We start from the raw sequence: 72089 nt of genomic DNA, 5'->3' as shown, positions 1-72089 counted from the left end.
TCAAATGAGGATGTGAGTGTGGATGTCGTGGAGGCGACGGTCATCTATAGTTTCCCTCCTGTCTCTCACATGGAGGGAAAGACCATTTCTGCACGATGGACCTGAGATCCTGCTCTGCTTCCCTCCCAGAGGTCCTGCCCAGATCCTCCATCTGTGCCACGCCAGACACTGTGGTCCCCTGGGGGTGGCCTGTGACCATCGTGTGCCAGAGTCCTGCTGGGGCTGACATATTCTGCCTTGAAAAGAAGGATAGATAAGTTGAGCACAGGGCTCAGACAAACAAGTCTCAACGTGGTTCACAGGGGATAGAGGCCAGATTCCACATCGCAGCAAGTGAGGTCACTGCTGGCCGTTATTTCTGCCACTGTTACAAATGGCCCAGCTGGTCTGAGCGCAGTGAGCTCTTGGAGCTGCTGGTGACAGATGAGGATGTCTCCACTCTGTCCTCAGGTTTGTCCCAGGCCCCTGGGCCCTGTCCCCAGCTCGTCCGCTGTCCACAGTCCCCCTACCCTCCTGCTGACCCCCAGTCCCTCTGGCTCCCCTGTCCCTGTGAACACATGTCCCTTTGCTGTCACATCAGGCTCAGGGCCCTGGAGTCCTGGTCCCACATAGACACCACGATGGCCAGGACACTGAGCCCAGTATCGGAGTGAAAAGGGAGGTAACTCTGCTGTGCTAGGTGGGGAGCGGGCTTCCAGACACCAGGTGGAGACAGACTCTGTTCAAGGGAACATGTGTCCTTTCTCTCAGGACGGTGGTAAGCGTTCTTTACCACTGGGCCAGACTCTGTGGGGCCAGGCATGTGTCCCCTGTGGTGTGGTCCACCCTCCACTGGACAAGTCACATGGTCCAGGGGGCCCTGACCAGGGCACGATGGTGCTTTGGGGGACCTTTGGGATGAGTCTTTCTTTTCCCTTGCGTGGTCAGCCCCTGAGATGTCCTGGATGCTGGGTCCATTGGGAATGTTCCGACCCCCTCCATGTCCTCCCAGAGTCTCAGAGGAGCTGCTCCTTGCTGAGTCCAAGAGGTCAACAGGTGGATGGGGAGCAGTGACCACCTCCCAGCAGAATGGAGTAGGGGCCTCTGCCTGTTTCCCGCCTACCCCCTCCCCCAGATACTTTCCAAGTATTCGCGGGATGTCCTCTGGGATTGAATGATGGCCAGATGTGGCCTGCCGGTGGACATTCAGGGTGGATAGAGGTCCAGCTGAGAGGGACGGACCCCAGACACGCCCCCCACATCAGCCCTTCTCCTGCCCCCTTCACAGGACCCACCAAAGTCGTCAGAACCCCACCCCCTCCTCGGCCGGTGAAGAGACCTCAGCCTGGAGGAGTCTGGGGAAAGGCTCTGCTCTGGGGACCAGGCTCCGCTAGAATTAGGGACTGTTAGGCAGGCCAGAGCTCGGGGCTGGCAGCCGCAGGGCACTGGGTGTCACTACCATTCATAGCGACCTTGACAACAACACTAACATGACTGGCAGGTGCCCGTCTGATCTCTGGGAGCCCCGCTTCTTTTAATTTCCGGAACAGAGTTCGAATTTCTTGCCCAAAGGCACAAGGCTCCGAAGGGGCAGAACCATCAGCCCTGGGGCGGCGGAGCCTGACCTCAGCCTTGGCTGCAGCTCTGCGCTGCCCCCTTGTGGGCAGGATCCTACCCTGCAGAGAACGGGACCAAGGAACGGAGGGACTGACGGCTCAACTTCCAAACTCGAACAGGAGCGGAGAAAAGGGCCCTCTTGAAGATTATGCCGGAGCAGCGACGAAGTCACCTGGAGGATGACAGAGCCCTCTCGGAGGGCCTTGAAGGCTGCGCCGTTTAGGGTACACGGGAGGTCAGCACACAGGACGCGGTGCATAAATCGGTGCCTGCCCAGCAAAACCGCGCAAACAGGTTCTTGTTAATACCCAGCAGAGAAATGTCTTCCCCTCCCCTCGTCTGCGCCAGGCGCCCGCCTACCGAGTGCTTGAGGCGCGCGGCGGCGAGGAGGATGGGTGCCCGTCCCCCGTGACTTTAATGAGAGTTAATTAGAATGAACAAAAGAAACGCAGATATCTCTATATGTGCAAATATAAATGTAAATGTGTAATTCCAACGCCAAATTTGAGATCTATAATTTAAATTATGTCAGAGTATATAATTAGACTATATTTTAAATACATAAGTAAAATAATTAACATAATAAAGCACATCCATGTATTATGACAGTAAATAGAGTACATTATTCTGTATCATATAAAGTTGTTATACATTATATTACGTCATGTATTTCTAAATTAATAGATGTTAACGTTAACATAAATATACACCAAATTATATAATAAATACGTGTAATTGACGTATAGTATGTAACTTATATAGTATAAGTTCTTTAAAGTTATACATTTTTAAATGTTTGCATAATTATAGACATAAAAGTTAAATCATATAATTTTAAGTATGCATTAATATTTATTAAAATTAGTACATATTGTATGGGAGATGCAATAGACATCATGAATATATAAATATACATAAAATAAATATTATATGTGTATTGCATGTAATTTAAATCGTGGTACATGCCATAAAGAGAAGGCACGGCAGCCGAGGGGTTTTCCTGCCTTTAAAGAATGTTGAGGACTCAGCCCCAGGCATGTGTCCCCCTGTGGTGTGGTCCGCCCTCCACTGGACGAGTGATGAGGTCCAGGGGTACCTGAGCAGAGCAGGACAGTGCTTCTGGAACCTTCGGACTGAGGCTGCCCTTTCCCTATGCAGTCCTCTCCAGAGACGTCCTGGACGCAGGGTCCAGTGAGGAGGGACCCTTCAGCGTAGTGATGGGGGCGGGGTGTTGTGAGGGGCGTCCAACCCCTCAGATGAGTGGAAGCAGAGAATGCCATCCCTATGTCCCCATGTCTCTCTGTCTCCTTTCCGGGCAGTCTAGAGGAGTGGAGAGGAAGAGGCCAGGTGTAGGCGCTGCGGGAGGTGAGGGGCTAGGCCGAGTGGGACAGAGCAGGGTACTGAGGCTCAGTGCTTCTCCTTCACAGGAGCTCCTCAGCTCCCCACTGAGCTCCCCGCTGGGCAGTGGGATGGCAGTGGGGCAGAGGTCCTGCCTCTCCTCGTGGAAGGTGGACACTCAGCGGACAGAGAAACCTTGGTCCACCTGCAGCAGAAAGCCTGTCCCTTCCTGGGGGGTTGAGAGCCAGGAGGAGGAGACTCGCCCTAGATCTCTGGGGGAGTTTGATCAAAAGCAGCTCTGAATTTTCCAGCTGTGCCCTGAGGTCACCTAGCTGACTGTCTGTGGAACCTAGGGGGTGTGTGGACCCAGGAGCTTAGGGTGGGGTGGGTGGAGGGATCCAGGGGCAGGGGACTGGGTGTTCCCAGTGAAAGGAGGGTTCTCCACAGGGCTCAGGAGGCAGGTGGCCCTGAGACAGGGAGAGGCTACCTGAGACATCCGCCCCCCTTCTCTAACTCCTAGGAGGGCCCAGTGAGGTCAGCCACCCATCCACAGAAGGAGTCTTCCAGACAGGTAAGTCGCCTGGGAGTATACCCAGGGGGGTCGCTGGTGGGGACAGGTCCTTCTGGGGGGAGGAGGGAAAGAGCTCCTGTCATATAGGAAGAAGGCTGGGCCGGGTCTGGTCACTTGTCAGTGACCCCTGTCCTCCGCTTCCAGCCCCCGCCTCCCGGAATTACACGGCTGGGAACTGTGTCCGCACTGGCCTGGCCTGCACGGTCTTGCTGATCTTGGTGGGGATCCTGGCAGAAGCTGGGCACAGCCAGCGCAGGTCCCCGCACGCACAGCAGGGATGGAGGATAGAGGGCGCCCAACAGAGAGATTAGACCCCAGGCCGTCGGAAGGGACCTCCTCCAGTCTTGGGACTGACGCTGGAGCCTGAGGGGACACGGAGCTGCCTGCCCGTTGTGCGCCTGCCGGCGGGAGCGGATGCTCTGCGGACCGGTTGCGTCCTCGGAAGCGCAGAGGGAGCAGCAGTGACGTGCGCGCCTTTCCTGGGTGCTCAGTCTCCCCTCGCCAGGGTCTGACTCCAGGTCTGATCTGACACGACCGTGGCCCGCCCCACCCCTTCCTGGGTGTCCCTTCTCTCTGGGTTCTGACAGACCCCTCCGCCGCGCCTCGCCCCTCCCCTCCCCCTGCTGTCTCAGGGGCCCCCGGGGCTCAGCTCCGCCCCTTTACTCTGCTCTCTGCTTCTCGCTCTGGTGTCTCCCCCAGGTCTGAGATCACGACGCCCCCGTGTGTTCCTCGCCTCCTGCCTCAACCCCTAGAGCCCCGCTCCCAGCCGCTCTCTGGAGCCCAAAACCCCGCTCGAGGCCCATGCTGTACCAGTCACCTGTCACCTGCCTCACCCAGGGGCGCGAATTGCACCTGCCTGGGGTCTCCACGCATCCCACCTCTCATCCGGGAGTGGTCACTGCCCTCCTCCATCAGTCCTTCGGGTCCCCGCTGTCTTGGATCAAAAGTCCAGGGAAGAAAACGCAGATCAAAACTGCATCGTTAAAAAAAAACTTTTTTTTTTTTTAAAGATTGGTAGTAAACTTATCGGGTGATCATGTGGAAGGTATATAAATGTCTAATCCCTATGCCCTGCACCTGAAACCAATATACTATTGTAATGTATTGTAATGTGCATTGTAACTGGAAAATAAACTTCAAAATAATAACCTAAGAGCAAGGAAAGTAACAGAGGCGGCAAAGAAGCGGAGGTGCTGGAACCCTGGGGCGCTGCTGCTGGGAATCAGACCCGGACCGCAGATGGGACTGGACGGGGCGCAGCTCTGCCCACCTGAGCCCGGGGTCTCCAAGCGCCGCAATCGCACCTCGGCCGCGCACAGCACAGACACCGCAGCAGGGACTTCGCGTGTGCGCCCGCGTGTCCTCTGCGGCATTGTTCACAGAGGCGGTGTGGTCACAAGGCCCCTCAAAGGTGGAGCAGGAAAGGCGATGGCAGTGTCAGTGACTCCGTGCGACAAAGACTCGCCCGGGGCTGGTTTTGAAGACAGAGGAACGGTCCACAGGTCATGGAGTGCGAGGGCTCGAACGCACTCTCCGGCGAGCCCTCCGAGCCCTCCGGAGGGAGGCAACTCTGCAGACGCCTCGCTGTCAGCCCCGTGAGCTGATAAGTCCGCGTGCTTGCGAGCCACCCCGTGCGCGCTGACGCGTCACAGCAGCATGGGCACCCCCGCTCGCCTCGTAGGGCACTCTGAGGTCTCAGGAGCCATCGAGCTTCTGGGAGCTGGCCGGGGGGGGGGGGGGGGGGCGGGGCAGAGCTTCCTAGTGAGCCCTACCACCTCACCACACATCTCATCCAAACCTCTAAGCACCCGAGTCCGAAGCCAGCAGGGCACATGGTGAGCTCCAGGGTCCGGAGGCTGCGGCTTCACTGAGGTCCTGCGATGGGGAGTGTGAAGGGGGTCTGTGCCAGTGCTGGGTCCTCGCGTGGCTAGGATGCAGGACCAAGGGCAAGTCTCCACTCACCGGCATCTCCTGCAGGGGAGGGCTGAGCAAGATCATGCCCCGGCCACTGCCTGTTCCCAGCACAGACAGGGAGACGTGAGGGGAGGCTGGCTTTGCCCTCAGGGGGCGCTCCCCCTTTCTAGAGCTGTGCCCGTCCCCCCCTGCTCTGGCACTGAGTCAGTACCTGGGAGACCCCTGCATTTTGCTCGAAGCAGAGAGGGTCCTCTCTGTAAGTTTTGGGGCTCAGCTCCTCAAACTTGGCCAAGGAAGGCCCTCTCAACTTCCTGCTGGGCTTCTGAGAGCACTCAGGTCCTTAGTGCTCCCACCGCTTGCCAGATTAAGGAGGCCAGGCCTGCCTGTGTCCCTCCTCCCAGAACCAGGAGGACGCCTTCCTCTAAGGCTTTGGTCCCTGTCAGTGGAGACAGCACCCAGAAAACTTGACCTGGGGTCATGTGCACTCGAGAACCCGAATTCCTAATAAATTCTTATAAGTCTTTTTCTTTCTTTACCCTGTGGCTGTGTTGTTAATTGAATATAAGCTTATCTTCATTTTTCTTTGTTTATATTCACATCAGTGTGCACTTCCCATCTTCCATGATTTAATTGTGGGTTTTGGGATACATCCGATATTAATAGTTTTCAAAAGTTAAAACAACATAAAATGGTGCATTCGGAGATGACCCCTTCATCCTATCCGCTTCAGCTTCCATCCCGGATATTGGCGGTAACTACGTTTGTTGGTTTCTGGCTTTCAGAATAAAATGGTATGTGAAAAATAAGGAAACATACACATAATCTTATTTTACATGCTTTCTAGGAAAAGGTTAGGACATCATATGTTGTCCTGCATCTTGCCATTCGTCTAGTTTCCCATCACTCCTGTAACAAGTTCCCGCAAACCTTGTGCTTAAAACATCACATACTTATGATCCCACAGGTCATAACTCGGAAGTCTGACATGGGCCCACGGGGCTAAAGTGACAGCACCTGCAGGGCTGCATTTTCTGAGACTCACTGGATGAATCCATTTCCTGGCCTTTCCCAGCACCTACAGGTCAACCACACTCCTCAGCTTAGGGCCCTTTCGCTGTCTTCAGAGCCAGCAATGATGGGTCTAGTCCTTCTCATGTCACCTGACACCGACCCCATTCCCGCCATCGCATCTTTCTCTGACCCTCTCCCTCTGCCTCCCCTGTCCACATGTAAGGACCCTGAAATTATAGGACGGCTTCCCAGAGAATCCAAGGTCATCTTTCCACCCGAGGTCCTTGTTTCAGCACAGCTGCCGAATCTCTTTTCCCAGGATAGTGACTTACTCATGGGCTCCGGAGATTAGGGCGTGGGGTGTCTGTGGGGCTGTTATCCAGCCCACCACACCCTGTGTTCTGGAAGTCACAGCACACGGTTCGCGTAAAACCTCTTTACTATGTTCATATCTGCTTTGTCCCCCAAATGCCCCAAATAGTTTCCTTTCTTAGATTTTAAAAGTAGAGCTTTGGGACTTCTGGGAGAAAACAGCATAGATGACCGAGGCTTCGATCATCCTTCTTGCGACCAAATCAAAGTTGTGAGAGAAGCGCAGAGCAAACAACAAGCAAAATCGCCTGGGATCTAGACAACAGAAGCACTACAACTAGGGAGAGAAGTAATCAACCTGCAATGGTAGAAGGTAGAAAGTAGGAAGGGGCGAAGACACGAGGCTGCCCAATTCCCAGTGAACGAGTGGGACAGAGGCTACTGCAGAGGTAGCTGACAGCTGCAGACACCTCTTAAAGGGGCCATGTTCACCAGCAGACTTCCGTGGGGACAGGCTTGCTCACTTGGAGCACCAGTGCGCTGTGGGCTCCACGGGGGGGGGGGGGCACCAGGGACTTAAGGGGAACAGTGAGTTGTTGGAGCGAGGGCCACAGGCGAGGCTCTCTCCTAGGCAGAAGTGACGGCAGTAGCCGTTGCTCTTCTGTTGCACCTTCCCCCGCTCCCAGCATGAAAACACAGCGCTGCCACAGCTAAGAAGTCATCAGACTGGATAACAGAGGTCTCTCTGCCCAGAGGATGCCCTGAAACTCTGCCTCCCCCAACTCGTGGCCCCACCCAAGCCACATTTAGTTGTGTCCTTGGCAACTTCGGTGCTCCTTGCTGAGCAGAGCCAAGACTCAAACTGATGACAGCTGGTCTCAGCTTTTACTGTGGCTCCTTGAGGCAACATAAGCACAGCATCTGAATCTTAACAGGTGGCCCTGGAGGGGCGTAAGCTGAGGCTAAACTTGACCTTAGCTGAAGCCCTCTCAGGATTGTGTCACTGAACACTTACTACACACACCGATGCTAATAAGAACAAGAGATCTAGGAGCTTTTCTCAGTACATAGAACCTGCCAAAATGGGAAGACAAAGAAGCAGAAACCATACGAGAGAACAGAACACAGATCAAGAAATAATGGAGTCAATCAATCTGACAGACGGAGAGTTCCAAACACTGGTTATAAACGTGCTCACTGAACTTGTGGGAAGTGTAGATGAACTCAGTGAGAACTTTAACAAAGAGATAAAAATTATAAAAGTAGAAATGGAAATTGTAAAAGAGAACCGGTCTGAAATGAAGAACACACTATCTGAGATATTGAAATCAACAGAGTGGATAAAGAAGAGGATCAAACCACCGATATAGAGGATGGGGAAGCCAAGGAGTCTCAATCTGAACAGAAAACAAAAAGAAACCAAAATTATAAGAATAATTTAAGGAGCCCATTGGACACCATTAATTGTAAAAATATCCATGTCGTAGGGGTACCTGAAGAACAACAAGAAGTTCAAAAGCTACTTGAAGAAATAATGATGTTAAACTTGCCTAACCTGGTGAAGAAAATAAACATACAACCCCAGGAAGCTCAGAGAGTCCCAAAGAGGAACCCAAAGATGCCCACAGCAAGACACAGCATAATTAAAATGCCAAAGAGTAAAAACAAAGACGGGATCTTAAAAGCAGTACGAGAAAGCAGTTAGTTACCTACAAGGGAGCACCCATAAGAGTGGCAGTTGATTTCTCAAAAGAAACCATGCAGGACAGAAGGGCTTGGCACAAAATAGTCCATGTGATCTACAACCCAGGATCTACCACCAAGAATACTTTATCCAGCAAGCTATCATTTAGAGTCTAAGGACAGATAAAAAAGCTTCCCAGACAAAAATAAGCTAAAGGAATTTATCGACGCCAAGTTAGTATTACAGGAAATGTTGGAGGGACTTCTTTAAGAAGGAAAAAAGTGTATCAAAAACAGAAATAAAGAACGGTAATAACTACATTGCTATCAACAAGTACCTTAAATGGAAAAGAATTAAGTGTGCCAACAAAAAGATAGAGTGGCTGAACAGATAGGGAAACGAAACCCCTACATGCGCTGCCTATAAGAGATTCGCTTCAGATTGGAAGACACACACGGACTAAACGGAAGGAGATGGAATAAGCCATTGTCTTGATGGACCTAGAGGCTACTGCGCTGAGTGAAATGGGTCAGATAGACAAATATTGCATGATTTCAGGCACATGTGGAATGTAAAGAACAAAATAAACGAGAACAACAAATATGGAAATAAACTCATAGATACAGAGACTATTTTGAGGGCTACTAAATGGGAGAGGGTTCGGGGGACAGTGAAAAAGGCAAAGGAATTAAGAAGTACACATGGGTAGGTAGCTACAAATTGACATGGAGATGTAAAGTGCGGCATAAGAAAATAGATACAAATGTTGTAATAGACATGCAAAGGGGAAGAGGGGTACCAGATTTAGTGGGGCGATTACTTTGTGAGTTATATAGATCTCTAATCACTATGGTGTACAAATGAAGCTAATGTATTACTGTATGCCAACTATATTTGAAAAAATATTCATTGAACTGTACAATGCAAATACTAGCAACTAACCATCTATTATATTTCAATAAAGCTGGAAAAACTTTTTTGAAAGTAGGAGTCCTGTACACCATGGCATATTCAAGTTTCATGACATAGAAGTCTAAAAAAAGAAAAAAAAACATAGAGATTTGGTCACAAACATTACACAGATGTCACTCCAACTTTGTTAGCACGTGTCTTCAAGATAGATTCCTAGAGAGAGAGAATGTGTGTGTACTGATTATGTAATTCAGTGGATTTGAAGAAATAGGTGTCCTTCCATTTTTCAGCCCCGCCAGCCACATGTGAGACGAATGACTGTTTCCCACATCCTCCCCAGCAATATCTGTAGTCACGTTTTGGAAATGCTGTCGTGCTAGGTAAACAGCTTCGTAGTGCAGCATTCACTCGCATTCCTCTTATTTGAATGAATTGTGCCCCGTTTACATGATTAAACATCCTCCACATATCCTTGCTCTGAATGCATAGTTAATGTGTTGTAATTTGCTTTAGATTTTGCTCCTGGTGACAGCTCCTGGTGACACACACCATTCAATTGACCTATTTTAAGATGTACAATTCAGTGGTATTCACAGAGGTCTATTCACAGAGTTGTGCACTATTAATTTTATAATATTTTCATTACCCCCAAAGAAAACGCTATATCCATTAGCAATCAATCCTGTCTCCCCCTTCCCTCATCCCTAGCCACCCACTAACCTTGTCTCGATCGACTACCTCCTCTTGACGTTTCATATAAGTGGAATCATGCAATACATGGTCTTTTATTACTGGCTTCTGTCACTCAGAATAATGTTTTCAAATTCTTCCCACGTGTGTCCGTACTTCATTCCTTTCCATTGCCGAATTATATTCCACGGTATGGATATATTTTTATTTACCCATTCATGTCTTTTGGCCATAATTTTAAGAAGTGGTAGGTTTTGCCTGTTACTTTTCTAACTTACTATATTTGGGAATTTAACCCTTTTATGTAATATATGTGTATGCAGACGCATAAATGTATATATATTAACTTTTATTATTTATATAATACTATATATGTATAGAGATAGTCTTTCTGTCATTGTTTCCCAATTGGCTTATTTCTCAGCAGAAAGGTTTTTCGATCTAAAAAAAAAAAACCTCAAATTTATTCGGACTTGTATATCATGCTTTAGAAAGTCTTCCTTCATTCTCAAGTTATAAGCAACTTCTCCAGCATTTTGTTTTACTACTTACATGGTTTCATTTCATGCACTCATGCCTCTTAACGGCTGCATTTCCCTGAGGACTCATGACCGTGAGCATACACGATCAACCGTTAATGGCAGCGCTGTAAGGGCAGGCACTAGGTTTTCCTCTTCTGTAACGTACAGCTCACACTGCCCTCCCATCACATGTTCTCATATTTCTGTGCCTCTCTCTTTTTTGAACTGGTGATTGATTGTAAAATTAGTTACAGATAATCTGTCCTCGGCCAGCACTGCGAGCCCATCTGTATGGATCACAGATGAATGTCCAAGGCCTAGAATAATCTCGGGGTTCACGTAAACATCGGCTGGATGCCTGGCTGAAGGATGAAGGAAAAAGTAATTCTCATATATGGAGGTCCTGAGAATGGAAGTGTGACACTTCTGTCATTCCCAGCTTGTATGTGGCCAAGGAGGCAGACTCAGGGTTGGAACCTGGTGCCCACTTTCTCTCTCTCCAGGAAGGAGGCCACGCCTGGTAACCACAAGCTCGGGGCCAGGTGGCACCCCAGATCTGATCTCAGCGGTCTACAGTAAAACAGGAGCCCTGGAAAAGACCTGTCCACATTCCTTTAAACCCACCGATGGGAAAACCTCTAGCCATCCATCCCGCGGCTCGGTCTGCTCTGCCGCTTTCTGTGCTTTTGTCCATCTGTGCAGCCATATCCAGTGAGAGGCAACACCATGGCCATCACCTTTACTGTCCTCCTCTACCTCAGTGAGTTTTGGGGTGGATGGGGACAAACGCCCGTGTGGGAAGAGATCTCTCTTGAGATCGATGAACTGAAAGTTTCGGGGAAGGTGGGCATCTGCTCAGGAGTCAGTGGCCGCTCACCGGGGTCTCTCTTTCAGGGCTGTGTCTAGGCCAGAAGACCTAATTGCAGGCAGAAGACCTACCCCAGGCGTCCCAGGTCCTATTTCTTCCTTGGGGACAATGTAAACCCCACCCCCCCCTGCCCCAAGCATCTGGAGGATGGAGAAAAGGAATTCAAAACTGATTAATGAAAAACACATGTGAGAAGCCCTGAGACTTAGAGCTGGAGAAACTGAGGCACAGAGACAAGTCCAAGTTCATCATACTATACTTGACCTATGACCTTGATGGGAGATACCACTGCAAGTATCACAGCCAAACAAGCTGGTCAGTTTCCAGCGAGCTTCTCAACTGGATGGTCATAGGTGAGCAGACACTTCCTGTGGCACAGGTGAGGAGGCTGTGTCCTGGGATCTGGAGGGATCTCTTCTCTTTCCACAGCCGAGTCCTCACCACAAAGTGAGAGGGTGTCACCCTCTGCTCCCTCTTTATATTTATAGTACCATGAGAACGTTGAACATGAGATCTACCCTCTTATCAAATTTTTAGGTGCACAATGTGGTGTCGTTAGCTACAGACACGATGTTGTCCAGCAGGCGGTGAAATCTAGAACCTAACCATCTTGCCAAACTGAAACTCTATGCCCATTAAGCCTCCCCACTTGCCCCATCTCCAAGCCCCTGGCAACACGACCCCACTCTCTGCTTCCATAATGTTGACTTGACTCTTTTAGATTTATCAGTTAGTGATATCACGCAGTATTTGTCCTCCTGTGACTGGCCCATTTATTTCACTGAATATGATGTCCTCAAGCACACCCTCCCCTTAGCACATCGGCCTGTTCTCTTTCAGGAATGTTTGACCCACCCATGTTCTCAGCTTTCCAGGCCCCGTCGTGACCTCTAGTGTGGCTGGTGGCAGGAATTTGACCGGTTTGTTCTGTGTGATGGGATGGCTGCTACAAACACCTGGACACACAGCACTGAACCAATGAGTGGTCCTGGGCCCTCTTCACCGTGAGCCCCATAAGCCCAGGTCACAGGTAGACATTCAGGTGCTACGGCTATTCCTCAAGCTTTCCCTTTGTGTGGTCTTCCTCTAGTCAGATCCTGGAGATCCTGATCTCAAGCGAGAAATTCACAGCATTACCCCAGAACTCCCTGGATCAATAGACAGGTGGGGAGGACCCTCATCTCAGATGTAGCACCAGGTAGGATGTGAGAGTGGGTGAGGCGAGAGAGCTTAGGGCTCCAGAAGCCAGTGACACAGAAGAATCTGCAGTGGAGAGATCCAGGGAGAGGGGTGTGTGGGGAGCCTGATCCTCTTGAAAATATGACCTCGTTTCGCTTCCATGTGTGTCTAGGAAACCGACCCTATCAGTCCTACTAGGTCCTGTGGTGGCCCCTGGAGATACACTGACCCTCCAGTGTCGCCCTGATGTCAGCTATGACAGATTTGCTCTGTCCAAAGATGGGGCATGTGACCTCACCCAGTGCCCTGGCTGACAGCTCCAGGTTGGGCTCTCTCAGGCTGACTTCCCTCTGGGCCCTGCGATGGGCTCCCATGGGGGCAGGTACAGAAGCCACAGTGGACATTCCTCTCATGCGAGGGGCCAGCCCCCAGTGACCCCATGACATCCTGGTGGTAAGAGAAAAGCCCCACCCCAACCCATGCAACAGTGTAAAAGTGCATTTCAATAACATCTTCCTTGTTCACATCTCCCCTCTCTATTCCGGCCATGACCGCTTTGGAAAATATGTTGTTAATGGTTATTGGTATCAACTCCTCAGTAAGTCAGCCCCAAGGACAGGGCAGAGAGTGGTATCTCCAGGCACCAGAGCCTCCTAGGAGAAAATAGCTCCCAAGGCCCCCAAGAAGAACAATAAAACAATATTGCCGCCAGAGTATAGATAACAAAACTAACCACCAACATCTGCTTCTGTACACCTGCTTGCTTGGTGGAGGGGGTTTTGGGGCTTTTTAAGCTATCCCCTCTGGAGGCTCGGGGCTAATTCTCTAGTGGGGAGAATCAGTTGCCGACTGGCTAATGAAGGCTCATGATTAATCTCAATTGGCTCTTGGTCTCAGATTTAAACGCACCACAACACCCACACTATTGTTTTCCCTGGGTCTCAGATTAGCGTCTTGGGGTTTTTTGGGGGAAATGAGGGGTTGGGAAGCATAGACAAAATGAAAAATATTCACATAGCGGTCACAGCAGCATGGGCACAATGACATCGTACTGGAAACCACAAGGGAAATATCCAATTGCCCAGGCTCCGGCCCAGAGAGGATTCCAGGACCCTTAAGATCAGATGGGGTGGGCTTGCGTATGCTGGGGGTCTGACCTTTCAACTCTCATAAGAGAGGTCAGTACCACACAGTGACTGGGCACTCAGCCTCTGCAGTCTGATGCTGTGTATTAAAACCAGGATCCACTGCTTACTCTCTGTGGAGTTCTGTGAAAGATCCTTGAACTGAACAGGAATCAGCAACATTTTTTCTGTAAAGGGCCAGGCTTCATGGGCCTTACGATCTCTCTCAGCTGCTTAACTCTGCTTGCTTCCTGTTTAGGACACGGTTTGGACAGCTATCTGAATCAGCGTGCCCGGATCTTCAATTCCTTTCAATCCCAAATAAAAGCTTTTCATTCTTTGTTGTTGTTGTTGTTGTTCAATTTTTGCCTCCTGACAATTTAGATTAATGGATGAGGAGCTTGGGAATCAACTCATGGGCTCCCGTCCGCCATTGCTGGGAGTTTTCCACAGGGATTGTTAGATTCCTCACCGTTTTGGGGTGACATGGCTTCAGATAAGGACCTTGCCCTTCAGTGTGTGGAGATACATAGACATCCCTGAAGTGGGATATAGTCCACACAATTCCGAGACCTACAGATTGTCAACCAGATTTAGTAGGAAATTATCAGGTCACAGGAGAGATACAAAATGGCGTACTTAAAGTATGTGCTTATCGGCTAACTTAACTCTCAGCCCTTCTGCACATCTCCGCTTCTTTGCCTTCTGGACCATAAGACAAATTGTTTCTGCATTCAGTTCAATCCCTGCTTCCTCTTTCCCCTCCCACCTTTTGTTTCAGCCTGAAATTAGAATGTCCTCTCATCCTTTTAAGGAGGACAGAGCTGAGCCATGATTAGTCACCACCTAGAACAGACCACAGTTCCTGATCATTCTAGGCCACACCCATCAGAACTGGTGTGCATCTAGAGTTGAACAATCGTGGTGCTTAACACAGTAGCCACATCTGGCCCATCCAAAGGTAGCCTGAGGTAGAAATGGTCCTCTGTGATATAAAAAAGAAGCAGGTGAAACTTTTCTGGAAGGCCAAGGGTCATAAACAAAGGGCCACTTGCCCAAATGTGTTATCAGATTTCATCAACTCTTATAGAAACTTGGCCTGAAGGAAGCTTTTGTTTATTCTTATTGTCTTGGACTCTTGGATTCTTATTTCGTAGTATTGCAGGCTCTCCAAATTAGAGCACATCATTACAATTCTTGCATTTTCACAAAGTTTTCATTGTTCTCTGTGATTTGGGACACCAGGCCAGTTGCCAGGGGAAAAAAACGGTGGGGAGGGGGTGATGTTATAAGACTTAGAAAGGACTATAGCCAGTTCTTGACAGTGTAAGGATTGTAGTTGTTCTGCTCTGGCAGAGGTATTGAGTGGAAAACAGGGCTGGAAAGGCAGCACGAGCCAGTTCTTTGAAGACCTGAATCCCAGGGAGAATTTGAGTGTGTAGATCTTAGGGTGTTGAGCAAACAGGGGCTGTGGGTAAGGACAGGTGTGTCATGCAATGAGAATGGAGAGGCAAGAAGAGAAGTAGGCTGAGAAGCCTAAAGATTCAGTGATAACAGTCACTCAATAGTAAAAATGAAATCAAATAAGTAATTCTTATACAATTAATCTATGTGAACCAACAGCTTCATGTACACAAATAAATTCCAATCTCACCTTGAATGTCCAGCACAACAAAAAAGAAAAGTTCTAAAGAATAAATGTAATAAGAAATGTGCAAAACTTATACACACGAATAGACACCATTTAAACGTTTCTAAATGGCACACACGAGAAAATAGACTTGTACAGTTGGAGAGCAGTGTTTGGTCAGAATGACTCAGCATCATAAAGATGTCAGTTCTCCACATGTTAATTTATAAATATACTTCGATCTCCAAAATAAACCAAGAAACTTTTTTCTTGAACTAAACAAGTCGGAACTAAAGTCTATATTGAAAAATAAAAATCTAAGAATAGTTAGGAAAACACCAAAAGAGTATGGCTATGGGGGTGGGAGATTAGGGCAACCAAAAATTAAGATATACTATAAAGCTCTGTAATTAAAACAATTCGACGTGGACATAATGATGCAAAACAGCAGTGTAATATAAAGTTCGGGCATAGGTTCAAGTGCAGAAATGTAATGTGTTACAAAGAAGGTATATTAAATCACTGGGCCAAGATGCATTTTTGGGGAAAAGGGATGAAATTAGAACTATACCTCTAAGTATAAAATAGGTAAATCAATGACCCACAGAAACATGTGAAACGAACATGACTGTTAAAATATAATTCAAGTGTATGTCCATTATACTTCAATAAAAATGGAAAAAAATAAAATAGATGTTTTCATTTAAAAAATAATATGTAATTCAAAATCCAGATGCAGTAGCAAGAAAATATTAGAAACTAGGCTACATAAAAATAAATATATCTTTGCATGGCACGAAAGATTAGAAAGATCAAAACACAAATAAAAATCTAGTAGATATTTGTAACATATCAAACATTGTGTACCTTCACTTACATGGATTATATATACATATACATATATACGGACGTCAATTATTGAAGACAAAGTAAGATAGACAAATGGAACATTATTTGAATAGGAAAGTAATAAAATAAATAAAAACCACACTTTGACAAATCAAAAGCTTTTAGATTTATTTATATAAAAAGAAATGCAAGTTTAAACGAAAGTGAAATGCAATTTTACCTATTTGACAGAAACCAGAAGCTTATGAAATCACCCTTTTACAAATCTGTGAATAAACAGAAGTGCTCATATCAAGAGAAAATTGTCATTATCTACCGAAACTACAAAAACAGATATGCCGTTGTCCCAGAAAATGCTTCCAAAAATATGAAATGATATATCCCAAGGTTACTAAGTGGAGCATTATTTGTACTTGTGAAATATTGGGAACGAAGCCCTCAGTGCCCAACAAACTCAAGTTCATACTCAAAATGGGAGAATTTTCAGTGGTAAAAGACAATGAGAACTTATCTTTGAATGGAATGAATTTTAGGATGTACTGTTAAGTGAAAAAGAGCAAACTAGTGAAGGGAATACAAAATAGTGCTGGAAAAAACTGGGCATCGATATGAGGGTCGTGGGGAAATTAGGAAGCCTAGACGTGCCTGCTCATCACGGCAGAAAGGAACAGAAGAAGGATCGACCATATCTCACAGGCATCGAAAGCAGAGTGTACGACAAACAAGGTTATTTATATACACACAAATACATAGGGGAGAAGAGGAGGCGTTTGCTTCAGCGTTAATAGTCAGTGGCTGCCGAGGTTAAAAAGTGGAAGTTTAATGAGGAACACGATAGGTACGTAGCCTCAAGGCATCTCTCTGCAAAAAACGGCAAGTAACTTTGACAAGAAAACGGGCAGGTGCCGATACACCAAGTTATGCAAGCCAAAATCACCAGAAAGGAAAACGAAGGAAACTGTCATTTGAGTGGTTTTCCACCCCAGAATGCACGACCCAAACATAAGCAAGAGGTGCTACTAGACAAACCTCTCCCCTCGTGTCCATCATGGTTTCTTTCTCACTAGGACCTCCCCCTTCAGCCATTGGTCGCGTCCACCAACCCCAGGTAGGGCAACGGCTATAAGAAGAGGTACCCTGGGTCCCCACTCACGCACTTGCTTTAAACTTCGTCGAGACATACAGGATTCCACAATCAAGGAAGATTCAGAGGTGAACACAAACCATTGGAGTGTGGGGTGAAGTAGTAACCCGAGCAGAAACCATTCATCTTCCCACTGTGCAGCTCTAAACCCAGCACTCACTCAATGGTCTAGAGGACAACGCCTAGAATAGAGAATTGGCGGGGGGTTACCACAGACAGAAATTATATTCCGAAAAAGGAGACGTCATGCATCTTGTTTGGGACCACGACAGAGACTAATGAATGTGTGGGGCAATAGTTGTTCTACTTCCTTTCAGGGTTGGAAACGGACTGTGGGTGATGCGGCGTACGCAGGGCATCCTCTGAGTCTGCGGTGGCCTTCCAGGCTCCGCCCCCTCCTCCCTCCGCTCAGCTCAGGCGGGCAGGAAAATCATCGCGACTCTGAAACTCCCTGCCCTGATCTGTGGGGAAGGAACGTGAATCACATTGTTATTATTATCATTTTGTTCTTTTAGAATGAACCTTCGATTGCACTTTCAAATTCTCCCTAGTTGGTCTTCTCGGTGGTGTGTTATTAATCTGTTATTCATTTCTAAGTATTTTAAAATTAAGCCTTGATGATGAACAAATCAGTAACGAATGATTGACTAATAGATCCCCCCACGAAACTTCTCATTGATGTGTTGTTAATTTCTTATTCATGAATAACTCTTCATCGAAAAAATAAGCATCGATGATCAATTAAGCAATTATTAAAAACTTAATAGTGCATTGATCTGTTATATAAACGGTCATTTATTGCCTTTTATGAGCCGCAGCACAGTGTGAGACATGCCAATGAGGAGAAGACGTGACTTATGATTCCACAGGAGATCCTATTTGCTTAACTTCATTATACTAAATTATACTAAATTCTGAAATCATTATACTAAATTCTGAAATGTACTCCTTACCTTGCTGGGACTTTTTATTTAGGCAGAAGGAGAAATGCAATGTGAAGATAACATAAAATTGGTTCGAAATGCAAAAATTAGTCACTTCCATGAAGGTCCTCAGCACCCAGTGACATTATGGTGGGCTCTGCAGGTGAAGGGAAGTTCTGGTGGGGTGGGGCTGGGGAGAAGCTCAAGATGAGATGGGAGTGGAGATTCACCAAGAGAGGCAGATTCAAATCTGATATCTGCTCTAAAATGGGAGGACACAGAGTGTGACTTCTTAGTAGAAGAATTGGGGATGAGTTCTTTTCAAGAGCCAGAGAGGAGACAGGTCCACTATAATGCCATCCCCTTCTTTACTGGCAAAATTGTAACCTGCTGTCTCCTGTGATTTTTTCTGCTAAAGCATTCATTATTGACCTTGGCATTTTGTTAAATATTCAGTCACTTCTGGAGATGCCCCAACCACAGATGCCAGCTAGTCATAGTGCAGGCTTGGAGAGGGTGGTCGATTAATGGATATCTGGCTTGGGTCTCTGAACCCACGCTATTCTTTTTTGTTATTTCCTCAGATCTTAATTCCCTTAGTTCTTAATTCTCAAACGGTAGAGACACCCTCCACAACCGGTGCTGGTTTTCTGACTTGTGGAGTAAGAGCTACAATGAAGGGGAGGCCGGGTGGAAGGTGCTGGGAATGCCCCTTGCCACCAAAATGGCTCAACAAAAAAACGATCGTGCCCTTCTGGAAGGATCGTGCAGTTGCTTGCCGACACCAAGAACATGGAAGACACAGGGCCGTGATTCCTTTCGCGTCCTCATGCGACTCGCCTGTTTGGCTTGCACAGATGACGGATGGACCTTGGGGAATGGCGGTGGGCTCTCAGATGTCAACTGTGATTCAAGTTCCTGCTTCTGCTCCAGCAAGGCTTCATTACTAGGGAAAACCCATACATCTCCCGGCACCTGGTGTGCAGCTATTGATTTGGTGAAAATTTGCTTTCTCTGGGGTTGTCTCTAAAGGCTGTAATGTCAGTCCGCTTTTGGTCATCAGGGCCAAACACACACACCGTCCGGACCTCTGTTATCCAAGCTGCAGGGAGCATGATCACCACTCCATTGGGCAGGACATTGCAGAGGTCCGTTGATGTGCAACAGGAAGTAGCAAGTCTTCTAGGCTCTCTGTGAGACCGATGTGTGGGCAAGGAAGCTGCCCAAACTTTGGGGTCTTGCTGCCTTGGTTGAATTCCCAGGAGTCCAGTTGCTTGAAGCATGTTGAGATATCCCATCCATGGTGAAGACTTGTTTCCTCTTTAGTGGGAAAAATAAAAATAAAAAACAATTCCAGTGGAACTTCTTTGGAATTTGGAGACAACATACACCTCCTTGGGCATGTCACCTCCAACCACAGGGAGGGCAGGTGCCCTCACCTCCCAGGGCAGGGACATCCCTCTGGACCGGCTCAGCGAGAAGCTCGTTTCCACCCTCTCGCGGGGGCTGCCAACCCAGAGCACAAGGGCAGAGGTCTGCAGATCCCGTAATTCTTCCCCCAAAGACCCCAGATCCACTGTCCGGCCCTCCTTACCTGACTCCTTTCTCCTCCCCCAGCTCTAGCCCTGCAGCTGAAGCCTAAAAATAGACCTTCTGTGAGAGAAAGAGGTTGGTGCTTTGGGGGGCAAAGGGATTTCAGGAGGTGATGGGGAAGGGGAAAGTCAGGGAGGGTGAGGGGTCAGAGGAGAGAGAGACTAAAATCCACACCGTGGGACCTGGCCTCTTCCTCAAACCTGAGTTAGTGGCCCATCTGGGAGCAGGCTGGGCTTGCAACCTTGAGATATCGGGGAACTCTGCCAGGAGTCACCTCCATTCTGTCCCTGCAGATGCTGCCATGAAGGACACACAGGCTGAGGAGGGTGTGTAGCCGGACCCTCGGGTAAGACCGCTGCTCCTGTCCAGGCCACCAAGGACCTCGTTGCCCAATTTAATCCAATGGACACTGCCCTGTCCTCCCTCGTCCAGTCCTCAGCAATACCCACACTGACCTCTTCTGGGCACTGGGGTTGTCCTGCTGTGACTTTGCCCCTCCCAGTTTCCCTGTGATGGCCCCTCTTGCGGTGCCCTACCCTGGTTCCTCATCCTCTGCCTGACTCCGTGGTTATTGGAGGGCAGCCCCAGGTCCCATGAGGATGCATGAGTGAGTGAACCACCTGCAGTCCCCTCGGCTCCCCATCACTCATTCACCCAGCAGATGTGACACTGTTTCCACTCCATGCAGGTGCCACGGGTCAGCAGTGAGCAGCACTGTCCCCACACTCCTGAGGCTCACCTGATGGGTAGGGACGCCACAACAAACAAGCAGATAGCATCCCAGGATTCAGAGTGTTATTAAGGAGAGTAAAGCAAGAAGGGGAGTGAGTGTGTGTGGGTCGGGGGACAGAAGAGACAGGAGGTGCAAGGGTCCTGAGGCAGCACATGCTTTTGGGGAAGATGGTCGAGTGGCTGGAGCCAAATGAGCAAGAGATAGTGTGTCAGGATAACGGACGTGTGGACACGCCCAGGTGCCCAAGGCTTAGCATATCTCCAATATCTCGTCAAGAGAGGGACCTCATCTGACTTATAGTGTTAAAGCATCGCACTGGCAACAGCATGAACCCCAGAGGGTTTCACAAGTGGAATCGAGGACACACTGTTTCTGTCTCACTATCTCCAGTGAGGACTTCTAGGGAGTGACGTGCTCCCAGGTGACCCTCTCAAGACCAAAATCTAGGAGGCAAGGGGTCACCTTTCCTACTCGTCCGCCCGCCCCCCTCCGCCCATTGGAGAGGTTACTGTAAATGAAGCACAGACAACCAGAGGAGGACAGGCAGCCGGACAGTCTGGTGGGTCCCATTCCCTCCGGGCCCCAGGCTTCCCCTCAACTCTGACCACTTACCGTTTCTATCACTCTCTCCCTGCTCCAGGATGTGGCATGTGACCACATCGCCTCCCGCCCCCAGGAGGCGACCTACGGCCAGCTCAACCGCTGGAAGTATCAACTTATTACCAACTAAACAAAACAAAGCTATGAGCACTGAGTGGGCAAGAATAATATTGTATTTCTCAGAGATTGCTCAGTGATGTGCATAGGAAATCTACAATAAGAAGATGTATTACTAAAATTAGAAAGACGTTTCCCAGTTTCTATATAGCATGGTTGCTATATAGAAATCAATCGCATTTCCAACTTCCCATTCTGCACTGAGATGAAAGAACCGGATATCTCTTTATCCCTTGAATTTGTGCCAATGAGCCTGATTTTGAATCCTCACCCCAGAATTGTAAGACAATAAATTTATATTGTTCTAAGCCACTAAGTTTGTGGTGAGTTGCGACAGCAGAAATTGGAAACAAATACAGCCACTTCCATTTCCTTTTGATTGGTGTTTGTATAGTACCTGTGGTCGACTATACATAACATAGAATTTACCCTTTAACTATTATTCAAAGATGTAATTCAGTGGCATTAAGTACATGTACCATGTTGGGCAATGATGATCGCTTTCTGTTTCCAGAATATTGTCTTCATCTCAAACAGAAACTGCGTACCCATTAAACACTATCTCCCCAGTGCTCTTTAATGCCAGCCCCGCCCCTCGCAACCTCTATTCCACTTCCTGTCTCTATACTTGCATATTCTTTGCAGTTTGTAAAGAATATGCAGTGGAGTCAGTCATGCAACAAGTGACCTTTTGCATCTGGCTTATTTCCCTTAGCGCGGTGTTTTCGAGGTTCGCCCGCATTGTTCATTCTTCTACTTTTCATCCATTTACATCGTTATATTTGAAGTGAATTTCACCATTGGCCTCTTGGACTGTAGCAAAATCATCCTCACTGCTTTTCCAGCAAAACTAACAACAGCCATTGGCCTTTCTCTTTCTATTCTCCACGTACCTTAATTTCAAAATTCCAGTCTCTGTGTATTGCATCCTATGACATTTCCTCAAAATTGTCTTCCAGTTTCTTAATGTATCTTCTACTTGGTGGAAAAATACCTTGAGTGTGAAAAGTCAAATTTTTATTTATTCACTCTAGCTATTGCCCTAATTCGTTTCTAAAATTCCATATTCTTCTATAATATAAACCCTGTTGTTCCAATGATTGAATTTTCTCCTTTACTTTCTTGGTGTCCCCATCTTAGAGCCTGAGCCCTGAGGTCCCAGTCCCTACTGGATACTCTCCTATAGAGAATTATGTCCCCCGTGGGCACCACTCTGCACGGCCCCCTGTGCTCCGCTGAGGCCTTCGTGTACACTTTGCTACCTGAGACTCAGAGCGCCAGGCTCCCTGAGTCACTGGGGTCCTGCTGGACATGTCCAGCCCATTTCTGCTCTATGAGCCTGTGCACACGTGTCCAGTATCGCTCTTTTTCTGCAGACTTTTATGCAGTATTTCAATAGATGAACTTACGAATTTAATTTATTGTATATGGATTCAGGATTCAAAAACAAATCATTGTACTGCCATTTTCACTGGGATTAGATTAAATTATACAATCATCATGGAGAATAATTTCTTGTTACTATCAGGTCTCCCGATCGCACGCATTCTCAAATGACGCTTATTAATGAACTTCAGAATTACTTTGAAACTTTTTTATGAAACTGAGTAAATTCATGGCCTATCTTAAGAATTGCTCAACATTATAATTTCTAAGTAAGATGTTTGAATTTTTTATACTTTCTAGAACACAGTAAGTACACATGAGGAAGCTATTGGTTTGAGCATAGTTAGTGCACGATCTGTTAACTTTCTATAGATCCTCTACCTTTTCACTGTTTTTCGATACAATTATAAAAGCCATGGGTCAAAGGAAATGTCACTTCTTTATTCTCAGTTGTGTACCATTTTTCTAGCTCCAAACTCCATATGAGATGATGACAGAGTAAAATAGTCTAGAGCTTTACCTCAGAAAAACAACTTAATTCTCACCCAAAATTATTCCAGAGCAAAATTATTAAGAAATCAAAGCACTGTTGACCTGGCCATGTTGATCCATTTCCTGTTTTATTAACATTTTATTTTGATTGCTTTCTTTTCCCGAGAGTTAAACATCTCCTGAAAATTATCTCTTCTCTTTGAATTACAACCACAGGAAACGTATTACAAATCTTCTTAATTTCAACCATTTGGATATTAACCTTACTGAAAAATAATCATTCGTTCGTATTTTCTGATTATGCTGATTTTCTCTCTTAAAGTTTGAAAACAAAAGCTGTGGACTGGCTCAGGTCTGGACCTTGTTAAATAAAGAGGGGTTAGAGGTTGTCTTTGGGGATAAATTTCAAATGATGAGTCATCCACCCATGAAACCTTACCTGACTCTCTAGAGTTTGTCCAACAAGAGAGATGATGGCACCTCCCCTCTGAACACTTGTCCCCAACCTGTCACCAGTTTATCATCGCCCTGTGTGCCAGGCCTTTTTTGTTCGCTCCTCCGACACTCACGGGCACGACTGTATTCCTTGTCGATGAACAGACTCTGACCTTTCTGGGGACCTGCCTTCTTGTAACCTGTTTTTTTCAAGTACTTGACCTGTCTTGTACTGTATGGACTAATTCACATATATAATATATATACACACATATCATACATACGGGTGTAGCACCAGTATATATAGATATGCATGTGGACATACAATGTCAGTATTTGTGTTAATAGTAGATAAATGTGTAATTGTGTATACAGATATATAATTTTATATGATAAAATATATACATGATATTTTACAGACACAATGCATTTGCAGTATATACCTGTGTATGTAGTTATACATATATCTATTGTTTTATAAATATAAAATTTACATATCTACAAGTATATCTACAAAACTCATCCTTACACCCATGATATTCATCTGGTAAATCTACCATTGCTGTTATTCTTAATTATATAAAAAGTGAATTCATGAATCAATAAATGAATGAAAAGCTCCAGGTGAGTGTTAAAATTTAAGATCCTGAGAGGAGGGTCCTGGGTGGGGTGAAACAGATCTGCTCCTGATGTTCATCCCTTTGTGCTCCTGACGTTCGGGAAGGGCCGAAGCCCTCCCCTCCTCCATGGGCCCTGGGTCCCAGCTGTGAGAAAGTGGGGGCCCTCAGCTGGATGGGATTAAGCTTATGGGCTTTGTGCCTCGGACCGAACACAGAATGTACCACACTCGATAATTTCTGTACTGAGACCATTTTTCTCTCCAGTCCTGAGCTCTGGGACAGCGAACTCTCATCAGAAATTCTGCATAGGTTTTGAATTCAGATGACAGGGAGGTGAGAGAATCCAGCGAGGAGACACAGGGGACCTGGCAGGGCAGAGACAGGGCTCTTTAAGGGGTGGTGTGACAGCCATGACAGAAGTGGAGGCACTGAGCACACAGAATGCAGGAGGGAGGTCATGTCTTCCCAAGTCCTCACTCACACCCCCACTTCATGACCCCCAGGAGCAGCTGACACCATCACCCCATCACAGCACCTATAGACCCCGAGACTGGTGAGAAACCCTCAGTATGGGGTGGTGCAGGGGGTCTCGTCCTGTCAGGGGGCGGGTGCCCTTGTGCACATTCAGGATCCTGGAGGACTGTGGTCTATATGACCTCTGTGACCCCTTTGTCCACATTTCTCAGCCTCCCACCCTCAAACTACACACTGGGGAATCTCGTCCAGATACGTGTGATTTCCCTGATCCTGCTGGCTTCAGGGTGCTGCTGTTTCAGGCTCGACCCAGCCCAAGGGGACCCAGTGGGCAGCAGCAGGTCAATGCAGGAGGAGATAATTTTGCCATTCAGAGTGGTGAGGCCATGGACTTCACCTGACCTGATGATCTGAGAGGTTCTGAGTGAAAATCTGGAATATAAATTAGGGGAGCTGTCTGTTGAAACTGTCAGGGGTAAATGTGGTCTGGGTGCAAAAAAATCATCTGGGGTGTCTGTAGAAGGCTCTTCCTCTATTAAATTGTGATGCATTTCCTCTGCCATAGTTGACTCCTCTTGACTGCATCCCCTGTCTTGTTTTTCTCATTCCTGTGATAGAGGGCGTATCTCACTTTGCAAATTTGGGTCCTCGCTTTGTTATACTTTCATGTCTGGTCTACTGTCCTGTAATACATTTTGCTTTGTTTTTCTTTTCCACATTCACCGATGTGTTCTATTTACCTCCATCTCTCCAGGAGAGAAACAGAATGTGTTTTAAATAGTTGAATAAATGGGTGAAAATCAAGTCCAGTTTGGAACAGATACATCCAAAATCATTCTCTAATACCCATCCTGGACCCACCAAGCATGGCTGTCTTCATTAGATGGTACCTGGTACAGATTTCCAGATCTATTATCAGTTTGAATGAACACACTGGTGTTTAAACAGACAGCCAGGTAGTGTGTAGATAAACCAGCTCTAAGCAAATATCATTAAGAAAAAAAACTATTTGTCACATGTGCCTATTTTTTTGGTGAAAAAAATGGCCATCCTCAAGGTGCTAGTGCGAACACATTAAATGCACATTTGGGATAGAATGGATAAAATATCTTTGTAAGTGAGTACGATCCAACCTCAACACATCTCACAGATGATCTCACTGTGCAACTATGTTTTCTTCTACCCAGAAGGTCATGGTCATTTCCATCTCAATGTTATGTCACAGTTTCAGTGAAACTATGATTCCAAAATCCTAGCACATCCACATGAAAGGCAAAGGAAAAAACAACAGCCAAATCAATAGTGAGAGAAAATGTCGAGTGCCTGGAATCCCAGTATGTTACTGGTAAGAGTACAAACTGGCTCCTTCAGTTTGGCAAATAAACAACTTACCAGTTATAAGGAGGACCCACACAGCTCTGACCCATAACTTAGACCCTAGAGGAAAACGTGTGTGTGTACAGATGAGATATTCCTACAAGAACATTTGTAGTGGTGTCATCCATTTTAGACAAAAACTAGAAATAAATCTCACAGTGAATGCATATCTGTGGTTTACATACATTCAATGGAATGTTGTAATATGGCAGTAGAAAGGCACGAACTGAATACAGATAAATTTTGAACATGATAGTGAATAAATGAAGGGAAATTTTAAGAAGTATGCATGTATGTAATGTCCAAGAGGAGACAACATTTGTTGTTTAGGGAGGGATGACAAATTTTAACCCTATAAGGAAGGAAAGTTTCCCATGCAATCCATTATGTTTGGAAACTATGAGGAGACATTGGAAGGTCTTGTTCAAGACAAAACCACAAAATCTCATAGGACAGAATCTATGTGCTCTTTGACTGTCATTTTTTGTCATAAGCCCACTTGTTGTTACGGGTCAATAACATACTTCTATTTATAACTTGTGTTTATTCTCCATACAACTTAGTGAGGTGGGATTAAAGGAGGATGGAGAAAACCATACCCTTCGCATGACACTGAATAATGTGATATTTTATCCAGATAAGCAACATTGCCCCGATCTGTTATATCAAATTTGTCATGTGTTGACATTATGGTTCCCTCAAAACATGATCACCTTTTGTCACCATATATCTAACACTTGAAACCTCTATAATTTTATTTACCAGGGCCACCCCAGTGAATTTAACTTAAAAAAAAATGATTGCCACCTGCCTGACAGCATCTCCTGAATCTAATCAGACAATGAGCCTCTCTCCCCATTTCTTAGTAAGAAACTGGGTCACCAAGCAAATGCTTTGCCCAATATCACAAGATGTGCAAATGACAATTTAAAACGGATTCTGAGAGCTCCCTATCTCTTACGATCCATGAATCAAATATCACCTCCTCACAGCTGACCTTCCATGATGCCCAGACTAGTTATATCTTTTTTTTTTTAATCTAATCACCAGTCTCCAAGGATTTATTCTACCTAAGATATATCATCGTATATAATCATATATTTTAATTTGACGTCCATCACATTCCCGAAACTAGGGTCAGAGAACAGGACCCATGGAAGTTCAGCACATATTTCAGCTTTCAGGCTTGGTACATTGTGTGAAATATAGTTGATATTTGTGTGTAACTTTTGACAAAATGGATTGGTGAATGGATTTATTGTGAATGGGTAAAGGTAAAGAAAAGAATATTTATTTAGCACACACACATTCTCTCTCTCTCTCTCACACACATACACTGCAATGGGCACTAAACCAATCCAACATCTTTCCCTGCTGACTTCTTCTTTTATTTCTGTAAATTTGGTTCTTTTATCAGCCCGCTGGCCCAAAGATTGTTTTTTTTTTTGAACTCCAGAAAGCTGGGACATAACAAAGAGGTTACAAACAAAAATGAGACAAATAGTTAAAAGTAAACAAACCTGTAGTGGATCAGATATATAATTTGCTGTCCAGTGTAAATGAAGGTTCAGGTCCCCATGAGCAAATTTCAAGCTGGGGACAGAAGAGAATTAATCCATTTTAGAACATTGTCTGGTTGCACAGCTCACCACCCGTGAAGCTGCGTAAAGCACATGTGATACAGAACAGCATTTTCTGAGTGCTTCCTGAGTGCCAGGCCCTGGGCTGCGTGCTGCAGATACCCTCACCGTTGAGTCTTCACAGAACTGTTAGATGGAGGTCATCTTCTTATTTGTAAAGATGGCCTCAGACTCATGAAGGAATTTGCCTGAAACACACTGGATTAGGACAACCATCAATATTACACACAAGCCTCTCTCCAAGCTCCTGCCGGCCCACCTCACTCCCTCTTGACTCAACCCTCAAAGTATTATCCCAGGTAGCGAGTAGTGAGTGGTGAGCAGGACTCTCGCTCCTGCCTTCATGGTCCTGGTCAGTGTTCTACCTGCATCTCTGTAATGTCAAGGCCAGCAGCTGTATGCAGGGGATGCCAGACGCTGGGGTTAGGGTTCTCTTGATTGCATTCCCAGGCGGAAACTTACTGGAGATTGTACTTTGAAGAATAGACACAGAATCCTTCAGTCTTGATGTCATCATCAAAAGCAGAGATGATATTTGGGCTGTGGAGAGTTTCCAACAGAAGCAAAGCTCCAATGGCAGGCCCTGAAATACTTGATACCCACAAGTATACCTGGATCAGGTATAAAAAGTACAGACCCTTAAGAGAAGCTCCATTTCCTCAAGGCTGTTTCTGCACCAAGATTCTAAGTCAGCCAGCCTTGTCTCTAAGCACTGTGAAGGTTACCAGCCGTGCTGGAGAAGGAAGGATGCTCTGAGCTCAGGATAGCCGTGCATGTTGAGACTAAGACCGGAACAATGATTGCATCTGCACAATGACTGTGAACATTGTAAGAGCGCCCAACAGAAATGTTTCCAGAGGTGGTGATGATGGGGCAGGTACCTGGATAGCCCACCTACCCACCCCTACTTTCTCTTTCTGTGCCCTCATAGAGCCCATGCGCATAATCAGCCCTCCTCACAGTATCTGGGGACAAGCCCTGAGTCACGGGGGTGCTGAATCTAATGGTATCTCCACAGATATACCACCATAATAATGGTCAGTGTCTTTCACATAACAAGGCTACATGCAATTTTGTGAAGTTTCAATTGTTATGAATTGGCTCTTGTATAAGTCACATGAGAATGTTAGCAACATTATCCGCAGTTTCAAACTGAGGAACTTGAGGTTTGGAGATTGCGTAGCAGGCTCAGAGTCACTGAGCCTAAGGGTGGAAGACCTAGGAATAAGCTTGGGCTGCCAGATCCCAGAGCCCAGGTCTTGCAAACCATGCATTTCCACCCTGAATTGGATTACTGGGGCTGTCCTAACATCACCACATACCAGGTGGATTAAGCAACAGAAATTTATTCTCTTACAAGTCCAGAGACGAGAAGTCCACAGTCGAGGAATCAGGAAACCCACACTCATTTCATAGGTTCCAGGGAAAAATCCCTCCTGATCCTTCCAAGCCTCTGTTGGCCCCAGGCACATCTTGGTTGGTGGCAGCATCACTCCATCTCTGCCTTCATCTTCACATGGCTGGCATCATCTTATATATCTCTGTCTACATACGGAATCCTCTTCCTGTGTCTTTTCTCTTCATCTGATGGGAACAGCAGAAATACTGAATTACTGTGGACCCTCAAATAGTAGGACCTTAACGTAACTTAATTACATCTGCCTGCAAAGACCCTGTTTCCAGATAAGGTCCCATGTACCGGTGCTGTGACCAAGGTCTTCAATGTATCCTTTTAGAGACCCAAATTCAACTCATAGCAGCATCTGAAAGAAAAATATACATAGAAATGAATTTTTGAAAGAAGGCGCGATACTCATATATTGTAAAAAACGGAAAAACAAAAAAAACAAAAAACAGGTAGAGGTCCTATTTGAAGCAAATTTTGGATGACCTAAACCAATGGATAGACATCACAAGATCATGGCTCGGAAGGATCAACATTGTGAGATGCAAGACTCTTCATGGTGAGCTACAAATTTGATGCAATGCCTAACGAAGTGCCAGTGGGCTTTTCTGCAGAAATGAAAAATCCAACCCTCCTACTCAAGTGGAATTGCAAAAGACCTTGAATGATTAAACAACCTTGAAAAAGAAAAGTTGGAGACCTCACACTTCCCGATTACAATATTCAACTCGAAGCCTTAGTTATCAAAATGGTGTGGTATTGGCATGAGGAAAGACCTATTGATGCATGGGTAGAATGGAAGACAAGAAATAAGCCTATTCATAAGTTTTGCTGATTTTTGACAAGGCTGCCAAGACTATTCAATGGGGGAAAGAACAGTCTCTTCAGATATCCATATGCAGAAGAAAGAATTTGTACCGTTACACACGCCACATACAAAAATCATCTCAAAATGCATCAATGCCAGAGTTAAAAATTGAAATAACAGAAAAGTTACAAGTAAAATAAAGCATAAGAAGGAGATAAAATTATAAAACTGTTAGAGGAAAATATAAGATAAACCTTTACAGCCTTAAACTTGACAGCGATTTCCTAGCTATTACAGCAAAAGAACAAGCAACAAAAACAAAAAGTAGATGAACTTTATCAAAAATTAAACTTTGGGAGGAAAATATGCCGCAGGTGATACAGGCTCTGTTCATCCCTCTGGCAACCAGATTGAAGTTGTGACAGAAACAAGGAGCAAATAGCAAGGAAAATCACTTGAGATCTAGACGAGCAAGCCATACAACCGGAGAGAAATCTAAACAAATCTAAGAAATTACACTGCAATGGCAGAAGGTAGTACAGGGCAAGGGCATGAGGCTGCCCAGTCTTGAGCAGGTAAGACGGAAGCTGCAGCAGAGGTGGCAGCAGCTGCAGACACCTATTAAAGGGGCCGCGTTTCACGAGCGACAGACCTGCTCTCTCTGAGCAACAGTGCCATTTGGGCTGCGCAGGGGGCACCAGGAACTTACAAGGGGACACTGAATTGTCAGAGTGAGGGCCAAGGCGAGACTTGCTCTGTACAGAAGTGAGGGCAGTATCCATTAGCCCTGCCCCATCCCAGTGCATGCTCTCAGCACTGCCATAGTGGAGACATCATCAAACTAGGTAACAGAGCTTGCTCCACCCAGAGGATTCCCAGAAACTCCATCTCCCCCAACTCGTGGCCCCACCCATGCCACATCCAGATATATCCTTAGCGAGTCAGGTGCTCTTTGCTGAGCAGAGCCTAGACTCATAGTGGTAGGAGAGGACCTCAGTTTCTGGTGTGGTATTTTGAGGCAACTACAAGCTCAGCATCTGTGGATTGCTTGCTGAATTTTAATAGGAGGCCCTGGAGGGCCACGAGCTGGGGCTAAATTTGGCCTGCAGCTAAATCCCTCTCAGGACTGTACCACTGGACACCTACCACTCTCAAAGCCACACAAATAAGACTGGGAGACTTAAGAGCTTTGCTTATTACACAGAAACATACAGAAAAGCAGCCAAAATGGGAAGACAAAGAAGCAGAAACTATATGATAGAACAGAACAGAGATCTAGAAATAATGGAGGCAAGCAATCTAACAGATACAGCGTTCAAAACACTGGTGTAAAGAGGCTCAATGAACTTATGGGCAGTGCAAATGAATTCAGTGAGAACTTTAACAGAGAGATATAAAACATAAAAATGGAAATTGAAATTATAAATGGGAACCAGTCGGAAATGATGAACACATTATCTGAGATGAAGAGTATATTAGAGGGAATCAACAGAGTGGATAAAGAAGAGGATCAGACCAATGATATAGAGGATGGGGTAGCCAAGGACTCTCAATCAGAACGGCAAGGGAAGAAAAAAGCCAAGACTATAACAATAATTTAAGGAGCCTATGGTACACAATTAGATGTAAAAATATCCATGTCATGGGGGTAACTGAAGAAAAACAAGAAGTTGAAAAGCTATTTGAAAAAATAATGATGTTAAACTTTCCTAACCTGGTGAAGGAAATAAACATACAACCCCAAGAAGTTCAGAGTCTCAAGAAAGAGGAACCCAAAGAGGCTTACAACAAGACACAGCATAATTAAAATGCCAAAGGCTAAATACAAAGACGGAATCTTAAAAGCAGCGAGAGAAAACAGTTTGTTACCCACGAGGGCCCACCCATAAGATTGGCAGCTGATTTCTCAAAAGAAATCATGCAGGACAGAAGTCCTTGGCACAAAATATTGAATGTGATTAAAATCCAGGATCTAAAACCAATAACACTTTATCTAGCAAAGCTATCATTTGGAGTCTAAGGACGGATAAAGAGCATCCCAGACAAAAATAAGCTAAAGGAATTTATCAATACTAAGCCAGTATTACAGGAAATGTTGGAGGGACTTCTTTAAGAAGAAAAGATATGTATCAAAAACAGAAATAAAGAATGGGAAAAACTACATTTCTATCAACAAGTACCTTAAGTGAAAAAGAATTAAGTGCTCCAACAAAAAGATGGAGTGGCTGAATGAATAAGAAAATAAGACCCCTACATATGCTGTCTACAAGAGACTTACTTCAGATTAAAAGATACACACAGACTAAAAGGAAGGGGATGGAATAAGATATGGCCTTAATTAACCTAGAGGGTATTCCGCTCAATAAAATAAGTGAGTTAGAGAAAGACAAATATCACATGGTTTCATGTATATGTAGAATCTAAAGAATGAAATAAGCAACAACAACAAATGTGGAAACAAACTCATAGATACAGAGAATATTTAGAGGGATATTAGATGGGAGGGAGGGTTGGGGGGAAAAAAGAGGTAAAGGGATTAGGAGGTACAAATGGATAATTATGGACTAATTTGGAGGTGTACAATGTAGCATGGGGAAGATGGTTAATAGTGTTGTAATAAATATTTAAGGCAAAAGAGGTGTACTAGATTTAGTGGGGTATTCACTTTGAGTGTTATGTGGACCTCTGATCACTCAGGGGTTGTGTTGGTATTGAAGTTTTATCACCGTGATCAATACAGCTTTTCTACACAGGGGCAGCTTCTCAAAACAGCAATCTGTTCATATTTTCTGTGACTGACATTTTCCATTACCTTAAGGGAAAACCCAGGAGACTCTGCAGGGCGCACAAGAGCCTGAGTGACAGGGCACGGCACTTCTGATGACTCAGCTCTTACAGCGGTCACCCTCCTCCAGGCCGAGGGTGTCATCTCCTCACCGCACATATGCTGCCCCCTATCGTGGCCTGCTCACTCCTTCTCCAGAAGGTCCTCACACTCTGGGACTAAGGTTGCTAGATGTCCACCTGTCATTGAATCTCTGTCCTCTGTTTTGCTCATACTCAAGAACACACCTAACCTATGGCCAAATTATCCATTGTCTAAATGTTAGCATTGTCTTTGTCACTAATCAGAGCTCCATGTGTTCAGGGAAGGACTTGGTCACCTTCAGCAATGAATCTCACACCCAGACAGGGTGACTGCTCAGCAAACAACAGTTGGTTGACAGGATGGTGGAAGGAAAGAAGAAGCTTTGCAATTAGAGAAGCTCAGAAAAGGGAAGTGACTTGCTCAAGGTCATACAGATTCTAGAAAAGGCAGAGGCAGAGTCGGAACAGAAATTGGGCTGCTCCTATGTCCTGCCCTGCATCCTCTACCCTCATGTTCTGGCACCGGCCCTCCAGAACTGGGTTTAACATGAGGTGGAGGCAGAGCGTGTGGGGTCTGCTGAGACTCAGAACTGGTCTCAACAGTCCCAGAGGCTGGAGTCTCCTCAGGCCACCCTTTAGGGAGAACAGAAGGGGCTGTTCCCTTTCCTTTAAGGCCACTGAAGAGGAAGCCGTGACATGTCACAAGAAGACTTGGCCTTGTCACAGGGAGCCTGGGCCTTACTACATCCTGCGTGTCTATCAGTCGTGCTGGGATCTGTGGGCTTTATATGTCACCTACACGCCCAGGAACCATGGGAGGCAGCTCCGTAACTCTGACACTCACCGCCCTTCTCTGCCTCGGTGAGCTCTGGGGAAAGAGGTGGGATGAGGTCCCTTCTCCTCCCAGATTCTCGTCCCTGAGAGACCCAAGGACTCAGAGAGGCTCTGTGGGGACAGAACTTCCAGAGGAGGAGACACACTCTCAGCCCCAGGTCTGGCCCCAGTACCCAGGGCCCCAGAACAGGCCTGGAGTGTCTGTGTGGGGGTGGGGACTGTTCTCATGGGACTCTTTTCTAGGTCTGTGTCGGGGCTCATGGGACCTGGTACAAGCAGGTGAGTCCTCCCCCAGACCTCCTGCTTCAGCCCCAAAACAGCAGCTGGGGTTGCATGGTGGGTCTGGGCTGATGGTGACCAATGGAGGAGGGGCCTGGAGTGACAGCTGGGGAAACTGAGGGGAGAAGGGTGCCCCTGACACTTCAGGTCTGATTCCTTTCCAGGGGTCCTCCCCAAACCCACCATCTGGGCTGACCCAAGCCCCGTGGTCACCTCAGGGAGCCTCGTAACCATCTGGTGTCAGGGGTCTCTGCAGGCTGATGCCTACTATCTATAAAGAGGGTATCTCTGAACCCTTGGCTATGAGGACCCTAGAGGACTCCAGCAACAGGACGGGTTTCCGCACTGAATCCGCGAGTTCCGTCACTGCTGGACGGTACCAGTGTGCATATCACACCAAAAGAAATGGCTGGTCAGAGCAGAGTGACCTGCTGCCCCTGGTGGTAACAGGTAAGGGGGTGGGACCACGTCCCCTCCCACTCTGGGCTCCTCCTTGTGGGCAGAAGGGAACAGAGTGTGGCCTCAAGGGGACCTCAGCCCTCACAGCCCACACCTGGGTTGGGGATGACAGTCCTCCTTGAACATGGCTCCCTTCTCTCCCTCAGGCTTTTTCAGAGCACCCTCCCTCTCAGCCCACCCAAGCCCTGTGGTGGCCTCAGGAAGGAACGTGTCCCTCCTGTGTAGCTCAGAGTCCACATCCGGCACTTTCCATCTGCTGAAGGAGAGAGGGGCTGACCCGCCCCAACACATGGAATCTAAATGGTGGCCTGACACTCGGAGGTGGCAGGCCCTGTTCCCCATGGGCCCCACAAACACCTCCCATGGGGGGACCTACAGATGCTATGGTTCTCAAAGCTCCTATGTCTATCAGTGGTCATGGCCCAGTGACCCTCTGCGTCTTGAGGTCACAGGTGAGGGGACCACCACTGCCCAGTCCCGTCTCTTTACTAGGCCCAAAATGACTGACCTAATCCTTGTGTCCAGTGGATCCTCAGGAGTCATGGGGGTCGGTGACACTGACCTCCTGAGGACAGACCACAGGCGGGAGGCTGGGGGGGGTGGGACATGTGAGAACTCTGCAGTCCCAGTAAGCAATGTGGGTGTGTTCCCTCGGTGCCACTGTTCTCTCTTCCCCAGGTGTGTACAAGGAACCCTCCCTCTCAGCCCAGCCGGGCACGCTGGTGCTGTCTGGAGAACTCCTGAGCCTCCAGTGTCACTCGGAGGCCAGCTTTGACAGATTTGCTCTGACCAAGGATGAGGGCCTCACACCTCCACAGTGTCTAGATGGTCAGCACAGCCCTGACTTCCCCCTGGGTCCTGTGACCCGCAGCCTCGTGGGCCAGTACAGATGCTACAGTGGACACAACCTCTCCTATGCATGGTCAGCCCCCAGTGCACCCCTGGACATCCTGGTCACAGGTCAGGTGCCACACCTTGCCCCATGTCCTGACTGTCGCCTCAGGACACTGTGCCCAGGGTCACCCTGGTAGTGACGGGGAGGGTCCTGAAGCAGAGGCTGAGAGGGGACATGGTCTCCGGAGAGAGAGTGAGAAAAGGGCAGGGGCCTGGAGATAAAAGACACCCATCCAAGGGACTGAGAGGGGATCATAGCTAGAGTCCTTGGAGAGGGACAGGTCCCTCAGCTCAGGGTTAAGGACATGTGGACAGGGTGACTCTCTAACACACCACAACCTTCCTCTCCCCCAGGAATGTACAAGAAACCCTCCCTCTCTGCTCAGCCTGGACCCTCAGTGCCCTGGGGAGGGAAGGTGACCCTGCAGTGTCACTCACAGACCTTATCAGACACCTTCTACCTGCACAAGGAGGGTTCCCCTGCTCCTCCTCAGCACTTCCGTCCACCAGATACAGCCACATCCTTTCAGGCCAACTTCACCATGAATCCTGTGACCTCAGCCCACGGGGGCACCTACAGGTGCTACAGCTCATGGAGCACCTCCCCCTACCTGTTGTCACATCCCAGTGACCCTGTTGAGTTCGTGGTCTCAGGTGAGTGGCCCCAGCCCCACCCCTTGTATCTCATGGTCTCCTCAGGACCCTGTGTTAGCACACAGCCCCGACTTCCATCTCCTCTCCCAGGAGTGCTCTGGGCTTAGGTTGACAGGGAGGACAACAGTGATGTTGACCATAGGGGAATTCCTTCCCAAAGAGATAGAAAAGATGGGGAACACCACACCCCCTACAGGCTTAACCCCACCTGGGTGTGTATAGAGTTTGGAGGGCCAATTTTGGGGACAAGGACTGGCGCTACAGATGATGTGAAGGGGCAGGCAGGGCCTCGCATCCTCCTCCTGTTCCTACTCCATGCAGCTTTGGGGTTTGCAGACCCTCAGTAAAGTGTGGTACAGAAGGTCACGTCCTGTCAGGGATTAGGTGCTCTGGTGCACGTCTGGGATCCTTGAGGACTGTGATCTGCAATGACTTCTGTGACGTCTTTGTCCACAGCCTCCCACCCCCAAGACTATACTCTGGGGAATCTCATCCGGTTGGTCATGGCTGCCTTGATCCTGCTGGTCCTCGGGGTGCTGCTGTTTCAGGCTCGACCCAGCCTGAGGGGACCCAGGGAGCAGCAGGGGGACAATACAGAAGGCAACAAACCCACATTTCAGTGAGGCAGATCCTTGAAAATAAATCTTGCATGATCAGGACGTTCTAGAGGAATATATGCAGCACAAATTGAGAGAACTGTACAGAACGTCAAGAGCTGTAAACATTGCTGACACGATGACAAACATCCTGAGTGTTGCCTGTACAGAATCTTCTGCAGCTAAGCTGTGGACAGTCCCTCCCTCCCATTTCCGAATTTTTTGAAACAGAAAGGTTTGGATCCACACTGTCATGCCTGGTCTGCTTTCATATGTATATATGTTCTTCATTTTTAATAACCACGTACCTCGATGTGTACTTTTCCTCAGCTCAGAACCCAGAATCTGTCTTTGATAAGGGAACAAATGGGTAAAATAAGCTCCAGTTTGAAACAGATAAGTCCAAAATCATTCCCCCAACTCCCCTCTGGACACATTGAGCCAGCCTCTGTTCATCACATGACAGTGCCTAAGAAATGCCTTCAGTTTCGATGTGCACACTCATGTTTGAAGTGACAGCCTGGTGGTGTGCTGCTAAACTGACTCTGAAATAAGTCTTCAGAGTGCTGGTAGTTGTGGTATTTGCATATTTGTTTGAGGTGAATACTCCCTTCATGGCCAACCTGAAGATGCCAGTGTGAATGCAGTATGAGTGGAGTGAATAGAATTGTCTTTTGCAAATGACTACAATCCAGCTATAGCACATGTCATGGATGGTCTCACTGTGCATGTATATTTTCATGTCTATGAAAGATCATGGTCCGTTCCATCTCAGTGCTATGCCAGTTTCACTGAAATGTTGCCAAAACCTAGCACATGAGTGGCAAAGAGAAAACAATGACCAAATCAGTTGTGGGAGAAATATTGAGTGACTGGAATCCCAGGACGTAACTGGTAAAAGTACAAACTGCTTCATTCAAATTGGAGAATAAACAACTATTACTAGTTAAAAGGAGAATACTGACAAGGGTATTGTACATTTTAGACAAAAACCATAGACATCAATATCACAATTAATGGGTGTTTTGTTACATATGTAAAAAAGTATTTTGTGTCAAAAGTGCACAAACTGAAATGATAAACAGTAACACAGATAGCTTTCAAACATGATGTGAAAAATAAAGGGAAATTTTAAGAAGCACGTGTATATTTTGTTATATACATAAAGTTCAAATGGAGAAGCATGGTTTATGGAGGCCGAAGTTTGTTTCACCCTTTAAATAATGGAATAAACAGTTTCTCATGCAATCCATTAAGGTAATAAACTGTAAGGAGACGTTGGGAGGTCTTGTTCCAGATGAAACCATTGGGGTCTTCTGGAACTCGGGCCATGTTCTCATTGACTCATTCATTGACTCATAAGTCCACTCATTGTTATTAGTAAATAACACACTTGTTCATAACCTACGCTGATTTCCCATACAATTTAGTGAGGTGTGATTGAAGGGAATGGAGAAAGCCATAAGCTGCACTTGACTCTGAATATCAAACAAAATTGGACTGTGAAAGCAAATTCTTCGTATGTTGGCACTGAGGTTCCCTCAAAACAAGATCCCCGTCTACCTGTTCAGCCTCACCTGAGTCTAGTCACACATCTCTGAACACACACTTTGCCCCACATCACAGGATATGCAATGAGTTGAAAACGGGTTCACATGAGTTTCTGAACCTGTCACATGCTATGAATCTGAATTGAGGTGACGGCCGCCAATATGAACTTGGGGTTATTTCATAGTGTGGTTTGCTTGTCTTCGATTTGGGGTGTCAGAATTGGTAGGAACTCTTATCCCAACAACCTGCTGACCCCCTTCTGTGTGTCTGCTTGTTTTAGGCTGACATAGTCTTGATATAATGTAATTTCATCATGGCTTTTCCTTAATGCATCAGAAATTTAAACAAGCATTACATGTCTTAGTATTTGGCATATTTCGTGCAGTAATTAGATTCTTTCATCATTTCTTTTTATTGCTGATTGCTAATTAAATTGCAGCTTTCTCACAGAATTTAATGCATGTGCCATCAACCTGGAAATAATTGAAGATAAGTTTATTTTTGTCCAAGAAGTACTTAATACTTTAGGAGCAATATGAGTTTTATATGCGTACATTCTCTCCTTGTTGCTACTTATTTTTCTTTTTGCATTTTAACAGTAATACACACACACACACACACATATATGTATTTACACTGTGTGTTCACCTCCCATAGTTAGATTTCTTTCTGTCACCACATATTTGACCCTACTTACTTATTTTTTGACATATACACATTACAAACCATTTCATGCATATTTATATGACATAATAAAAAGTGTTATAATGTTTCCACACATTAGATTAAGCATTAAAGTGTGTCTTTGCTCTTATAAAAAATTTTTCATCCTCTTTATATTATAAATTATTTCTAAGATATTCTAAATCTTATAATATTATAAAGATATTTGTCTGAGTCATCAATTACGTATTTATTTGTTTTATGTATTTCATTGACTGTGATTAAAGAAATGTTTGTGAGTAATGTATCTTCAAAGTAAATCCATTATTTAATAAGATAAAATAATTTTTCTTCTAAACATTCTATTTTTGTGGACTATTTATAGAGCTATCAGGTAACTTTACTAAATAACAATACACATTCTTTATTGATTTCAAGTGTTCTATAACGATTTTCTTTTAGATGAAATTCCATTGTTAGTATACATCTGTTTTTTTTGAGTGGGCATACATTGATCTAATCCTTAAGTCAGTCTGGTTAATCTTTTAATGTTTATTAATAAATGAATAATCTTGAGTTTCATTCTGGGATTCCTTCATCTTAAGTCATTTTACTTAAGTGTGACTTCATTATGGATTAAGATACCCTGCATTCTTTTACTTTCTTTTTGAATTTCCAAACTGCTTTTGTTATGATCAAGACTTATCTCTTATATTATCACATCACCCAGTTTGGAGGTTATATATTGTATTTTCTAATTTTAGATCATTATCTCCATTTATAAAGTTAGTATTTATATTTATAATTGAGAAGAATTTTTAAATTCATCCTTTTCTTTAGATAAGAAAAAAATATCGTGCATTAGCAGAGCTGTTGTTTCTTTCAAAAACAATCCTGCCACACCCCATCTTTCTCTAAGAACGCACAGAACAGGCCTAATATTTCGATTTGCTTTCCTTAAATATAAATATATATACATGTATATACAAATTTTTCAATGCATTATTTGTTTTACCATTTATTCTGACTTGTACATCTCATTTTATTTTGAATCTACTCTTTCAAATTAATTGCATATTTTAATATTGCATATTGTGAGTCTGTAAACAGTAAGCATCTAAGATCATGTGTGTCTGGAAAATTCCTTATTTTCACTCTATTTTTGTTAATATAGTAGAAAAGATTTTCATGCTTCCAGTAGAGAATATGATCCAACTATGAGAAGGAAAAATATTTGATAGTTAAAGATCTATCCTAACTCTCCACATCCCTCCTGGAGATGGAGCCTGATGTGGGCGGCAGGGTTTAACACCTGAAACATGAGACTGAACAGATCAGAGGTGCTCCAATCTCTTCATACTTATGGATTTCTCCCTTCTGACGCTTTCACCTTTGCTCCCTAATAGTAATTTGGGGAACTATAGAATTTTTCAACCACAATTACATTCATGAATGTATTTCTCCCCTATCTTTAGTATTTTTCTTTCATTTGAAAGTCACCTCACATCAATTTCCTCCACTTCCATGAAATATGCAGACACATGTTTGACTATTAATATACTTGTGTACCCAGACCCTATATGTTCTCTCTGCTTCTCTGCAAACTGTGCAACCATTGGCCTCTGGAATTATAGCAGTGTCATCCTCACTGCCCTTCTCCTGAATGTCACAGAGCCACCGGCCTTCTCTTGCTGTTCCCTGTGCATCTTGGTTTTCTAAATCCAGTTTCTCTGTCTTAGTCTTACAAATTTCCTCAGCATTGTATTCCAATTTCATAATTGTATCTTTAGCTGTGTCTTCTCTTTGATGAAAGGAGTATTTTGAGTGTGTTACTTCAAATATTTCTTTATTTCCTCTAAGGTATTTGCTTAGTTCATGTCTAAAATTTCATATTCTTCTATAGTATAACACCTGTTGTTGTTCCAATAATTCAATTTTTTTCTTTATTATTTCAAATGTTTGTACATGGTTGAAATAAAATGAGTTTTATGCTTTCATCGTGTTTTATCTCTCCAAACGTAACAACTCAATTAATAACTCTGCAGACCACACACTCACATCTGAGCAGATAACCATGTCACACCAGATAGGATAGAATCAGTTTCACACACATGGGGGACATGGCTCATGCTGACCAGGGACTGAGTCAGAGGCAGAGGTGGCCCAGGGCCCATTCCCAGACATGGGAGCAGGGACAACAGTGCCTCTAACTCTAACCCTGAGCCCAGATCCCCTCCTTCCTTTGAGAACCTGGGCCACTCTCTGTCCACACAGACACAGGCACTTGCATTCTGATGATCCCTTGCTAAACCCAGGCACCAGTGGCCACTCAGCTTTGGCCTCTCTTATTTGTTGTGTTTTCCTGGAGACTGGGCACTTTCAATCTCTTTGTGTGCTTTGACTTTGGTACATATTTCAGAAATATTGTAAATAGCACTTCTCAGCATCAGAAACAGATGGGGGCTCTTGAGTGGGCACTGCTATCATCCACCCTGATGACATGGAGTCTGACAAATTATTCCATTCATGTCTCACCCCAAATGTCTTAATCAGATCTGGAAAAAAACAAGGATATATCCCTCTATGTCCTGGGACTGCTGATCCCACAACCACGGCAAGAACTGGGCCTCAAGATGACATGATGCAGATGAAGAAACAGTGGCTCAGAGGTGGACGTGGCTGCTCAAGGTCACATGGAATGTGGACGATGGGGAATATTTAATTATCTGCTTTATTCTCCATATAAAAGAACTACCCACTCACTAGCCTCTAAATCAGAGGGAAGGACCACATGATTTGGGCACAGCTCTGCCTGATGGACGAGGGGCGATGGGAAGCAGAATGACTCAGAGGCTTATTCCTAGGAGGGTGGGGTGGGTGCTGTCATTCGGAAAAGAAGTCTCTGAAGGGTTTGAGACAGAAAGAAAGTCACACTCTGTGTCCATAGAAGGGTCACTTTTCCTTCCCTAATTCCTTGCATTTCTCCTGAGGGCTCACTGTCACAGGGATGCTGCCTGAACTGCACAGCTGGATGGTAAATGTTTGTCCCTGCTATTCAGAGCTTTGTGGGGCACAGGCTCCCACATCCTCCTGAAATGTTTCAAGGGCCTGAGTGATCACTGTCCACAGTGAGGATCCCACGAGGAGGTGTCAGTAGATGGGTGAGGGTGAGGGGGCCCATGGGAGGAGGCTCTAGAGGGAAGATTGGGTCCTGGGTCCCCTCACATGCAAGGGGCTTCTCAGAAAGTCTCCAGGTCTCTGTACTGCTCCATCCTAGAAACCAGAGTATTGTTCTTGGGGTGTTTCCCCTTCCTGTGGGCTGCTAATGTAACAACCCCAAGACACATCTTGTGTGTGTGTCTGTCTGGGGGCTCTGTGGTCTCTCCCACCAGAGGAAGGATACACCATGACACTCACCCTCACAACTTTGCTCTGCCTTGGTGAGATGAGGACAGGAGGAAAACCCTGGTCTGGGAGGGACCCTGCCCCACAGCCAGGCCCTGGGCAGTCAGAGTCCCCAGGCCTCAGAAAGCTCATGGGGAGGAGGGATCAGCTCAGGACTCAGGGCCTATATCTCATGGGGACTCTCTTTCAGGGCTGAGTGTAGGCCCAAGGACCTGTGTGCAGGCAAGTAAGTCTTTCTCCAGGGTTCCCAGGTCCCATGTCCTTATGGGGGACAAAGGGCCACCCCCAGGCAGCTGGAGATAGAGAACAGCAAGTCCAATGGGTGGGGAATGTCTAGAGTGTTTGGTGCTGAGAGCTGCAGACTAGGCTGGGGACTGTCTGTTACCCAGCCTCTAATTACTTCCAGGGACCATCCCCTAACACATCATCTGGGCCGAGCCAAGCTCTTTGATCCCCTGGGAGAGCCTGTGACCATCTGATGTTGGAGGACCTTGGGGGCCATACAGTTTCTTCTGGATAAAGAGGCAGTTCAGCATCCTGATATAGACAGACCCCACTGGAGCCCAGTGACAAGGCCAAGTTCTCCATCACACAGATGACAAAGCACACTGCAGAGGTGTATCGCTGTTACTATTACAGTTCCACTGGCTTGTGGAGACAGGTGAGAAAACACTCAGGGTTCCACCTCAGCCTCTACGCTCAGGAAGGGGTTCTGCAATCAAGGTGTCCCCCCTCACAGCCCAGCCCTGGGGGAGTGAGGAGGTATGGCCCCCATTTACACACTGCTTCCTCCTCTCCTAGGATTCTCAAAAAAAACCCAACTGTCAGCCATGCCAAGCCCTGTTGTGACCTCATGAGGGAATGTGACCCTCCTCTTTGGCTCAAAGCAGAGGTTTGGCAGGTTCATTCTGACTAAAAAAGGAAAACACAGCCCCTCCCCCCAGGACCCTGGACTCACAGCAACAGCGGATGGGTGATACCAGGCCCTGTTCCCTGTAGCATCCATGATCTCAAACCACAGGGGGACGTTCAGATGCTATAGCAGTGAAAGGAACACTCTCCAGGTGTGTTCACACCCCAGTGACTGACACAAGATTTTGGTCTCAGGTGAGGGAGTCCCATGCTGCCCAATTTAGGTTTTCAGGCACCAGACAGGTCCATGGAGTCTCTGCTTGGAGGGGAGCCCCATGAGAGAGGGTGGGTGAGGAGACACAGGTCTCCTTGGCCAGAGAGAGGACTGTGAGATCTGGGGGCCAAGATGAAAAGGGGTTTCAGTAGAGGAGCCAGCCCCTGCTTCCATGTTGGTCTCCAGGTGTGTCTGAGAAGCTGTCCCTTCTGACCCAACAGGGCCCTGTCGTGGGCTCTGGATAGAGTCTGATCCTCCAATGTCGCTCTGACGTCAGCACCATAAGAGGCAGTGCAGAGGGTCATGTCCTGTCAGGGAGCAGATGCCCTGTTGCGCATAGAGCATCCTGGAGGACTGTGGTCTGTGTAACCTCTGTGACGTCTTTGTCCACAATTCCCAGCCTCCCGCCCCAAGACTACATGCTGGAGAATCTCTTCTGGATGGGCGTGACTGGCTTGATCTTGTGGGTCTTCAGGGTGATGCTGTTTCAGGCTCAGTAAAGCCCAAGAGGATCCAGGGGGCAGCAGAAGGTCAGTGTAGGAGGGGACAGTGTGCCACTCAGAGTGCTGGTGACTTGAACATCACCTGATGACCCCAGAAGGTTCTTAGAGAAAATCTGCACCATAAATTAGGGGAGCTGTCTGCAGAGAATGTCCAGGAGAGTGAACAGGGTTTGGATGCAGGAAAACGTCCAGTGTTCCCTGCACAGGATTTCTCTTCCATTAAATGTGGGTGTTCTCTTTCTACATGGTGGACCTTCTGTGACAACCCTTCTTATTCTCTAGAGAAAGACAAACACCATATGATCTCACGTACATGTGGAACCAAAAAAAGCCAAACTCGTAAAAATAGCAGAGTGGTGGTATCACAGGCTTGGTGAGGGGTGGTTATGGGGAGCTGTTGGTCAGAGTTTACACTTCCTGCTATGACAGTAATGACCCTTGGGGTCTAATGTGCAGCATGGTGGTGACAGGTAACAATACTGGGTTATGTACTTGATATTTGCTATCAAACAAGGTCTTACACATTCTCAGCACCAAACAAAGTGAAAAGTATGTGACCTGATTTGGAAAGTATGTGACCTGATGTAGGTGTTAGCTATTGCTAACATGGCATTACTATAATATATAAGTGCATTAAATCAGCACGTTGTACACCTTTACTTGCACAATGTGATAAGCCTATTACAGATCAAGAGAGTTTGAAAAAATAATCTCCAAGCCTGATGTAAGAAAAACTTACCTAGAGATCAGGAAAGGTAAGGAAGACTGATGATAGCAAATATTGGAGAGTTTGTGGATTTATCTATGTACCTATGTATTTATCTACGTATCTGTGTATCTGAGAATGAATGCATCTATCTATCATCTATCTATATCTATCTATCATCATCTCCACCTGTTAATCAATTTTTATGGCCTTCAGATTCAAAGACTATAAAATAAATTTCTGTTTTCTCAAATGACTCAGTTAGTTGTAATTTGTTGGGTCAGTCTTATCAAATTTGTTCATTATCATTCCTTATCTCTGTTTCTGTTTCTGTCTCTGTCTCTCTCTCTCTCTCTCCTCTCCACAGAAATGGAAAAAACTGAGTTTCTGCTAATACACAAAAAGTGATGCCAGCTACCACAACAAAAAGTAGTTTAAATGTTTTGTTTTTTTTTCTAGAAATGCAGAATTAAACTGTCCGGTTACCTGCTTTCCATTTGTCAGTAAAGTAAAAAAATATGCAACTGGTCAAAGGCCTAATAAATATTAGGTGGAGACACATTTCACATTTCTTCTAAAAATGGTTTCATATTATTACCATTTTTATACATTCACCTGGCCAGAGAATGTTAAATGCTGTAAACTGTATAATTGTTATCATTTTTAAAGGGCAGCAAACTTGTTAAAATCAATATGTGATTGTAGAGTTGTAGCCTGGTTGTAGCCTTAAAACTAAAGGTGACACTTTAGACATGTGTTGTGTTCAGTGATGGGGCTCAAGTCAGACCCTCAGCACCTGGTATTTTTAGGGTGAGAAGAAGTTGGGTACCCCTGTGTGATGGGCACCTAGTGGATGGCACCAATGTTGTCTGGAGATTCTGCTCACCACATTCTGTAACATTATCTCGAGTTTCATTTAACAACTGAAAAATAAATCATGAAGAGCTCTGCTACAAAACTTCCAGTGAGAGTTTAGCACATTTCTTGATAGATAAACAGCAACAACTTGATCCTGCAAAGTAAATTGAAAATTGTCATCACAGAATCCACAGGTCAGGACAGCTCATCTAGTTTCAGGAGGGGTGCAGACCCAGACTTGGCCCAGCCTTGACTGGGAATGTGCACATGTATCTAGAAGGTTTTTCATAAAACCATGGACCACCACAATCTCCCCCAACTACCTTCCATATTGTACGTTATCCTGTGGGTGGGGTGGGGAGAAGATTCAACACTGGCTTGTGGGACACAGGTGTGTACCTTATTTAAGGGTCCTGAATTCTATAGAGAAGGAAAATATAAATATGAGTATATGGCTTATGTATGATTTATGTAGACTTTTATAGGTTTATGTCTTCTGGAGTCGTTTACTTTCACAACTGCATTGTGAGAACATGTAGACATTTTACCCTTCCTGTGCAGAGAACCAAACACCTTCAACAGGACAAACTAGAGCTTGTTTCAAAAGTGATACAGGACCTCATAGTTCAATTGAGGTCCGAGGACAGCAAGTAGTGGCTGAGCTGAGGACTAACGGAATCTACATTCACATTTTGTGAAGTGTTGAGATTTCTCCCTCAGGTGGTTATTTTTATCACAGAAAAGTATACATGAGTGGCTGTGGATGTTCTTTGTTGAATTCTCCTAAACACATCAAGAGGACTGGTTGTAGCCTTAAAATGTTAAATATTCCTGTGTTATAATTAATGTCCTGCTAGGAAGGACAAATGCCTCTGCTGAGTAGGAAAGAGTATCAGTGTGGGTGAGCCTGGGAAATATGGATGCACAATTAATCTTGCACTTTCCAGGACAGAAATAGTCAGCCACTCAACTCCTACTTTCTAGACTAGATATCTCCTTAGGGACTACAAGTAGGGTGAAGCATTTTCAAAAACTTCACTTAGAATGGAGCATCAGAAGATTGTTTTAAATATTAACAAGCTACTTCTAAAATTTATATGAAAAAGCAAAATTCTGTAAGACCCAAAACAATTTTGAAGGAACACAGAGTGGGAGGGCTCACACTATCCAATTTCAAATCCTATTATAAATCTTCTGTAATAAAGAGAGAACGATATTGGCTAGAGGGGACACATAGATCAGTGGAATAAAATAGAGAGCAAGAAATAGACCCTCACAAATATAATCAGTTGACTGATTTTGAAAATGGCGGCCAGACCAACCAATAGAGAAACAAAGCTGTTTCATCAGAAATTGCTAAAAAAAATTAATATCAACGCTTCTCAGTTTTACAAGATGCTACGAACAGTTTTCCAGAGCAGCCACACCAGTGTCACTCCCATCATTGTTTCTGAGATCTTACTAGATTGACATCCATGTCAACTCTCAATGTTTCTCTCTTATGTTTTTTTACCATTCTGTGTGTATTGATACAACGTGTGATTTAATGTCATTTCCTGAAGATGTAAGAAGCCAAGGAACTTGTTTAAGATTACTGTTCATTTGGATATCAATGTCTGTAAGTTATTTTTAGTGATTTTTTTTGCTTGTTTTTTGACTGCTGTCTCCTGTCATCTTACAGATTTGTAGGTGTTGCTTCAAATATTAGAGGACCAGTCCATTGCTTCACTCAAGCCTTGCAAATATCTTCTCTCACTGTATCCTCTGTGTGGTTTCCTTGCTGGTGTCTATGAGGACAGATGTTCATAGCTTTACTGTATTCCAATGTATCCATACTTACACTCAGTTCATGGTTGTGGGCCCATTTGAAGAAATATTTGTTTCTAAAAAAGCTAGGAAGATAGTCTCCAATGCTTTTTTGCAAAAGAGAGGTAATCAAATTGCTTTTCATGTCTTGCTCTGAAGTCCATCTGTCATCGACTACTGTGCATGGTGAGAAGCAGGTATGCAAGTCCTCCTTGTTCATAGACTTACCCCATTATTCCAGCACCACTTGTCAAAAAGACCATGATGTCCCCACTGTTGCAGAGACCTTTGTCAGGATTCAGGTGACTCCACACATGAGGTCTGCCCCTGGAGCCTTCCTTCATTGGATGAGGTATCTCTCCTCCTCAATATGTCAAATCCCAACATATTGATCTGGCTCTGTGACTTTCTGATTTCGTTCCCACCATACCTCAGGCAGGTGAATCCTCTCCACACCTGTTGGGTTGGGGTTATCCTCACTGGGCTCCACTTCAGGGAATTGAGGACAAGAAAGGAAGTAGCCTACTTAAGTGTCCTTCAATAATTCAGGAAGCAGAAGTGCCACAACTGATAACTAAAGTGAGTGTTTCTATATACGTGTGTATATGTGTATCTATGTGTTTATGCGTACTCGTGCATGCATGTGTGTACATAACTGTGTCTATGTATGCATATACATACATGTGGTTCTGTGTACATGTGTGTGTCTGGTATGCACATGTGTGTACATGTGTGTGTTTACTGCCCTTGCACAGGAGCTCTCGTGAATGTCAAGCTTGTCTGAGTCTTGAAGAGTCTCCTGGTTAGGAGAGTGACACCCAGCATAGAAGTTGCTCTGAAGAGGCAAAAGGGACCCAAATGATTCACCCAAGGAGGTACACAGAAGGCTCTACTGCTACCAGAGGCATTGTCAGGGGAGAGATGCTGTGGGACATGGGCCCTGCATCCAAGGCCAGGAGGCACCTGCATTGTCCTGGGGAGCAGACGTGTGATGCACAACCCCAGGATCCCCTTCCCTACTTAGCTCACTTCTCTGAGGCACCTTGGTGTCTCCAGTGAGCCAGGAGGGAGGGACAGTCATCCTTCACACACCAAGGCAACGGTCAATGCCTGCTCTCTCTGAGCATCGAGCCCCAATCCTCACCCCCTTGTCCATGTCCCCTCCACACAACTCCTCACAGCTTCCATTTCACAGTCTATCCATGTCCTGTTCAAACCCTCCCATGGTCCCCACTGCCTCCAGGGTGAATCCAGGCTCTGGTGTCTGAGCTCAAGGACATTCATGATCATCCAGATGTGACCCTGCACCCTCAGCTCTCATTCTGCTTCCTCCCAGAGAGATGGGTGCAGTGATTGTGGGGATGCACACACTCACATTCACACACACACACTCACATACACACTGACACACACTAACATACACTCATGCACACTCACACAAACACACACACATACATTATATAAGCACACACACTCACACTTACATGTTTAACACACACTTAGACTCACACATACTCACATAAAACACACTCACACACTCACATAAACACACAGTCATACACAGACACACACACTCATATAAAACTCACACAATCGGACATTCAAAAAAACCAATCACACACTCTCGCATATTCAAATACACATTCCCACAAATACACAGACTCACGAACATATATGCTAACACACAATCACACACACTCAAACACAAACACACACAGTTCATCATTCAACATTTCTGTGCTTTCCCATGTCAGCTTTTTAGAGCCATGTAGATCTTGCCAGTTCCTCCCAAACCCCCAGCTGAATCCACAGGACAGGAAATAATGAGATTTTTTTTATAATTTCTCTTTTCTAAATGTGTTTGTGAATGCTAATGGGTACGCAAAGGTTACATGGTATATCATATAAGCTATTTTGTACTATTGTTTGGCACTCAATAATGGGTATAATCTGTTTATTCTCTATTTTTATTTACAAGTGTTGCATTTCCCTATTCCATCTATAACACATATAATCTTCCTAACCATCTGACCAAAATACTCCCTTCCTATAAAGCCCTCTGTTCAAAAGACAGAATCCTTGCATGGTAGACAGCATCCCATGACTAGTACCACCTCTCCCTCTCTTCCTCCCTATCCAACAGTCTCTATGTCTCTTGGATTCTCTAGAATGTTCTTTCTTCTCTAGAATGTTCTCACTCTCACCCCTTAGGTCTCCACCTCCTCAACAGACATTTCCTCAACCACAATTCAGTCATGGTACCCACTAATTCTCATATTACCTATTATTTTTAATTTGTAAGTAAATTAATTGTAACATTATTCTTAGAATGTCCACAATCTGCTAATATGAATTCTCAAGATGTAGGAAGTGGGCCTCTTTCATAATGGATATATTTTTGGTTCTGGCACCAATGCTGGTCAGTACATATTTGTTAATGGACTAGTTGAAGACAGAAAGTAAGTCCCATTTGTGGAGAGCTGAGGAAATAAGTGGTTGTCCTATTTGAACCCAGCCTGTCAGGGGTTGACTCAGGATGTGACCAGGGACCTGCCCTCTCTGAGCCGGGGCGCATACCAGGCAGGATTCTGGGGGTCAGGTGAAACGTCAGATCTGGGCTTAGTGCCTCTGGAGAGCCTGGTGTCTTCCTGAGCCCTCATCCTGGGGACACCTAGAGTCAGACCCAGGGAGGACCATCCCCTTCCTGTAGGTCCACAGCTTTGGGAACCCAGAAGGGCGGTGGCAGCTCCTGACTCACCACGTTCTATGTGTATATGTCCTTCAGACCCAGGGTGTCCTCCAGCTGCACATGGGGGCACTCAGAGCAGGCACCATGCTGTCCATCTTCTCTGCTCTTTTCAGCCTCAGTCAGTTGTGGAGAGGGATAGGGGATAGAAGGAGGGAATTGGGAGGCTGCATGCTTTTGCTCAAGCAGAAAGGAAGACTCGGGCCCCTCAAGTGTCTGGGGCCTGATGAGAAGAGAACCAGCTCAAATGCAGGTGTAAATCTCTCATGGGGCCTCCCTTGAAGGGCTGAGTCTGGGTCAGAACACCTGTGTGCAGGCAAGTAAGTCTTCCCTAGGCTCCATGTCCCCCTCTCACTTCAGCCTCTGGGGCTCAGGAGAGAGCAAGTGGTCCTAGGATGAGGTGATACACAGAGAGGTCCTTGGGCTGAGCTGGGTGTGAGGGGTGGGGAAGGGCTTTGTGATCCAGCCTCTTATTCCTTCCAGGGACCCTCTCCAAACCCACCATCTGGGCTGAGCCAAGTTATGTGATCCCTTGGAGGATGCCTGTGACCATCTGGTGTCAGGGTACCCTAGGGGCCCAGGAGTCCTATCTATATAGAGAAGGAAATCAGATACTCAAGGATGGGCTTGTGTCATGATGGGCCTGAGAGTCAAGCAGAGATGCTGGGGGACCATAGGGGTCCAGGGGCCTGGGGCTGGAAGATCATGGCAGAGGAAGATATGGGGTCCATGCTGGGGAGGAAAAGAGGGTAGAGAGATGAAGCCCCACCTCTTACCCCATCCTGATCCCCAGGAGGCTTTGAGGATTGGGCCTCCACCTCTACGGATCCAGGCCAGCAGAGGGGTGAGTGAGGGTCTGGCAAGTGGAGGTGGATCTGTAAGGGGCAGAGTTGAGTTATGCACTGGTTCCAGGTGCCTCTGGAGACCCTGACATGAACACACCTCTCCCTGTCTGGGCCTCAACTTTTCCACGTGTAAAAGGACAGAATTGTTGCTCAGAGCTTGGATTTCCTTCCAGATCTGGCTCTGACCTCCTGAGAAGGGGGCTTCACAGAGAAGGTTCCCAGGATGTGATGTCTTGGGCCTGCTCCCTTCACAGGGTAACAGTGACACTATACAGGGAGGGATTGAGTGATAGTGGCTGGAGTTTCAGGCCATTCTCCTCTGCTCAGGAGCACAGCACAGAGAAGTGAGCTGGGGCCAGATGGGTTAGTTTCAGCTCTGCTGCTCCTGCTGTTGCCTGGGGACCCTTCTCTTCTGAGTGTCTAGCATTTCTGAGTGGCCACCTGTCCTGTCCTGCTCATACCCCTGGGAGATTAGGTGGGATGAGAGCCTGGCCTCACAGAGTACAAGAAGGAAGAGCCCCCAGCCCAGCAGACCTTTCGACGGGATCAGGCCCTGCAGGGTGGAGCCAGACCCAGAGAGATGCAGCATCCAGCCCATGCCTTCCCCCATTCTGGTCTCTCGTGTTGGTGGGGGGAAGGTGATAAGGAAGGACCCTCTGCTGCAGATGAGGCTAGGGACTGCCCCCTGAAGGTGTGGAGCCCAGAGCATGAAGCTGGCGTCTGCCTTGGGGGTAGCGTGAGGAGAACACAGGGACCTGCGGTCCCTGGTTCCAGCCCCAGCACTGCCTCATCCTGGCTGTGTGACCTGCAGCATGTGACCAACCTTCCTGAGCTTCAGTTTCCTCATCTGTGAATGTGTGGGTGGAGTCTGCAGTCCCCTAGTTTATGACCTTCATGAGGGTTTGAGGACATAGTGACAGACCCAGCACATGCCTGGCACATGGCGGGTGCTTGATTAAATGGTACCATTGGCTCATCGATGACGTCATTCATGTCGAGGTCTCAAAAGGTACCTGAAAGTCCTGATCAGGGTTTCAGTGTCCATCGTCCTACTGGTCTCCCTACTTCTCTTCCTGCTCCTTTGACACTGGCATCAGGGAAAATGCAGTAAGTGAGGAATGGGGTGACATACATGTAGTTATCAGCAAGTTATGCTAAGGGCACCTCAAACACGAGGAGGGTCTGGTTGTGACAAAATATCCAAAAAACATCAATTTGGAAATATAGCAAGAGCCTGCTGTTGGTATTCATAGGATAGTTTCCTTGTCATTCAGGCATCAGCTCTGAAAATGTCTTCCACAGTCACGGTGAGGTAAACCTATTCTCCTTCCATTTACCATCTCTTGTGTCACTGCTTGTTTGTTTGTTTGTTTGTTTGTTTGTCTTTATTGAAATGTAATAGACAATTAGTTGCTTATATTTACATTGTACAATTCAATGATTTTTTTTCAATTATAGTTGGCATACAATAATATACCAGTTTCAGGTGTATAGCACAGTGAGCAGAGATCCACATAACCCACAAAGTGAACTCCCCACTAAATCTGGTACCCCTCTTCCCCCTAACATATTTATAACAATATTATTAACCATCTTTCCCATGCTACACTCTACATTTCCATGTATATTCTACAACTATCCATTTGTACCTCTTAATCCTGCTGTCTTTTTTTCCATTCCCCCCAAACCCTCTCCCATCCAGTATCTCACTAAATATTCTCTGTATCTATGGGTTTATTACTGCTTTTGTTGTTGTTGTTGTTGTTGTTGTTTATTTTGTTCTTTAGATTGACTTTATCCAACCCATTTTATTTAGTGCAATACCCTCTAGGTCCATCAAGGCAATATCTTTTTCCATCCCACTCCTTTTAGTTTGTGTGTGTCTTTTAATCTGAAGTGAGTCTCTTGTAGGAGCATATGTAGGGATCTTCTTTTCTTGTCCATTCAGCTACTCTATCTTTTTGTTGGAGCACTTAATCATTTTCCATTTGAGGTACTTGTTGATAGAAATGTAGTTATTACCATTCTTTATTCCTGTTTTTGATACATATTTTTCTTCTTAAAGAAATCTCTCCAACATTTCTTGTAATAGTTGCTTTATGGTGATAAATTCCTTTAGCTTTTTTGGGAGAGGGGGGAGCTTCGACTCTAAATGATAGCTTTGCTGGATAAAGCATTCTTTGTTGTATATCCTGGATTTTCATCACGTTGAATATTTTGTGCCAATCTCTTCTGTCTTACAAGGTTTCTTTTGATAAATCATCTGCCAGTCTTATGAGTGCTCCCTTGTGGGTAACTAACTGCTTTTCTCTTGCTGCTTTTAAGATTCTCTTTCTGTATTTAACCTTTGGCATTTTAATTATGATGTGTCTTGGTGTGGACCTCTTTGGGTTCCTGATTTTTGGGATTATATGAGCTTCCTGGGGTTGTATATTTATTTCCTCCACCGGGTTAGGGAAGTTTTCCATAATTATTACTTCAAATAGCTCTTCAACATCTTATTTTCATTCAGGTACCCCTATGACACAGATATTTTTACCTTAATAGTGTCCCATAGGCTTCTTAAATTATTGGTATAGTCTTGGCTTCTTTTTTCTTGCCATTCTGATTGAGTGTCTTTGGATTTCCCATCCTCTAAGTCATTTGATCCTTTTCTTTATTCACTTTGTTTATTCCATTTAATATACTTCTCATCTCAAATAATGTATTCTTCATTTCTGATTGGTTCCTTTTTATAATTTCCATTTCCAATTTTATGTTTTTTATCTCTTTGTTAAAGTTCTCACTGAATTAATCTACACTTCCCATAAGTTCATTGAGCATCTTTATAACCAGTATTTTGAACTCTGCATCTGTTAGATTGTTTGACTCATTATTTCTAGATTTCTGTCCTATTCTCTCATATGGTTTCTGCTTCTTTGTCTTCCCATTTTGGCTGCCTTTCTATGTCTGTTTCTATGTACTAGGCAAAGCTCCTAAGTCTCTTGGTCTTATTAATATGGCTTTGTGTAGTAGGTAGGTGTCCAGTGGCACGGTCCTGAGAAGGGTTCAGCTGCAGGCCCAATTTTTCCCCAGGCTGTGCCCCTCTGGGGCCATCTGTTAAGATTCAGCAAACAATCCACAGATGCTGTACTTATAGTTGCCTCAAAAGGCCACACCAGAAACCGAAGTCATTTGCTACCAGTGTGAGTCTAGGCACAGCTCAGCAAAGAGCACCTGACTCACCTAGGATACACCTGGACGTGGCTTAGGTGGGGCCATGAGTTGAGGGTGGTAGAGTTTCAGGGAATCCTCTGGGATGAGAGACTTCTGTTATCCAGTGTGATGTCTCCACTATGCCGGTGCTGAGTTCACACACTGGAGCAGGGAAAGCCCAACAGAAGAACAATGGATACTGCTGACACTTCTGTACAGAGCCGCTCTCCCCTTGACCCTCACTCTGACAACTCAGTGTCCCACCGTAAGTCCCTGGTGCCCCCTGCATGCAGCCGAATCAGCACTGGTGCTCAGAGTGAGCAGGTCTGTCTCTGTGAAAATCCACTAATGGACACAACTCCTTTAAGTGGCATCCATAGCTTCCATTGCCTCTGCCACAGGTTATGTTCCACTCAGCTACTGGGAACTGGGCAGCTTCGCGTCCTCACCCCATCCTATCTTCTGCCATTGTAGCATGATTTCTTAGATTTCTCCCTAGTTGAATGGCTTGTTCATCTAGATCTCAGGCGATTTTTTCCTTGCTGTTTGCTCCTTGTTTCTGTTACAACTTCGGTTTGGTCACCAGACTGATGAACAGAGCCTTTATTATCTATGTCATTTTTTTCAAGAGTACTGCTTGATTTTCATAATTATATGTGTGTTGTTTCTTTACTTAAAGTCTGTTCAACTGCCTCCTATTGGCTGGGCCCCATAAAGGCAAGGACATTCTTTTCCTTCTTTGCCATGTCTGACTTTTACTAAGCTTATAATAAGTTCATTGAGTCAGTGAATGAATAGATACCCTGCAGTTCCCCTAGATGCTCATTTGTTCATTCAATCACTCAGCTCTAGTTATTAGATTTTATTGAGGAGCTGTTATTTTCACAACTCTATTTGGTTCTAAACATAATCTCTGCTCTCCATGACCTCACGTTTCCTTGGGAAGACAATGATGAAATCATCACGGATACGAATACCCCAAATCAGACAATCCAAAGTGCTATACAAGGGGATAGAGTGTGTTTGTAAGAGCAGGGATGGTTCAATTGAACAGTTAAGAAGGATTCTCTGAGACAGTAATATTTGAGCAGATAAACAAAGTGGAGAGAAAACACTTTATACATATTTAATGGAAGAGTGTTCTGGGAAGAAGGAACAATCAGTGCAAAAGCTGAATTGGGAACATGCTCCCCTTATTCCAGGAACAGCATGACGTCCAATGTGGCTGGAGGTAGATGGGCAAGGAGGAAAAGTGTTAGCCATGAGGGTGGTAGGCTTGGGAGGTACTTGATCAGGCAGATCCTTTGGGTTTGGAAGGCACTGGAAGGTTTTGTTCAGAGAGTGACATAATCTGATTTATAGTTTACAGTGGACACTCTGGTTTCGATGTGGTAAAATGTAATCATGTGTACAAGTGTGGAATCAAGGACACAACCTGCCCTCACTATCTCTGTGCAGCAGACACCTGAAATGATGACCCACAGGGAGTGACATATGCCCAGGTGAGCTATGTGAGACTCAGACATAGAGTGGCCACCCTTCCCCTTTCTTCTCCATTATCAGTGGAATTGCCTGACCTGAAGGATAGACAGCAAAAAAAAAAAAAAAAAAAAAAAAGACAGACAGATGGGCAGTCAAGTGTTTTCCATCTTCCCAGTGTTTACAGAGTACACTCATCCCAACTGCATACCTATTTCCCACTCTCCCTTTGCTCCAGGCTGCTGCATCTGAAGGCTTTGAGGATGTGACTTATTCCCAGACATAGAAATATGCAATTAAATGACAGAGAATTCAGGATGATACTTCTCAAAAAACTCAGTGAGATCTGAAATGAGTCAGATCACAATTTCCGGAACTGAAAAAAACAACTAGATGAGCAGAATGAGTTCTTTGGCAAGAAAATTGAAACCCTCAAGAACAGAATAGAATTTCTGGACATTATAAATACACTTCAAGAGTCGAACAATGAAATAACAAGCTTGGAAAACAGAGTCGACCAAATGGAGGAAAGGACCAATGATATCAAAAACAGAAATCTAGAAATAAATCAGAAGGAAGAAGACAGAAACTGAAGAATGCAAATAGCATTAGGAGAAAAGTTGGAGTAGCAGTACTAATATCGGATGAAATAGACTTCAAAATAAAAAAGGTAAAGGAAGATACTGAGGGATGCTTCATAATAATAAAGGGAATCATATACCAAGAAGACGTAACACTTCTTAATATCTATGCTTCTGATTAGAGAGCTTCAAAATATGGAAAGCAATTACCAACAAAACTAAGGGGAGAAACAGACCAAACCACTATCATAGTAGAGGACCTAAATACCCACTGTTAGATATGGACAGATCATCTAAACAGAAATTCAATAAGGAAATAACATTCTTAAATGACACATTAGACCAACTGGACATAATTAACATTTACAGAGCCTTCCATCCCAAAACAGCTGCTTATACATTCTCTCTAGTACACATGGAACATTCGCAAGAATGACCACATAACAGGACACAGAGACAGCCTCAATAAATATGAGAGTTGAAATCATACCAACCATATTCACTGATCATAATGCTTTGAAACTAGAGATAAACTGCAGAAAAAAAAGTTAGGAAGAACCACGAAGACATGAAGATTAAACAACATGTTACTGAAGAATAACTGGATCACAGAAGAAATAAAACGAGAGATCAAGAAATACATAGAAACAATGATAGTGATAGTACAACAGATCTAAACTTTTGGGACACAGCAAAAGCCGTCATAAGAGGAAAGCTCATATCATTACAGGCCTATCTCCAAAAACAAGAATGAATCCAAATGAACAACCTAATGCTTCATCTTAAAGAACTAGAAAAGGAAGAACAAATGATGCTTAAAGTCAGCAGAAGGAAAGAAATCATAAAAATTAGAGCAGAAATAAATGAAATTGAAAAGAAACAAACAAACAAAAAAACAACAGAAAAAATAAATGCAACAAAGAGTTGAGTCTTTGAGAAGGTTAATAAATTTGGGAAACCCCTGGCTAAACTCAAGAAAGAAAAAAGAGAAAAGACACAAATAAACAAAATCAGGAATGAAAGAAGAGCAATTATGACCAATATCACAGAAATGCAAAGGATGATGCAAGAATACTGTGAAAAAGTATACAACACCAAATTTAATAATCTAGAAGAAATGGACAAGTACTTGGAAAAATACAACCTTCCAAGACTAAATCAAGAACTGGAAAATCTAAATAGACCAATCAGCAATATAGATATTGAAACAATTATTAAAAATCTACCAAAAAGTAAAAGTTCAGGACCAGATGGCTTCATCAGTGAATTCTACCAAACATTCAAAGATTTAATACTTATTCTCCTCAAAATCTTAAAATATCTAAGAGGAGGCAATACTTCCCAACACATTTTATGAGGCCAATATAACTGTGATTCCAAAACTTGGTAAGGATAACACAAAAAAAGAAAACTACAGGCCAATATCTCTCATGAACGCAAATGCAAAAATTCTAAATAAGATAGTAGCAAACAGAATACAGCAACATATTAAAAAGATTACATACCACAATCAAGTGAGCTGCATCCCAGAGGCACGAGGATGGTTCAGCATACCCAAACCAATTAATGTGATACACCACATAAACAAATTAAAAAATCAGAATCATATGATCATATCAACAGATGCTGAAAAAGCCTTTGGCAAGATATGGCATCCATTTATGATCAAACACTTAACAAAATCGGTATAGAAGGAAAGTACCTTAATGTAATAAAAGCCGTATATGACAAACCCTCAGCCAACATTATACTTAACAGTGAAAAACTAAAAACCTTTTCTCTAAGATCAGGAACAAGGCAAAACTGTCCATTATCACCTCTGTTATTCAATATAACATTAGAGGTCCTCACAGGTGCAATCAGGCAAAAGAAAGACAGAAAAAGCACCCAAATAGAAAATGAAGAAGTCAGATTATCACTATTTGCAGATGACATGATTGTCTATATAGACTCCACAAGAATATTACTAGAAACAATAAGCAAATAGAGTAAAGTTTCTGGGTACAAAATCAATGTTCGAAAATACATAGCTTTCCTATAGTCTAATAATGAAGTGTCAGAAAAGGAAGTGGAAAAATAATTCCTTTTGCAATTGTAACAAAAAGAATAAAATACTTAGGAATAAATTTAATGAAACAAGTGAAAGACCTACATAATGAAAACTATAAGACCCTATTAAAAGAAATTGAAGAAGTTAAAAATAAAAAGAAAGATGTTCCTTCTTGGATAAGAAGAATCAACAGAGTTAAAATGACCATATTACCTAAGGCATTATACAGATTTAATGCAATCCCCATCTAAATCTCATCGGCATTTTTTTTAAAGAAATAGAACAAAAAATCATCAGATTTGTATGGTAGCACGAAAGATCTCAAATTGCCAAAGTCATCCTGAGAAAAAAGCACAAGGCCGGAGGCATTATTCTGCCCAACTTCAAATTATACTACAAAGCAACAGTAATCAAAACAGTATGGTATTGACAGGAAAACAGACACATGGACCAGTGGAACAGAATTGAGAGTCAAGAAGTAAATGCATATTTATATGAGCAAGTAAAAAAAAGCCAAAACATACAGTGGAAAAAGGAAAGTCTCTTCAATAAATGGTGCTGGGAAAACTGGAAAGCCACCTATGAAAGAATGAAACCAGACTGTTGTCTATCGCCACACACCAAAATTAACTCAAAATGGATTAATGACCTAAATATAAGACCCAAAACAAAAAAAAATGCTCAAAATTAAAAATTAACTCAAAAATAATTAAGGACCTAAATATAAGACCTGAAACAATAAAATGCATAGAAGAAAATGTAGGCCTTAAACTCAAGGACCTTGGACTTAAAGAGGATTTTATGAATTTGACCTCAAAAGCAAGGGAAGTAAGAGAAAAAATAAATGAATGGTATTACATCAAACTAAAAAGTTTCTGCTCAGCAAAAGAAATTGTCAACAAAGCAAAGAGAGAACCATCTGAATGAGAAAATATATTTGCAAGCAATGCCTCCGATAAGGGTTTAATATCCAAAATATATAAAGAACTCATATGACGCGATAACAGCAACAACAACAAAAACAAATGATCCAATCAAAAAATGGGCAGAGGACCTGAACAGAAAGTAGAATAGAAGTTCAGGTTACAAGAAACTGAGGAAAGCAAGAATGGGGAGTTATTGCATAATAGTTATTGAGTTTCCATTTGGAGACTTATTTGGAGTGGTGATGGTTAAACAATATGGCAAATGCAATTAACAGCACTAAATTATACACTTAAAAAGGTTAAAATGGTCAATTTTAAGTATAGATGTTTTAACACATTAAAAAATATGCCCCAAAAATGTATTTAAGAAACTATTTTTTAAAAGAAGGAATTATAGATCCTTCATACCTTCATTTATCTGTGTTTCCCCAAAAGAGAAGGAAAAAAGTATGGTTTCTCCATGACAGGCCACCTGAGTCTAGGCCTTATTTTCTTCCAGGGGACCTTCCTATTCCTAACATATCTGCTTCTCCCAGTTCTGTGATTTCCGTGAATGAGTCTGTAGATCTCCTGCTGTGGAACACCTGAATCTTATCTGTACCAACAAGAGATCCTGGAAAACTAAATGTACAAAGTGGTGGGAAAGCAAAGAGGATTTCAGAATATGGCTAAATTCATCATTAATCACATGGATACAGACACTGCAGGGCATCACCAGTGCCAATATAGGAAAATATACAGCTGGTCAGAGCACAGTGAAGCCCTGGAGCCGATGTTGACAGGGGAGACCACTAGGGTGTCCAGCCCTTGGGTATCTATACACTCTTATTTTTCATAGACTTCATTCTTAGAACAGTTTTAGATTTTTAGGAAAACTTGAGATGGTGTGACAGAGAGTTCCCTTGTACCTGGCACCTCATTTTCCCTATTGTTAGCCTATTCCATTTATATATATATAGTAAATTCCTTACCATTAATGAACCGATATTAATACATTATCATGAGCTAAAGTCCATGGTTTATTTGGATTTCCTTATTTTTTACCTAATGTTCTTCATCTATTCTAAGACCACATCCCACGTAGTACTTAGTTGGCATTTCTCCTTAGGCTTCTCTGGGCTGTGGAAGTTTTCTTGTCTTTGATGACCTTGGCAGCTTTGAGGAGCACTGGCTAGATATGTTGTTGGACACCCTGTTATTGAAGGTTGTCTGATGTTTGACCCATGATAAGACAGAAGCTTTGGGTTACTGTGAAGAAGCTCACAGAGTCATGGTGCCATTTCCATCACATCATATCAAGGTACATATAAGAGAGATGAATACAACTGTCAAAGTTGACCTTGAACACCTGGATGTGATAGCATTTGCAGGTTTCTCCACTGTAAAGTCACTCTTCATCCTGCCAAGATTTTCTAAATGGAAGTAAATCACTACATGCAGCCCATGCCTAAGAAGTGGGGAGCTATGTTCTGTCCTCAGTTTTAAGCACTGTCATCAGGAAAGCCTGAACGCTGTGTTTCTAGAAGGGTGCACCCTCTGATTCCAGGTCTTTCTGTACCTACTGACATTATTCTTATATAATGTCACCTCCGTCAGTCCCTGACATAGCTTCTCAAACTCTCAGGATACCACCCCCCGCCTTTTCCCCAATATATGGCTTGTGATATTGTGATTTATAATAAGGAATATATATTTTGTCTTTGTCCAGTTCCTGGCACAAAGCTTTTAAAACCTTTGGAGTTTCCTAAGTGATAAGAGTGTTAAAGGTGATTTATTCCTAACAAACCCTTTTCAACTACACCTGAGTTTATATTAGTGAGGTGACTTTTGGAAAGCACCCAAGAATGCCAGGGGAACCAACCATGTAATTGGAGAGTTGTAACTTTCAGCCCCACCACCAGCCTCCTAGGAAAGGAGAGGGGCTGGAGGTTGAGTTCTATCATCAATAGCTGGTGATTTAATTGATCATGCCTACTTAACAAAACCTCCATAAAAAAAAAACCCCAAAAGGATGGGATTCAGAGAGCTTAAGGGTTGGTGAACATGTGGAGATTCAGAGAGAGCGTTGGGCTCAAAGGAGGCATGGACATTCCACACCCTTCCCCCATACCTAGTCCCATGCACCTCTTCCATCTGGTTGCTCCTGAGTTATGTCTTTTTATATTAAATCAGGGATCTAATAACTAACATGTTTTTCTAAGTCCTGTGAGCCACTCTAGCAAATAAATTGAATCCGAGGTGGGGGTTATGGGAACCTCTGATTTATAGGTGATTGGTCAGAAGCACAGATAACAACCTGGACTTGAGGGTGGTGTCTGAAGTGAGTGAGTCCTGTGGGATTCTGCCCTCAACCTGTGAGATCTGCCACTCTCTTCAGGTAGATAGTGTCAGAATTGAGTTGAATTGTAGGATACCCAGCTGGTGTCACAGAATTGCTTGGTGGTGGTGTGGGGAGAAAACCCAACACCACGTGTTGTTACTGTGAACAGAATTGTATGTCCTCTCTGGCTTCAGAGACCAGATCTCTGTCTCTTGAAGATGGCATCTCATCTAAGCTCCACGGGCTGCTTATTTGCTTGGCCCTGCCTACAGTGGTTTGGGACAGAATACAGATCCTGTAGTCATGAAATAGGATATTCCGAGCTCCCATTCCCTTGCAGCAGAAAACGTCAGTACCTTCTCTTAGCATGGATCCATCATTAGTTGTGGGGGGAAGTGGAAAGGAAATAAAATCTTGCTAATAGCTCACTCTCTTCTCTTTTAGTCTTAAATGACAAATCCTTCCTCTCCACTGATCAAGGCCTGATGGTGATGCCAGGAAAGAATATTTCCCTCCAATGTGGTTCAGTACATGTGCCATTTGATAAATTTTTACTGACCAAGGACAGAGAGGCTGCCTTGCCACAGTCCCAAGGGGGAACACCAAAGCAATTTCATTCTGGACCCAGTGAACCTCAGCTTCTCAGGGAACTACAGGTGTTACAGCTGGTATATTGGAAGCCCTTACATGTAGTCAGCCCCCAGTGAAACTCTGCAGATTGTGGTCACAGATAGGTGCAACCTGGCCCGGCCCTGCCCTATGTCCTCCCTCCTTGGGTCTCCAGGTGCCTGTCCATGACCTAGGCATCAAGCAGGCATATGAAGAGATGCACTGAGAAAAAACCATAGGGCAGTTGAAAGTTATTACTTAAGGGCTATGAAGAGGAAAGTACTCCTCACCCACACCACATTTGACTTTCACACCCTCTCTTAGAGTTTCCTAGGCCATATCCTTTGAAAACACATGGTCCATTGATAAAGGAAAGGCTAACATTCAGAATCATGTTAAGGGGTGTCAAGACAATGGAGCCTTGACACATTCTGAGACTAACCCACATCTCTTTTTCAAATGCATAGTTGCTGCTAGGAATCCTCAAACTAACTTACAGCACAAACTAGAATCCACTCTGAGTGACTAACTGGGAACACTGCCATGAGCCCCATTTTTATGTTGTTTGCATACATCATTCTGCTCAGAGGGGGAAAATAAGACTTGCAGCAGAGGAAAGCAGCTACTGATCACTGAGCAGGGCAGCTGCATTTATCTGTTATGTCCTGTCACTCTACAAGCCAAGCAAATACAATAGTTGCGGCACTGGGGTCTTTGAAGTTCATGATATATGGACAATTGGGCACCCATGGAGGAGAGAATGCCTACTTCCCAGATACCAACACTGTAGCAGTGCCTTTTGTCTTGTATGAGACAGAAACACAAATAGTGGTGTGGGGTGAAGAAGGTGTAGAGGAGACAATTTAGGGTTCCAGCTGTATAGAGCCATTGCAGGGATATGATTAGACATTCAGTGAAATCACCACACAAGGAAGGAATAAAAAGCAAACACAACCTCCCCATGACCACCTCTTTCCCCCATTTACAAGGGTCCCCTAGGAACCATAATTCTTCACACCTGAACCTAAGCTCACAGACAAGTATGCATGAACTCATTGGGGAGGAGTCTGAGTAGGATCACAAATAGGGAAATGAGCTCTTATTTCAGAGTTCTGGAGTTGATATTGAATGGAACATGACCAGTGATTGCTCGACCCCTTTGAATTTTGTCTCTAGCTACCCTGAAGCAAGATTACTCAGTGGAGAATTTGATGCAAATGTGGGTGGCAGGGCTTGTCCTCATGGCTCTCTTGGTTATACTGGCTGAAAACTGGCTCACCTATAAGATGTCACACAAAAGACATTTGCAAGGCTTACCCAAACCAAACATGAGTACACCGAAATGTCAGACAAAATAGGCCTTTGGACTACCAATAGACACCTGTCACTGCAGTGGAAACTAATCAGAACCATGGAGTCCTGCAAAGCCACTGGGAGGACACAAGGGAGAAAGAGGCACTGACAAACTTGGATCTACTTTCAAACAAATCAAATGGTGTTTTTTATATGGACCTGATATATGTGCATTCCACCTTCCTAGAAGTTGGTGATAAAATTCTCACTTTAGTCTTGGTTTAACTCACTTCCTGTGCCAAAAATAATGCAAAGCAGTCTCAGTTCTCCTTGCTAACTGCTTTTTCACCCTTCCTCTATAGAAGCTCTGGCTTCAGTTTGTCTTGACTTTATCAGCAAAATTAGATATCCTGACATCTCCTATAGAAGGCCTTAACACTTAGAATTCCATTAATTATTAATACTAACAATAAGTTAATTATCAACACTGTTTGCTAAACATACTATGTATTCCATGACATGTGTGCTTCTAGTTTTCCCTACACTAAAAATTGTGTATTAACACATGCTTTCTTCATTGTTAAGAATTAACAATGTTTCTCCTGTTCTTATGAATTCAACACATTTCAAAATGTCTCATGCCTCCTCCAATGCAAAAGGTATTAACTCTTGAATAATACAGTTTTGAATTGTGTGGGTCCATTTATACTTGAACTTTTTCCATAAATACTGTAAATATATTTTCTCTTCCTGATGAGTTTTTAGTAACCTTTTTTCCCTCTGGCTTACTTTGTTATAAGAATATAGTATATAATACACATAACATACAAAATATGTGTTAATTCACACTTTACATTATCAGTAAAGCTTCCAGTCAACAGTAGGTTATTACTTGTAAAGTTTGGGTGGAGTCAAAAGTTACACATAAATTTTTGACTCCATGGGGCATCAGCAAATCTAATCCCCACATTCTTCAACATTCATTTGTAGATAAACTTATGAAACAAGTGTCTCCTTTGGGTTATCTCCACTCTTTGAGCTACTTAGTCTAATTGGTTCAATTTTTTGGTGGTAGTCATCATAAGGTCTAGAAAATATAAAATGTTGGATTTATTTATTTTTTGAAATTATAAATACATAAGTCGATGGAGAAGACGTTAGTAATTGGGCATGAAAAAACAACAGGGACATGCCACGATTTTGGAGGAGAGAGAATAGGAGACTTTACATGAGATCCAAGATTTGGACCAAAGAAATGCAATATGAGATTTGATTCCCAGAGATGGATAAGATTAGCCTCCAATATATGATTTTGTAGAGGCAGGATCTTGTTTGGAAAAGGATTGTAAGAATAAAAAGGTCTTGCACTCCTGGGAAAAGACTTTTTTGTCTCATAGCTATGATAACAAAGTGCCATTAGAACCACTCCATTCAGTGAAAATGTCTCAGCCATTCAACCTATCGGATAGTTCTTTGCTTTTGATTGGTTGAATGTTGGCCAATCAGAAATGGGTTCACTCAAATAAACACACTTGTAATTGATAATCAATCAAAATAGTCTCCCTCAAATAAATATGCTTCCATAGATGATGTCAAACCACAAGAGTTCCTGAAAATCCACATCTCTCAAAAACCTCATTATTGTAAGATTATTGGTAGACTTTACTCAGAGATATCATGTCTGGCCAGTAACGCTCCCTTATTAGAGTAAAAATAAATTTGGCTTTGCCTTTTTCTTTCAGTCATTGAATGGTGAGTGAATTAGTCTTTTACAGTTCAAATATTGGATTGACTTCAGTTAAGTATAAGGTTTGGCTTACAGGCAAAGAGTATGGGAGCTTATAAACCATGACCTGAAGTTCAGTGTTAGGCTTTACACTGGTCATTTCATTTATATGAGCATACTGTAACCTAGTGAGTTTTATTATAATAAACCCACGTGTCACATAAGCAAATAAAGGCTCAGAAATGATGTGATTTGGATGATACAAATATATGGATATTGAGCTTTAGTTTGGGATGAAAAAAAGTTCTGGAGATTGATAGTGGGGATGGTCACCCAACAATGTAAATGTCTTGAACCATACACTTTAAAATTGTTATAAAGAAATCTTATGCCCGTTAAACAACAACTACATCTGGAGGGTATAAAATATGGTTTTGCAGGATGAAAAGCTTTGGGGATCTAGTTCACAACAATGTGGATGTGCTTCACGCTACAGAACTACATACTTAAAAATGGCAAGGATGACAAATTTCATGTTAAGTGCTTTTAACCACAATTTTAAAAGTCTTTAAAAATAATTGAAATGGAAATTTTATGTTATATATATTTTACCACAGTTTGAAAAAAGTTCTTTGTGGTCTATAGATACTGCAAGTAGGTTAGTGGTTGTCTAGGGCTAGGAGAGTGAAGGGGTAATGAAAAGGAACTACTAGTGTGTATTGGGTTTATTTGGGAGGCGGGTGATGAAAAGTTCTGAAATTAGATTGTGGGAAGCATGAAGGAGTGAGAGAAGTCCTCAGATCTTTCCCTTTGAAACAACAATAAGCTGAGCATCTAAAACTAAAAACAAAAAACAAAAAAACAAAAAAAAAACCACACAACACGCAAATGGCACACAAGCATATCTGAGCGAGGGATCTGTGAATAAGAACTACACAGATCAGAACCTCAGGAGTTGGACAGTAGACTGGAGAAACAAAGAAGCTGCCTCCCACACCTGGAACTCCCTGCAGGAGGATGGGGAGGGGAGAAGGTGTGGTGGGTGGCCTGAAGAACCCTGCCTGAGAGAACTGTGAGCTCCATGCAGCAGCAGTGTCCAGGGATCAGGGCAGAAGCAGGAAGTGGGAATAGCAGAGAAGCAACAGTTGATTATAACCAGCCACGGCTGCAAAACATGAAGCTGAGCTGCAGCCATCATTCTTCAACCCAAAGGTCCTCTACCCCCATATCCTACAAGACCAAACACTACAGAGCACCAGGTGAATCTGAGGAAATGCTACCATGACTGTCTCTTACACGAACAGCAAGAGGGACTGAAGGTAGCAAGCGTGACTGAACACTTATAAGAAAAGAAAAGGTATCAGTAAGACTTAAATAAAGTAGGGATCCAAGAGACTTAGATGCTACTACCTACAGGAAACCAAAAGAAAAACATCTTCTTTGCAACAGACTAAAGGGAGACCTTTATGTAATAAATTTTTCTGGAAAAAAAAGCAGAACACACTTTTATTAATGCCCAGAAATAGTCCATCAAACACCATGAACAAACAAGGTGACAAGGTGGCTCAGAAAGAAAGAAAAAACTCTCCAGAAAATAAACTTAAAGACAGAAATATGCAACTTAAATGACAGAGAATTCAAGATGATATTTTTAAAAAATAAAATGAGATACAAAATAATTCATATCAATAATTCCAGGAATTAAAAAAATGGATGACCAGAATGAGTTCTTTAACAAGGAAATCAAAACCCATGAAAAAAATAGAAATTATGGAGATGAGGAATACATTGAGAAATGAAAAATAAAATAGCAGCTTAGGAAATAGAGTCAACCAAATGGAGGTAAGGATCAGTGATATCGAACACAAAAATCTAGAAATAAATCAGAAGGAAGAAGGGAGAAACCAAAGAATGAAAAATAATAAAAGAGAAATTCAAGAACTCGCTGATACTATCAGGAAAGGAAATATAAGAATACTGGGCATTCTCAAAGGGGAGGAAAAGAAGCAGGAATTAGAAAGTATTTTCAGACAAATAGTTGACAAGAACTTCCCAAATCTAAGAAATGAGCTGGAGCTTGGCATTGAAGAAGTCAACAGAACACCCAATTATATCAACCCAAAAAGGCCCTCTCTGAGACATATTATATTAAAATTACCAAAAAATCAAAGAAAAATAAAGAATTCTCAGGACAGCCAGGGAAATGGAGATGGTAACCTCTAAAGGAAAACCCATTAAATTATCACGAGACTTCTCAGCACAAATCTTAAAAGCCAGAAAGGAATGGAACCAAATATTCAAACTATTAAATGAAAGGAACTGCCAGCCAAAAATAATGTATCCAGCAAAGTTCTCCTTTAGATGAGAAGGATAAATAAATATATTTCCAGACATGCAGAAATTGAGGGAATTCTCCACTATGAGGTCTGCATTAGAGGAAATACTGAAAGAGATCAGATTACCTAAAACAAAATGACAAAAAAAAATACGTAACTGTGAGTATGACGACTCGCAGGCAGATAGAAGCAGAGGACTACAACCCTCACTAAGAACCAGGCATTACAAGCTTAAACAATAAGAAGAGATTTGCTATTTCAAGATAGTAGTGAACATTCAGCATACATAGGGACAAATTGAAACAACAATAACAGAGAGGGAGGATTCAAAGATCCAGATTCACAAAGGGGAATGGAGATAAGGCACATGCAGAAGAAAATGGATATATATATAATATTACATATATATAATATTATATATATAATGTGTATATATAATACTACATATATAATATATATAATGTGTATATATATAATACTACATATATATATATATATACTATCTTCTACATATTTGTAATGTTAACCACACACCGAAGATTCAGAATTGAAGTATATAATGTAAAACAAGAAGGACCAGAGGTAAAATCCACAAAACCCAACCAAAATAAAAAATTTAAAGAGAAAAAACAGACACACAAGAACAAAGAAGCAATGGAAACAGTGAGCTATCAGAAAGCAAAAGATAAAATAAGAAGACCTCATATTTCAATAATCACTCTAAATGTAAAGGACTGAACACACCAATAAAAAGGCACAGAGTTGTAGAATGGTTCAAAAAACAAAGCCCAACCATAAGCTTCCTCCAGGAGACATATCTCAGTTCCAAAGACAAATATAGACACAAAGTGAAAGGGTGGAAAATGATAGTTCAAGTAAATAGCACTCAGAGAAAAGCAAAAGTAGCAGAACTAATACCCGATGAAGCATATTTCAAAATAAAAAGGTAAAGAAAGATACTGAGGGATGCTTCATAATGATAAAGGGAATCATACACCAAGAAGATATAACACTTATTAATATCTATGCTCCCAATCAGAGAGCCCTGAAATATGAAAAGGAATTACTAACAGAACTAAAGGGAGAAACAGACCAAAACACTATCATGGTAGGGGACCTCATTGTCGGATATGGACAGATCATCTAAACAGAAAATCAATAAGGAAATAACATCCTTAAATAATACATTAGACCAACTGGACATAATTGACATTTACGGGCCTTTCATTCCCAAACAGCTACTTATACATTTTTCTCTAGTGCACATAGATTATTCACAAGGATTGACCAAATATGGGGACACAGAAAGCCTCAACAAATATAAGAGGGTCGAAATCATACCAACCATATTCTCTGATCATAATGCTTTGAAACTAGAGATCAACTGTAAAAAGAAACTGGGAAGAATCACATATACATGGAGATTAAAGAACATACTACTGAAAATGTCTGAGTCAGAGAAAAAATGAAAAGAGATCAAGAGATACTTATAAATGAATGATAATGATAATACAACATGTCCAAACTTGGGACACAGCAAAAACGGTCATAAGAGGAAAGTTCATATCATTGCAGGCCTATCTCCAAAATCAAGAACTAGCTCAAATAAACAACCTAACACTTCATCTTAAAAACTAGATAAGGAAAAACAAATGAAGCCTAAAATCAGCAGAAGAAAACAAATAATCAAAATTAGAGCAGAATTAATGAAATTGAAAACAAACAAAGGAAAACAATAGAAAAACTAAATGCAACAAAGAACAGTTCTTTGAAAAGGTTAATAAATTTGGCAAACCCCTGGCTAGACTCAAGAAAGAAAAAAGAGAATAGACACAAATAAACAAAATCAGGAATGAAAGAGGAGAAATTACGACTGATATCGCAAAAATACAAAGGATGATACAAAAATACTGTGAAAAAGTATACAACACAAAATTTAATAACCTAGAAGAAACAGAGAAGTACTTAGAAAGATACAGCCTTCCTAGACTGAATCAAGAAGAACTGGATAATCTAAATAGGCCGATCAGCAGTATGGAAATTGAAACAATCATCAATTACCTACCAAAAAAGAAAAATTCAGGACCAGATGTCTTCACCAGTGAATTCTAAAACATTCAAAGAAGATTTAATTATCTATTCTCCTCAAATTCTTCCAAAAAATCAAAGAGGAGGCAATATCTCCTAATTCATTTTATGAGGCCAATTTCACCCTGATACCAAAATCTAGTAAGGATGACACAAAACAAGAAAGCTACAGACCAATATCTCTCATGAACACAGATGCAAAAATCCTAAATAAAACACTAGCAAACAGAATACGGCAATGTATTCAAAAGATTATACACCACAATCAAGTGGGCTTCATCCCAGAGGCACAGGGATGGTTCGACATATGCGAATCGATTAATGTGATGCACCACATAAACTAATTAAAAAATCAGAATCATATGATCATATCAACAGATGCAGAAAAAGCCTTGACAAAATATGGCATCCATTTATGATAAAACACTTAACAAAATTGTATTAAAAGGAAAGTACCTTAATATAATAAAAGCCATATATGACAAACCCTCAGCCAACATTATAGTTACTGGTTAAATACTAAAATCCTTCCCTCTAAGATTAGAAACAAATCAAGGCTGTCCACTATCGCCACTGTTATTCAATATAACATTGGAGGTCCTCGCAAGTGTAATCATGCAAAAGAAAGATATAAAAGGCATCCAAATAGGAAACAAAGAAGTCGAATTGTCACTATTTGCAGATGACGTGATTCTCTATATAGAAAACCCTAAAGACTCCACAAGGACACTGCATTAGAACAATAAGCAAATAGAGTAAACTTTCTGGATACAAAATCAGTGTTCAAAAATCCACGGTGTTCCTAAACTCTAATAATGAAGTGTCAGGGAAAAAAAGTGGAAAAAATAATTCCTTTTGCAATTGCAACAAAAAGAATAAAATACCTAGGAATAAATCTAACAAAACATGCAAAGAATCTGTATAATGAAAATTATAAGACCCTATTAAAAGAAATCGAAGATACAAAGAAGTGAAAAGATATTCTGTGTTCTTGGATTAGAAGAATCAACATAGTTAAAATGACCTTATTTCCTAAAGTATTGTACAAATTTAATGCAATCGCCATCGAAATCTCATCAGCATTTTTTTAAGAAATAGAACAAAAAAATCATCATATTTGTATGGAAGCACGAAAGACCCCGAATTGCCAAAGCCGTCCTAAGAAAAAAGAACGAGGCTGGAGGCATCACTCTGCTCAACTTCAAATTATACTACAAAGCGACAGTAATCAAAACAATATGGTAGTATCAGCAAACCAGACACATAGCCCAGTGGAACAAAACTGAGAGTCCAGAAGTAAACTCATATTTATATGGGCAAATAATTTTTGACAATAAGCCAAAAACATACAGTGGAGAAAGGAAAGCTTCTTCAATAAATGGTGCTGGAAAAACTGGAAAGCCACCTATGAAGGAATGAAACCAGACTGCTGTCTATCACCACACACAAAAATTAACTCAGAATGGATTAAGGACCTGAATACAGGACCTGAAACAATAAATTGTATAGAAGAATACATAAGAACTAAACTAATAGACCTTGGGCTTAAAGAGGATTTTATGAATTTGACCTCAAAGGAAAGGGAAGGAAAAGCAAAAATAAATTAATGGAACTACTTCAAACTAAAAAAGCTGTACTGTTAAAATACCCATCATCAAGGTAAAGAAACAACCATCTGAATGGAAAAATAAATTTGCAAGCGACACCTCTGACAAGGGTTCAATATCCAAAATATACAAAGAACTCATACCACTCAATAACAACAACAAAAAAACAAATGATCCAATCGAAAAATAGACAGAGGACCTAAACAGACATTTCTCCCTAGAGGACATACAAATGGCCAACAAATATATGAAAAGATGCTCAAAATCGCTAGCTATTAGGGAAATGCAAATCAAAACCACAATGAGATGCCATCTCACACCTGTTAGAAGATTTAATCAACAGGACAAGTAACGACAAACATTGGAGAAAATGTGGAGAAAAAGGAACCCTCATACACTGCTGGTGGGACCGCAAAGTGGTACAGCCACTATGGAAAACAGTATAGAGTTTCCTCAAAAAACTAAGAATTGATTTACCATATGATCCAGCAATCCTTCTACTAGGTATTTACCCCAAAGCCTTGAAAACTCATATGCGAAAAGATATTTGTACACCAATGTTCACAGCAGCATTATTCACAATAGCCAAGATATGGAAGCAACTGAAGTGTCCTATGACAAATGATTGGATAAAGAAGCTGTGGTACATATATACTATGGAATATTACTCACCCATAAGAAGAGATGAAATACTGCCCTTTGCGACATGATTGGACCTCAAGATAATCATACTAAACGAAATAAGCCAGACAAAAAACGTTGAAAATCATATGATATCACTTATATGTGGGATATAATTCTAAAAGCAACAAGTGAACAGGACAAACAGAGATTCATGGACATGAATTGGACAGACATATGCAAAAAAAAAATACTAGACTACCTTCTTACACTGTATACAAGAATAGACTCAAAATGGATTAAAGACTTAAATGTAAGCCCCAAAACTATAAAATTTCTAGAAGAAAACATAGGCAGTAAACTCTCTGATACTGCTAACAGTAATTTCTTTTTGGATATATCTCCCCAGGCTAGAGAAACAAAATAAAAAATAAACAAATGGGAGTACATCAAACTAAAAAGTTTTTGTACAGTTAAATAAACCATCAACAAAATGAAAAGACAACCAACTGATTGGGA

The 72089-nt window shown here is 43.5% G+C and overlaps 1 protein-coding gene and 2 pseudogenes across 1 annotated transcript; all 3 read left to right on the top strand.

Moving 5' to 3' along the window:
- The first annotated feature begins 11275 nt into the window (after positions 1-11275).
- LOC118611479 lies at positions 11276-13053 on the top strand (annotated as a pseudogene).
- A 20251-nt stretch (positions 13054-33304) lies between these two features.
- On the top strand, positions 33305-38843 carry LOC118611432 (leukocyte immunoglobulin-like receptor subfamily A member 6). The gene is given in 8 exon segments (XM_036232325.1): positions 33305-33675; positions 33892-33927; positions 34092-34197; positions 34199-34377; positions 34533-34838; positions 35065-35346; positions 35635-35934; positions 36391-38843. Coding segments are annotated over 8 exon segments (1449 nt in total). The 5' UTR covers positions 33305-33602; the 3' UTR covers positions 36558-38843.
- Positions 38844-40864: 2021 nt separating this feature from the next.
- LOC118611478 lies at positions 40865-63257 on the top strand (annotated as a pseudogene).
- The last annotated feature ends 8832 nt before the right edge of the window (positions 63258-72089 follow it).

Source organism: Rousettus aegyptiacus, unplaced genomic scaffold, assembly GCF_014176215.1.
Source record: "Rousettus aegyptiacus isolate mRouAeg1 unplaced genomic scaffold, mRouAeg1.p scaffold_m13_p_14, whole genome shotgun sequence".
In the NCBI taxonomy this organism is placed as follows: Eukaryota; Metazoa; Chordata; class Mammalia; order Chiroptera; family Pteropodidae; genus Rousettus; species Rousettus aegyptiacus.
The sequence above is the reverse complement of the archived record's forward strand: the minus strand, read 5'-3'. Positions and strand labels throughout refer to the sequence as shown.